The sequence below is a fragment of the Schistocerca gregaria genome, chromosome 5 (genome assembly GCF_023897955.1).
Source record: "Schistocerca gregaria isolate iqSchGreg1 chromosome 5, iqSchGreg1.2, whole genome shotgun sequence".
Classification (NCBI taxonomy): Eukaryota; Metazoa; Arthropoda; class Insecta; order Orthoptera; family Acrididae; genus Schistocerca; species Schistocerca gregaria.
The window spans coordinates 136,846,093-136,918,181 of NC_064924.1; the positions used below are offsets into that span (position 1 = coordinate 136,846,093).

Sequence of the window (72,089 nt, forward strand, 5' to 3'; positions counted from 1 at the left end):
GAACACAGGAGAGGCATGCTAAGGTAGTCGGTGCAGCTGTGCAATGCCACTGTGCCAGGGTGATGTAGTGGTTATGACACCTGCCAATTGAGCAGGAGACTTGGGTTCAAGTCCTGGACTTCGTACAAATGTTTGATTTGTTGCTTCAATCTGCATCTGCATATCGTAAATGTAGGAGCATCTAATGGCCATTTTGTTTACATTAGAGTCTTAAGCAAGTGACTAGTTTGTATATATTAGGTTCATAAGTAAGGCTTGCATAAACATAACTTAAGAGCACAAGAGAACAGGTAATTTACATTAGAATGCTAGGCCAAAGTGGCCAGTTAGTTTACATAAGGAGACCCATGGGCCCGTTGCCATGAAATCCGGTTTTCCTACCTACTCTATTCTTCAAACAAAATATTGTTTTTTGATTTCACATTGCAGACTGTTTCTGTACCTCCAGGCTTTATTCCTATTGTTTTGAATGCTTCAGATCTCGAACTTACATTACAGAAATCATTCTTTAGGGTCACAAATGTCACGAAAGTATTCGTAGCTGTCCCATTGCACTTTTCAATACTAATCACGTTTTCAAAATTGCTCCCTGGATTCCTGTAGTTAAATTAATATTCGTTAGGTAACGTTTTCATATAATTTTACTCCACTCAAGACTTCGCAGCTGTAAGACAGTGTAATGGTAGATGGTTAGCTCCAGTATATCTGACATCGTGCTTATTTTAGTTGTATAGTGGGATGCTTTCCAGATATCTGATGGCATGTACCTTCTTTTATAATTAGTACACACAAAATCACTTATGACTATAATTTCTGATCCTGACAGTGGGTCTGATGATTTCAAAGGTAACATGATAGTCTCAGATTCGCATCTCTGCGTATATGTCTTGGGTTCTGTCTTCTATAGGGATCGGTGGTATCTATTTTCCACCTCCTACATGGTGAGCCTCCTTTCTGTAACGTCGTAGAGACTACGCAAGACCGAAATACTGGTCTGAGTGAACCCCAATGTTAAATTTAACAACAAAGCTTGACCTTTCGCAGTATACACAAAGGTAATACTTAAGCCAGCTGTAGCGAGCCCAGTGTAAGTAAAGTAATTACAGAATTGCACAGGTAGAAAACAGAGAACGGCAGGCCATTAACTATTAGAGGGGTACGTGCTGGAAGCTCCTGCGTGGAGAGCATCTCCCGTACAAGCAGACTGAGGGACAAATCAATACAAAGGCAGTACCTCTGCGTCTCACGCTGGTTGATCTGATATGCGCGATACCGAGCTTTGAATTATAACGAAAATGTGCACTGAAAACGTTACTAGCGAAACATCTTTCACGTCGAAAAACAGCGTTTCCAACGAATTAAAAATCTGAAGCATTGCAGAAAATCTAAATTTTTATCACCTATTTCTCACAAAGAAACAACCAGTGTGAGTACAAAACTGCTCATTCGTGCACGTGCCTTTGGGTGTTATACGACAAGTGCTACAAAGTAGACCCGACTCAGTGCTTAAAAGAGCTCTTTGCTGCCCACGTTTTACTTGCGTTCTGCTGTCAATTATCTGCTTCTGCACTTGCTGTTATTAACCGTCTATATTCGTATTTTGTGACAGTATGAAATCATTTAAATACTGGAGATACTTACAGCGTATCCATGCCACAAGATCACCATACCAGATTACAGATTTGACAGTACATTTCAAGACGGAACGCTGATGACCTGCAGTTAATTGTTTACACTTCAGTTAGCCCAGAGTGGGATAGTGAATTACCACAACAACGACGTGTGGGCACACCTTAACCCCAGAGAGATCGTCGAAGGGAGGCATCAGGTTCACTTTCGCACAAATTTGTAGACAGGAGTTGTTGTCTCCTGATTCATAGGACTATGGACTTTATGAGATAAAGTAACAGTTGCTATTTATCATCAGCTTCTACACGACAACTTACCCGGGCTATCGGAGAACGTTACCAGTACAGACAGATAACGGATATGGTTTTGATACGACGTCATACCACTATTTCCTGAAGCATCATAAGACAGTACCTCACACAGACTGTTAATCAGTGACGTGTACTTCGAAGATCGAAACTGGTCAAATTTTTGGGCTCGGAGACATTTAGAAGCACTGGTAGTTTCAACACCCATCGAAAACGTGTTTACTTCATAGGAGCGTATGTCCCGCACATGTGACTAAGTGTTTATACTAGTACACAGTTTTTTGACAAGCTCTTAAGGATGTGTATGACAGTCTGGTAACTACACTGAGCACCTGCTGCAACAGACAGATGGCTGTGCTAGAAGGGAAAGGCGCACATCTCAACAAGTAGGACTATTTGTTCTTGCTTTCGTACATATGTTTACCGACCTTTATTCTCCCAGAACTGTCTCCTTTCGATATATGGGACACTTACAGAAACATCTGTACGCTCAATGAAACAAATGGAAGAACTGAGACCACAATCGAATGTACACGTTTTAAGAACTCGTATCCTGAAATGAATCGCTGCATTAATGATTCAGTATTGTCTATTTTCTCTCCGTTCATCCAAAGTTCCTTCTTCTCTTCGACCATTAAACTGCAACCAAACTTTGCTGTAACTCTAACAGTTATAGAGTTTCCGGTTAACATTTCCAGATACGAGCCAACTGAAATTCCGACCTGTTCCACTAGCTCCCCGATATTAAGAGGACTGAGGACATCCGATCCCTTTCTGTAATTGCTTTAATTACTTTTGGATGAACCAATTCAGCCACCAAAACAGTAATATGAGTGACAATCAGAGTAAAAGGGTAGTGTGATTACCATTAGATTTCAATAAAGAATCATTTCTTTGCATTTCAAGAATGGTTCTCATGTAGGAACTTTTGACTCGACTGAGAAAAGGTATAAAATTTTTTTATCCTAACAGTACAGGGACTTTATTTTGCAGTAAACTAAAATCTGATTCTGGATTTTCTCTTCACTACAGTGTCATAGAGAACTTGGTGCAGTGTTGACGTAATTGGGGTGACCTACATCTAAATCTACACTGATACTTGATCATATTTAAGTGCCTGGCAGAGAGTTCATCGAACCACGTTACAAAAATTCTCTACGATTCCAATAATGTACAGCATGCGGAAAAAACGAAGACCTGCATCTTTCTGTAAGAGGTCTGTTTTACCTTATTTTATTATGACGATCATTTCTCCCTATGTAGGTAGGCTCAGAAAAATATTTTCGCATTCGGAGGAGAAAGTTGGTGACCGAAATTTCGTGAGAAGATTCCGCCGCAGCGAAAAACGACTTTGTTTTAATGTTGTCCAGCCCAAATCCTCTATCATTTCAGTGACACTCTCTCCACTATTTCGCGATAATACAAAAGGTGCTGCCCTTCTTTGGACTTTCTCGATGCACCCCGTCAATCCTATCCGGTACGTACCACACACCGTGCAGCAGTACTCGAAAAGAGGACGGACAAGTATAGTGTAGGCAGTCTATTTAGTAGATCTGTTACATTTTCGAAGTGTCCTTCCAATATAACGCAGTCTTCGGTTAGCCTTCCGCACAACATTTTCTATGTGTTCCTTGCATTTTAAGTTGTTCGTAATTGTAATTCTTAGGTATTTAGTTGAATTTACGGCTTTTTGGTTAGACTGATTTATTGTGTAACCGAAGTTGAGCGAATTCCCTTTAGCACTCATGTGGATGACCTCAAACTTCCCGTTATTTAGAGTCAGTTCCCAATTTTTGCAGCATAAAGATATGTTTTATAAATCGTTGTGCAATTTGTTTTGATCTTCTGATGGCTTTACCAGACGGTAAACGACAGCTTCATCTGCAAACATCCAAGAGGACTGCTCAGATTCCCTCCTAAATCGTTCACATAGATAAGGAACAGCAAAGGCCTATAACAACACTACCTTGGGGAACGCCAGAAATCACTTCTGTTTTACTCTGCGACTTTCCGTCAGTTTCTACAAACTGTTACCTCTCTGACAAGGTATCACGAATCCAGTCACATAACTGAGACGATATTCCATAAGCCCGAAATTTTACTGTAAGCCACTTGTATGGTACAGTATCAATAGCTTTATGGAAATCTAGAAATATAGAATCATTTTGAAATCCCTTGTCAATAGCACTCAACAGTTCGTGCGAGTAAAGAGCTAGTTCTGTTTCACAAGAACGATGTCTTCTAAATCCGTGTTGACTTTGTGTCAATAGAACGTTCTCGTCGAGGTAATGCATGATGTTCGAATACAATATATGTTCCAAAAACCGGTTATATACCGATGATATGGGCCTGGATGGATAAAGGAGTAATTGTCATTTTCATAAAACAAGGGCATAAATACAAAACTGTAGAGTTTAGCAAATTTTGTGTTGATCAGCACTTAAATGTTTGTGTATGTGAACTTCAGATAGGTAATGTAGAATTGATATAAACAACAGTGTACATGTCCCCCATTAGGAGATTGGGAGCTATTCATAAAAAAGTTTGACTTCCTATTACACATATTCAAAATGTGGAGCAATTACAGCTGATGCCCTGAGTCACATATGTAATGCATCACTAACTCAAGGTATTTCTCCAGACAGGTAAATAAAAACATTGTCAGGCCTCTCTACAAAAAAGGGGACAGCACAGGTCAATAATTACCGGCTAGTATTTTTGCTTACAGCACCTTCAAAAAACTTCGAGAAAGTAATGTACTCAGGATTAGTTAGCCACCCCAACAGTAATGGGATACTTAGTAAATCACAGTTCAGATTTCAAAAATGCTGTTCCGCTGAGACAGCAATATACAGTTTCACTGTCCATGTAATAGTCTTTAAATAGTACAATGCCACCAATAGGAATTTTCTGTGACTTGTCCAAAGCATTTGACTGTGTGAAGCATGACATTATGTTACAGAAATTACAAGCTGTTCTTGATATATGTGAACAACCTCCCTTCTTATCTGAAATAAGAAGCTGAACTGACACTGTTCACTGATGATAGAAGCATTATTATTAATCCAGTAAAAGAAACTCCAATTGAAAATGATGCAAATAAGGTCTCTGGAAAAGTCATTAATTGGTTTATGCAAATGGGCTAGCTCTAAACTTCGCAAAAACACAGTACATCCAATCCTCTACTGCGAAAAGTACAGTACCTTCAATAAACATAACACATCAACAAGAGTCAGTAGACAGGGTAGAGCATACTAAGTTTTTGGGTGACTGTATCCATGAGAATCTTAATTGGAAAATTTATATTTTGGATCTTCTAAAGTGACTACATTCAGGAACTTTTGCAATCAGAATAATTGCCAATTTTGAAGATATAGAAATTACTAAGCTAACATACTTAGCATACTTTCACTCTCTGATACCATACAGAGTAATATTTTGGGGTAACTCGACACTTAGACAAAAAGTATTCACTGCTCAAAAGAAAGTAGTTAGAATAATATATGGAATTCATAGTCGTAGATCTTGTAGGCATATTTTTAAATGGATTGGGATTTCTTACAACAGCCTAGAACATTTACTCACTAATGTAATTTGTTCTCAACAACATGGACCAGTTTAGAAACAACAGTCACATTCATTATTATAATACCAGAAAAAAGAAAGACTTACGCTATCCTTTACTCAACCAATCTTTGGGACAGGAAGGGGAAAAATATGCTGCTACAAAATTTTTTGCCAAATTATCAGATGAAATAAAATGTTTGACATACAGCAGTAATAGCTTCAAAAATAAACCGAAATCATATCTCCTTGACAACTCCTTCTATACCATAGGCGAATTCTTGAATAGGAATAAATAAATCTACAAATGTACTACAAATGTAATACATGTATGTCGTGTCATTTAAGGGAAAGGGCTACATAATAGATATATTAATCTTTAACACTGCACTGTAATATATATATTAAAAAATCTTGTTTCATATGTGCATTTCTTGTGCATTTGACACGTTTCGCATCATAACGGCTACCGTATCGTAGCGATTGATCAATCGAACACCCAGCCAACTAACTAACCAATGATTTAGTTGATTGCTCTTACTACCTTTCTTGACTATTCGTGTGACCTGTGCAACTTTCCAGTCTTTAGGTACTGATCGTTCGTCGAGCTAACGGTTGTATGTGATTGTTAAGAATGGAGGTATTGTATTAGAACCCTCTGAAAGGAACCTAACTGGTATCCTGTCTGGATTAGAAGACTTGCTTTTGTTAAGAAAATTTAAATTACTTCACTACTCCGAGGATGTCTATTTCTACCTTACTCATGTTTGCAACTGTTCTTGATTCTAATTCTGGAATATTTACTTCATCTTCTTTGGTAAAGAAATTTCGTAAAACTGTGTTCAGTAACCCTGCTTTGGCAGGACTGTCGTCGATCTCGCTACGACAACCCTGTCTTCACTAATCCCTGAATCCGTTTTGATGCTCGTCATTAGCTGAGGACTATTTGTTGTTACGAGGTCAAGTGTGTTTTTACATGCATTTGCCACAAATTCGGATGATGTTTTATGCGTACCTCCGGATATAAACATGTATTTTTGCCAGTCAATTAAGGTCACCACCAACTATAATTGTATGAATCAGGTACGTTTTTCAGGTTAAACTCAAGTTTTCTTTGAACCTTTCAGCAGCTGTATCACCTTAATTGGAAGGACGGTAAAATAATAAACTTATTATCTTATTCCGGTTGTCAAGAATGATATCTAGTCATACTAATTCACAGGAACTATCTAATTCAGTTTCACTACAAGCTAAACTACTAATAGCAACAAACACGCCACCGCCAATTGAGTTTAGCCTATCCTTTCGGAACACCCTTAGGTTTTCCGCAAAGATTTCGGCTGAACGTCTCTCCCGCTTTAGCCAGCTTTCAGTGGCTCTAACGATTTGAACATCGGTGCTTTCTATTAGCACTTGGAACTGTGGTACTTTCCCAACACAGCTACGACAATTTACAACTGTTATACCGATGGTTCCTGAATATTTTCTTCCTTGTTCGGCTTGTACCCTTTGAGACTGAAGCCCTTTTTGTGTATTCCCGAGACTCTACCCTATAAAACCGCCCAGTCCTCGCCATACAGCCCCTGCTACCCATGTAGCCGCCTCCTGCGTGTAGTGGACTCCTGAGCTATCCAGCGGAATACGAAACCCAACCACCCCATGCCGCAAGTTGAGGAATCCACAGCCTATACGGTCGCATAACCGACTGAGGAATCTGTTGGAATCGACACTGATTGACCTTCATGAGGATCATAACACTAACAATTCCAGAAGCTCAGCTGTCTCCACTGTACCAAAGCCCGACTGATATCGCTGATGTTCTCATGGCGTAATTCAAATGGCTCTGAGCACTATGGGACTTCGAACTTGATTCAAATGGTTCAAATGGCTCTGAGCACTATGGGACTCAACTGCTGTGGTCATCATTCCCCTAGAACTTAGAACTATTTAAACCTACCCAACCTAACGACATCACACACATCCATGCTCGAGGCAGGATTCGAACCTGCGACCGTAGCCTAGAAGCCTGAAGCGCCTAGAACCGCTCGGTCACCACGGCCGCCCATGGCCCATGGCCCATGGCCCTTTTCGCCTATGAGGGTTTGCCCATTTTATTCCACTCTCTTCTATCTAGGTACTTTATCTTGGGAATGGCGCCTAATTATGGTACCAGTCTGTTCTTCGTAGGTATTTTCCTTGTCGGTTCCAAATTCGGGATCATAAATCTCCTAGAGACGATGTTTCAGCTATTCCTCTTGTAGCCATCTTCAGGTGAGAATGCTGTTTGCTACACCACGTCAGAACTGATACTTACGGCGGAAAGCAACTCTTTCATATGTCACACCAATTATGCTACTGGATCAACAGAGACTGTGTTCCTGAGGCGTTCGAGCACGTTGATTGGAGATTTAGAGTCAGAATGATGCCATGCTTGCATGTCAATGATTAGATATAGTTTGCAGCAGCCCCGATGGGCAATGCACATTCCTTGATCTGTCCGTGAATGATGCTCCAGCTTGCGGTTGCTCTATAGTTCAATGTGCTCTGTTCTGTTTGCGTCTTTCATGGTAAAATACTAGCTTTTTGCCCACGGCTTCGCCCGCATAGACATGTGTCACATATATTTCACGCCTTTCACACATATTTGCACTCATATTTCATTTGCATCTGTAGCGAATTTCGCATTATAGTTTCTTCTGATTCCCGAGGAAACTTTTAATTCTGCCTCTGTAGAAAGTATGTAAAATGTCGTGGAATGTGATACGAATTTTTAGATGTGACAATGGAGCAAACCCTTTTTGTGTTTGTAACAGTGGTAACACCAGTTTCCCTAAGATCACCGAAGTTATGCGCTGTCGGCCTGGGCTAGCACTTGGATGGGTGACCATCCGGTCTCCCGAGCGCTGTTGGCAAGCGGGGTGCACTCAGCCCTTGTGAGGCAAACTGAGGAGCTACTTGATTGAAAAGTAGCGGCTCCGGTCTCGGAAACTGACATACGGCCGGGAGAGCGGTGAGCTGACCACATGCTCCTCCATACCCGCATCCAGTGACGCCTATGGGCTGAGGATGGCACGGAGGCCAGCCGGTACCTTTGAGCCTTCATGGCCTGTGCGGGAAGAAATTCGTTCCAATAGTGTAAGTACTTCATTTAATTTTTTTACATTTACTCACGTCGCTTCTTTCTTCTAATTTTCTTTATCCTAATACACTGAAGAACCAAAGAAACTGGTACACCCAGCTAATATCGTGTAGGCCCGCGGCGACCACGCAGAAGTGCCACAACTCGTCGTGGTATGGACTCGACTAATGTCTGAAGTAGTGTTAGAAGGAATTAACACCATAATCCGTAAGAACACGACCGGGTGGTGATCCCTCCTGAACGGCACGGTTCCAGACAGCCCATATATGCTCAATAATGTTCATGTCTATGGAGGTCGGAGGCCAGCGGAAGTGTTTCAAAGGAGAAGAGTGTTCCTGAAGCCACTCTGTAGCACTACAGGATGCGTGGCGTGTCTCAACGTCCTGCTGGAATTGCCCAAGTCCGTCGGAATGCACAATGGACATGAATGGATGCAGAAGATCGGACAGGATGCTTAGGTACGTGTCACCTATCAGAGTCGTATCTAGACGTATCAGGAGTCCCATATCACGCTAACTGCATACGTCCCAAAACGTTACACAAACTCCACCAGCTTGAACAGTCCCCTGCTGACGTACAGTGTCCATGGATTCATGAGGTTGTCTCCAAACCCGTACACATCCATCCTCTCGATACAATTTGAAACGTGACTCGTCCGACCAGGCAACCTGTTTATAATCATCAACAGTTCAATGTCAGCGTTGACGGTCCAGTCGAGGCGTATATCTTTGTGTCGTGCAGTCATCAAGGATACACGAGTAGGCCTTCGATTCCGAAAGCCCGTATCGATGGTGTTCCGTTGAATGCTTCGCATGCTGACACTTGTTGATGATACAGCATTGAAACGTGCTTCAATTTGCACTTCGGTCACGTAGATCAATTCTCTTCAGTCGTCGTTGGCCCCGTTCTTGCAGGGCCTTTTTTCTGGCCGCAGCGATGTCGAAGATTTCATGTTTAACCGGATTTCTGATAGTCACGGCACACCCGTCAAATGGTCGTACGGGAAAAACCCCACTTCATCGCTACCTCGGAGGATGAGGTGTCCCATCGCTCGTGCGTCTACTATAACAGCACGTTCAGACTAATGTAAATCGTGATAACCTGCCTTTGTAGCAGCAGTAACCGATCTAACAACTGCGCCAAACACTCGTTGTCTTATATAGGCGTTGCCGACTGCAGCGCCATATTCTGCCTGTTTACATATCTCTGTATTTGAACACGCATACCTATACCAGTTTCTTTGCCGCTTCAGTGTAGCTTTACCTTAAATGAATAGTTCAGGAGTTTTAAAAGTAACATGTATCTGAAATTGTAAACAATATACTACTACTTCAAAAACAAATGAACTCATTGCGTTCTATATCTAGATGGCTACTCTGCAAATCACATTTAAGTGCCTGCCAGAGGGTTCATCGAACCACCTTCACAATTCTCTATTATTCCAATCTCGTAAAGCGCGTGGAAAGAATGAACACCTGTATCTTTCTGTACGAGCTCTGATTTCCCTTACTTTATCGTGGTGATCGTTCCTCCCTATGTAGATCGGTGTCGACATAATATTTTCGCATTCGGAGGAGAAAGTTGGTGACTGGAATTTCGTGAGAAGATTCCGTCGCAGCCAAAAAGGCCTTTCTTTTAACGATTTCCAGCCCAAATCCTGTATCATTTCTGTGACACACACTCCCATATTTCGCGATGATACAAAACGTGCTGGCTTTCTTTGAACTTTTTCGACGTACTCCGTCAGTCCTACCTGGTAAGGATCCCACACCGCGCAGCAGTATTCTAATAGAGGACAGACAAGCGTAGTGTAGGCAGTCTCTTTACTAGGTCTGTTACATTTTCTGAGTGTCCTGCCAAAAAGAACGCATTCTTTGGTTAGCCTTCCCTACAACATTTTCTACGTGTTCTTTCCAATTTCATTTGTTCGTAATTGTAATACCTAGGTATTCAGTTGAATTTACGGCTTTTAGATTTATCGTGTAATCGAAGTTTAATGTATATAAGTATATTATCGAATTGGAATAGAACGAGTAGTTGAGCGATATGACACTGAGTGAAGAATTGGACAGAGCACTGAAAGACGTAAGTGGAAACAAGACACCTGGAGTAGACAACATTCTGTTAGAACAATTGATAGACTTGAGAGAACCGGCCATGACAAAATTGTTCCATGTGGTGAGCAAGATGTATGTATCAGACAAAATACCCTCAGACTTCAAGAAGAATATATTAATTCCAAGTACAAAGAAAGCAGGTGCTGACTGGTGTGAAAATTACCGAACTATCAGTTTATTAAGTCACTCTTGCAAATGCTAACACGAATTCTTTGCAGACAGATGGAAGAACTGGAAGAATCTGACGTCAGGCAATATCAGTTTGGACTCCGGACTAGGAACACGCGAGGCAATACTGAACCTAGGGCTTTTCATAGAACGTAGGTTAATGAGTGGAAAACCTAGGTTTATAGCTTTTGTGGGGGGTAGAGAAAGCTTTTCACAATGTTGACTGGAATATTCTCTTTCAAATTCTGTAGGTGACAGAGGTAAAATACATGGAGTGAACTTGTACAGAAACCAGGCGGCAGTTATACGAATCGAAGGGCATGAAAGGGAACAGTGGTTGAGTAAGGAGAGAAATAGGGTTGTAGCCTATCCCCAATGTTATTCAATCTGTACACTGAACATACACTAAAGGAAATCAGAGAAAGTTATGGAGTAGGAATTAAAGTCCAGGGAGAAAAATAAAAATTTTGAGGGTTTGCCGATGACACTGTAATTCTGTCAGCGAAGTAAAAGTCTTGACAGAGCAGTTGAACGGAATGGACAGTGTCTTGAAAGGAGGACATAAGATGAATATCAACAAAAGCAAAACAAGGATAATGGAATGTAGTCGAATTAAGTCAGGTGATACTGAAGGAAACAGACTAGGAAATGAGATACTTAAAGTAGTAGACAAGTTTTTCTGTTTGGGCACCAAAATAACTGATGATGGTCGAAGCACAGAAGATATAAAATGCAGACTGGAAATGACAAGAAATCCGCTTCTGAAGAAGAAATCTCTTGACAATCGAATACAGATTTAAGTGTCAGGAAGCATTTTCTGAATATTTGTATAGAGTGTGGCGACGTATGGAAGTGAAGCATGGACAATAAACACATTGGACAAGAAGAGAATAGAAGCTTTTGAGATGTCATGGTACAAAAGAATGCTGAAGATAGATAGGTAGATCACGTAAATAATGAGGAGACACTGAACAGAACTGGGGAGAAAAGAAGTTTGTTGAATAACCTGATTAGAAGATGGGATCGGTTGGTAGGACACATCCTGAGATATCAAGAGATCATCAATTTAGTACTGGCGGGAAAGAGGGGGGGGGGGGGGGGGGGAATCTTAGAGGTAGATCAAGAAAGAAATACAGTACGTAGATTCAGAGGGATGTAGGTTGCAGAAGTCACTCGGAGATGATGAGGCTTGCCCAGGACAGAGTAGCATCTTTGGACTGAAGACCACAAGAACAACAACATTGGGTTTCATTGAGAGAAAAAATGTTACAAAGTCGTAACACTTTTTCCTTATATTTTCATTTGCCCTAAGAAATTATTGGAAAAATACATATTTACTGTAAATTCTTCTTAAATAGGCTGGCGACATGTTATTGAAGATACGCCCAACAGTGCTTCTCTACCGATAGTTAGTTAAACGTAGGTTTGGTTGAAGTCGGTCCACTGGTTTAAGGCCAGATGTCTATCATACACACATACAGTGAAAATATATAGACAGGTCCAATATTAAGCCTGTCTCAGAGACGGTTTGGTAGAAATCTTGCTCAAACAGTAACAGTCTTCAGACGGACATAGATTTACACCCATCAGAGACAGCTCCCTAGCTCTCTCTCGCAAATGGTGGAGCGATGTGGCTAGACAAACATCGATTAGAAAAACAAGTGGCACAAAGCTTCCGAAAGTCAAGGGAATCAAGGAGAGCTCGGGCCTGCTTCACTGAGAATTTGCGGCTCCAGTACTCTTGTCGTAAATGGAGTGATGCCTTTCGTTGATCCTAAATAGCAGAACTTTTTTGAGGTCGAAATCGTAACTCCATATGTCGCCTTGTTACTTTATACTGGCATTTATCGAGCTTCTATAAGAAGTAATCGAAGCTGGACACAGCGCATTCACTTTGCTATCCACCTAAGAGAAGGCGCTAAATATTGATGATTGTATCGTAGCGTGCACATCGGCTGCGACATCACGTAACTCCGGCGGCTTCATGGTCTTCTGAATGGGAGTTTTAAGACGAATGTCTCTCTGTGGTCGAGGTCGCTTTTCAGACATATGACGCCAGAATCGAGGCAACAGTTCGTAACGCTACATGCCACCTCTAGAAATATCTCTCTAAGCTTTTCTGGCTAGTTCAAATGTTTAGGCGGACTTTTCAACTAACTTTTAAGCATATTCAGAAAAAATCGCAACTGTCCCTGTACCAACTTTCACTGAAATTACAAAACTATTTGTTAACTCGCAATATCATGGCAGAAACAGGGCACTTTGCTGCCAGGGAAAGAGGAAAGTTCGGAGCTTCTTTTTAAACTAGCTCATAGTTACTGTACCTACTGGTAAATTCCACATTTTTTTATTGTTATGAGCATAGAAGACACGTCGAACCACTGGGCGGAAGGTATAGATGTGACACTTATGTCCAATTTCGAAATACTGCTCAGATAGAACGATGTAATCACACTGTGTTTTTATTTGCTTTCTAGGTATTCGTGTACAGTGAGATTTGAATAATACTGAACGTGCTTAAGACTAATAAACATGGACCAGATAATGCCGGAATAGGTAAAGCGCAGCACAAAAACAGCACTGTGGTTGATTAAAGCAATGATAGGTGTCTTAAATTACTGATACAACAGATCACGGAATAGTAGGACTCTTGGAAGTACACAAGTTTTTCTTCATTTTCTCCCTACAGAAATTCATTCATTTTGTTCACTGATATTATCATGAGTGAGTAACTTGGCTGTGGATCGAGTGAAGGTATACATTTACAATTGAAATCATAGATAAGTAACCTCTGCACTGTGTTAACGATACTGTCTACTACTATTTACTGGTTAATACTATCTGTTGTTAGGCAAGCTAAGCGTATCCCAGTGAATCAGACGAAACACCACAGCGTTCAAAAAAGAAAAAACTGCTGCTTTATCAGTCGCATTACATAGCTGTGGATACTTTCTGTTCACTGCCTAACATTTTCTTGATCACACTTACGGTTCCAAAGAACACGGTTATCCAAATCTGTACCAACAGAGAGAGTGTTACACTGCTACCTGACTTTCTTCGTTAAAAGCAGCAGCGTTGCTTGCCGTGTAGTTCATATGAATTTTAAATCCTTCAGTCCGAATAACAAGAATTCATAGACGACACTTGGGGTCTGATCGGTCGATATTTATTTGTTACAAACCGGTCTTATACTTATCAGCAAATTATCAGGTAACTACCGCATTTCGTTTGATTTTTAGGGGCCCCTCAGTTCGTTGAATATCTTTCCACAAAAGTAAATAATTTCCCTCGGAAAATGGGCAAGGACGCAAACTCTTTAGGCATTAATCAACACACGAAACGACTGAAACATCACTGAAGAAAAACAAGTCTATGCTTTGATTACAACATTTCTAGGATCATAATTTCCTCGTGATGATGCCTAAACCTCAGAATGCCATGCAGGAAGAAAATTTAAGAAAGTGCCGACAATCCGCGACTAGAAACACTTCATGACTGTGTTTATTTGTGAACCAAAGGTAGTAAATGAATTATACTGAAACGTCACGCCAGAGATACTGTTCTCGCCAGCTAGAAACAGGCAGCGCATTATTCGAATAATGGAACATTTATTCCGAGCTCTGAAATCGACGAATTCAGCATGGCTCTACGTTATGTCAACAGCAGTTAATTAACAGCAGTGGTACGCAGAGCCTGCGTTTTGCCTAAGGCCATAACTGCCGAGAAAGGGACGCGAAAGAGCTAACGGTGTGCACGCAAGTTGTGTGCGTGAGCGCAGAATCGTGTTCCGTTTCCATCTGCTAACAGCCTCTCTCACCGGCTGCTTGTAAATTCTCGCGTTTTACAATTCACATTTGCCCTGAGGACGCCAGCGCGAGACCCGTAAAGAATAATTACTTTATTTTCCTTTCCACTCGTGCATCGTGTTCCATGGAAGGCTCTACGTAGGAGAGCTTTCAAGAAGATGGAACTTAACAAAATATACTTTAACTACTTTCTTACTCTATTTTGAAGCTACCATTTTCGTTTTTTATTTTTTGTTTGCGGAATAACTATGGTTTTCACAGAACCATCTCCAGCAAAAGGTCAAATAGTTATCTTTCCTGAATTTAACCAACTATGTGTCATCTTTAGTGTGCCTGAATGTATTTATGAAAGAAATATGATATATGTCTTACCGTTTCTTTTAAGCTATTGCGACTGAACTCCTTCCGTTACATTCTTTAAGATTGAAATTTAAAAAATTGATTCGCTGTGTTTGTTTTACGATCTCACTCCGTGTTTTTCTAAGACGGTATGTGTCATGTGACAAATTTTAACTTTTCAAAAAAAAGTGTTTATTTTTTCTGAACTAAACCTATGTTAGTCTGGTTTCTTTCGTTTATCTGTGTTATCGTCCTGAACAATGCATGTGGTGTAATTACAGAAACGCTATCTCATTAAAAGAGTAGCCAAAATTATCTGAAATTGTGTAATGGAAGAGACTTTTGCCAAAATAACAGAAAACCTAAAACTGTAGGCTAAGGAAACATATGAAATTCTGTACTGTTCAGTGCAGTGAGCTATGGCAAAACGTGTGACATCACAATACGTCACTTGCAAATCCAGTACTCAGAGCTAAAAGAATAAAAATGCTTCGCAAAATACCAATTGAATTTTGAAAGGATAAATAACTAAAACTTTGTTATCAAAATTTTACGTACGTGAAGGGGCTAAACAAAATTCCAAACACTAAGTGTTGCCCACATAAATGTAACACTGCACATTGAGAATAAATCTTTCTGAATGTGAAATGGAATCTGAACTTTTGCCCTAAACTGAAATCTATATTAATTTTGAAACGCAACGCCTAAAGATGAATAATCTTATCGTCTTGAGTGATTGAACTGTAACTTCCCATAATATATTTTCCATGGCTTACCTGTGGCAACAGAAACAAGGTACGCTCGAAGTGAGGAACATAAAAGAAATGGAGTGCACCAGCAAATTAACTCAAGGAAAGGAAACCCTGCGTAGTGCAATGCAAGGACGTTTCAGAGCGTTAAGCAGATCATGCTTCGATCGTTGTGTTTCAGAAAGCGTAATGCGATGATGTACACAACCAGAATACAAACTTTCGTAAGGAGACGGTGGTAGAATTTAAACTCGCTGAATGACTGAAAAGAAAAAAAGACCGTGACGCCGACCTTCCGCCGTATCGTCCCATGCCATGCGGCGTCATACGGATGCGGAGATGAGGGGGGGGGGGGGGGGGGGGGGGGGGAAGGAATGTGGATGGGGGTCACCAGAACGATCTCCCGGCTGTTGTAAGCTTTCCGTTCCGTTGAGCTGCTACTTCTCATTCAAGTAGCTCCTCAGCTGGCATTATGAGTCTGAATGGAACCTGTTTCGGCCGTCTCAGAAAGTAATTGTCCCTCGCTATACCAGAAAGTAAACACGGATCCACCACATGGAAGTCGGACACACTGGCTACTCACCTACAGATGCAGACCACATTAAGAATTACATGACAGATCTATTGAACTCTGGTTACTTGCATAAATTCTTTATCAGAATATAATGCAATTAACTACAGAGCAGCTGCTTGTGAACTAACTCTATGTTACTCGTGTATATATATCAAATCCAGAAGATTTACAATGAGGTTATAAAAGTCTTGACACACCTCCCAATATCGTGTCGGACCCCCTTCTGTCCGGCGTTGTGCAGCAACTCGACGCAGCATGGACTCTAGAGGTCGTTGGAAGCGCCTGCAGAGATTGAGCCATGCTGCGTCTGGCGGTCTATAATTCAAATGGTTCAAATGGCTCTGAGCACTATGGGACGTAACAGCTGAGGTCATCAGTCCCCTAAAACATAGAACTATTTAAACCTAACTAACCTGAGGACATCACACACATACATGCCCGAGGCATGGTGAACGCCGCCAGTCCTCTGTCACCTAATCTCTAGAGATATCACGAGGTTCTTTCATGGAATCTTGTGTGTGACAGGGAACAGGGACCTTGGCACATGGATAGTGAGATGACACATACCTTGAGATGATACAGACCTCTGTAAGGAAATTCTGGAATTCGAAGTGTGCTGTGTGCTGATTGGATGGCTACTGAGGTGGAATGGTCATTAGTGGAAAACTCTGGAAAAACTGCTGCACCTCAGTTGTTTAAGGCTTACCCAGGTAGGTGGGGAACTGCTTGGGTAGGGTGATTGTTTTCATAGAGGCTCATGGGAACACAATGGGATTCACGAATTCTGAAACAATGAGTCCCAATGGTCCAGGTGGTCCATTGGACATCTAACAAAGACAACTTGAGAGGGCAGCCCTCCTGTGTAGTCATAATCTAAAATTAAAGCAATATAAAAGAACAGGCACGTCCAGCGTGTCAAAATGTCTTTATTGTGATAAGCAGAAAAGAATATGCTTTCGAGTAGGTATTACCCTTCCCTATTAAAAAGGACTCGACGGTTTGGTTGCAGCTCTAAAATGTATTAAGCTGCTACTCAATGAAACATTACTGGTAGAAACAACGACATCACTCCAAACAACCAACCACCTGAAGTCAAAACTGTTGGGTCAGTATTGCATTCCAATGTAATTAGGGCGCACTCTTAACTTCAGTCAAGAAGCAGTCACATACCGTGATACTTTGCATATGAATAACACTGAGTTTATGGAGGCCTGGGCTGACGAAAGGCTCATTTAAGTGCGAAATGCAATGCGTCCAGTGAATGGAATACTGGAAAAATTAGAATCGTTCACCCTGACATCCGATTCGCTACTTTTTCCAGATTACTTTTAAGGTGGGCCATAATAAGTTCTTAATCATGTGAAGTGTTTCACGTGGCAAAAATTCCGGTACACTCCAGTGGAGTGTAATGATTTTGATGTGGGTGTAAGCATGCCAGAGCTGCCCATTCTGAAGGAACTACCTGCACCTCCCCCGATTTCTGTGGCGATTTCTCACGTCAGCGTCTATCATGGAGCACAGAGTGTATGGTATGCAGGAAAGAAATAAAAATTCTAAAATGGAACATAACAAAGCTCATACCATACTCTGAAGTGAAGAAGATATACAGATCTCTTTAATACTCAACCTTTACGATAGCGTTTGCTGCAGCATTCATGAAGAAAAATGAATGAATAAGTGCTACCAGACAGGCGTCAGCAATAGTTTCTGGCACAAAAACAAGTCCTTACAAAGGGACGACCGGAAAAAAATTCTGAATGAAACTACAGCTATTACCACACCAACTTCAATGATAAGCAGCACTTCAGCAGTAGGCGCAGATGCTGCATTAGAAGGTAACCTGCTGAAAAACAATTTGCCTCAGCCTAAATAGCTATCTTCAGATACGAAAGAGAAGACTAAGAGAAAGTGTAATGTCAACAATGTGGAATCGAGGCACGCTGATACATAAAGTCTCAAACTCTGACGACTCGATCACACTCAGGCTGCTTACGTGATCGTTTTTAAGTCCCCTCAGTTCACCCCCTTATGAAATCTGTCCTCCTACACTCAGAAGAGAAAGGCGAAGACATAAACCTCACTGATTAATACCTACTACGATAAAATGAAACTTTAATGGCTTCAGAATACATGTGGAGGTGTTCAAACTGTCTGCATAGAGGATACCCATATGTCTGTCTCTTCAGGGAACACTTGAACTTAGTGACGCCCCTGTGCTCATTGGATACAATCACCACTGAATACTTGAACTCAGTGCGAACACGGCTAACGTTGGAGTGACCAGAGTGACCATCTTTGCGGATGACGCTTACCACTCCACTTACATCTCTTTTAGAACAGATATTCAAGCGGTTGCTATAAAATTGCACGTTCTCTACAAAATTACTCTCTTGTAATATGTATCTCTCACCCGACGAAGTCTGGGATACAGAAGCTTTTCATGACCTCATTTCACAACTTCTCGAACCCTTCTTCTTTGTAGGAAATTTAATACTCATAATGTTTGATGGTCATCTACATCAACCTGCCCCAGGAGTCGAGTTGTTGAAGGCCTCGTTGTGTCAGAAGAGGTCTACTTCCTTATTTCAGGCAGTAACACACAATTTAGCACTGCAGTAACATAATGCTCCGCCATAGACCTTTCCTTCTGCTCTTCTCGGTGCTGTTCAGTGGGAAGTGGTCGATGATTTGCATTCGAATGACCACATCCATATTTGGATCTACCCCTCATGTAAAGCTGTCCCTGAAAGGATACCCCTCTCCATGGATGCTTAGCACACCAAATTGGACGTTGTACAGCCAACAAGCTCTTTTGTACACAGAGACAGCGTCCAGAAGCGGATGGGTCACAATACCAACGCGATTCACCAAAACAAAGGAAAGGAACAAGAGGTCATGGCAGGTGTTTCTGGAATCGATAAATTGTGTACAACACCACATCATCTCACCTAAGAAGACAGCAAGTCCATCCTCGATTACAGGCAACAATGAGGAACAACCAATCTCTCTTCATGCAGAACGTAATCCGACTAAAATCTCGTCATCCTGTCTTAGAACAGCCATAGACCTAATAGTCAGCGCTTTCTGTCTCGTAGCTGTTTACTACAGTAAGGCTTATTACCAGTCACAAATCAAACTTTCAGTCTCCAATTTTCCTGGCGCCACACTGAGAAAGCCATATACATTCTTGTTTTGTCAATGCAAAATATGCTCCGATCAGAGGATTCTGGAATCCACAATGCCCGTGTACTATTTATAGCTACCTGGATGTCATTGATTTGTCCGAGACTGCAGGTTCACGGCTAAATACAACGTTTCTCCCAATTTTAAATACATTCTTGACAAACAAAACCCTTGCGTGATGCTTGTTTATTAGCATTCAACATAACATTTCTGTGTTTTAGGTAAAATGACATCCACAATTGCGAAAACACCTGAAGCTCAAAATAGTTCCTAAGATCTTCAGCAGCCGCCGTTTGATGAACATCCAGGAAAGCTGATCCCAGCACTCTGTCGCCAGTTCTACAATATAGGTTGAGTTTCCGGAACTGGAGGAGGAATGGGCATCAAATACTGGGGCAAGATTTACATTGCACCCTGTGGTGTTCAGAAGGAACTCATTCAGCCAGATGATCTTTTTGTTACTGATATGGAGGGACAAGATCTTGAGCTGCCTCGTCCTGAAATGAAACTAAAAAGAAGCATTTGCACACCTCTCTTCATGTGTGCATATACAGCTCGTAATTCTGGGGCTGTTACACATACTCATTCAAAAGCTGCTGTGATGGGTACGTTTTTGTATACAGAATATGAATTCCGCTGCACCCATCTTGAAATTATCAAAGGTATTTTCAATCTGAAACTGAGATGATACTACCACTATGATGAGGAATTGGCACTTCCTACAACTGAGAACACTCCCCGAGAAGAAGACTTACAGTTCCGTCTGAAACAAGTACTAGAAGAGTACCCAGAAACATCAGCCGTTCTAGTACGGCCTCATGGTGTATACGTGTGGGGAAATACATGGCAAGAAACTAAAGCAATGTGCGAGTGCTATCTCTTTGATTTGGCAGTTCAGATGAAACTACGATAAAATGCATAGCTCCGCATTACTATTTAACCTCAGGTAACCAACACATTAATTAATAGAATGAAATCATCAGGAGCACACTGCCAGCAACCGCCCAAACTGTCCAATGGTACACGCTTGTCTCAGGTGATTTCTTTTATTATGACAGACGTCATTTCTGTGGCCCCAAACAAGCCCTACATCTTATATGCCGATATTGCATCTCGTTGGTAAATCGAGGTATTTCGACCTTGTACGTCGACTGCGAAACTTCGGTTACTTCAGAGTGATTTTCAAAGGAACTGTCGATAAGTAGGTTGAGTAGTGCTCACATATCCGACTTCGCAGGATTAGTTCATAGACATTATGTCACTGCGAATAAACGGTGGCTCTGACTTCCAATAAATGTTACTAATGCTGGGGATAATTTCTTACACAGAAAGCGTATACGAAAATTTGAATCATACAAAGAAAGCTGATAAAGATCGAAGTTAAAGAGACAGAGCATTTCAAAGAATTTGTTGTAGTACGCGAACATTTATGTTATATCTCAATCAAATTTTAAGTTTGAAACCTTAGGCTAAGATGAACACAGGACAATTCTTCTGAACCACTAGTCTAGGAATAGGTCGAAGGGTCGCAATCGATCTTTTATTTATAAATATAACGGAGAATTATACCATAATTTATAGGAAAGTTAACCAGGACGTATGATGTACGACCCAAACAGCTGTATCTCTCCACAGCTACCAAGTGAGGTGGCACAGTAGTTAGCGTTCTGGAGAACGATGGTTCAAATCTGCGTCCATCGGGATTTAGGTTTACTTGATTTCCCAAAATCTCCACAGGCAAACGCCTGTGCGGTTCCTTTGAAAGAGCACTGCCGATTTACTTCCTCGTCTCAAGCTAATCCTACCTTGTGTTCTGTCTCCAATGACCTTGCTATCGACCGGAAGTTACACCATAACCATCCTCCTTTCCTTCCTTTCGTATCTCTTCAGCTGGGGCTTGCAGTACTTTCTAAGCTGTGATTTCCACATGGCGAACGATATACACTCCTGGAAATGGAAAAAAGAACACATTGACACCGGTGTGTCAGACCCACCATACTTGCTCCGGACAATGCTAGAGGGCTGTACAAGCAATGATCACACGCACGGCACAGCAGACACACCAGGAACCGCGGTGTTGGCCGTCGAATGGCGCTAGCTGCGCAGCATTTGTGCACCGCCGCCGTCAGTGTCAGCCAGTTTGCCGTGGCATACGGAGCTCCATCGCAGTCTTTAACACTGGTAGCATGCCGCGACAGCGTGGACGTGAACCGTATGTGCAGTTGACGGACTTTGAGCGAGGGCGTATAGTGGGCATGCGGGAGGCCGGGTGGACGTACCGCCGAATTGCTCAACACGTGGGGCGTGAGGTCTCCACGGTGCATCGATGTTGTCGCCAGTGGTCGGCGGAAGGTGCACGTGCCCGTCGACCTGGGACCGGACCGCAGCGACGCACGGATGCACGCCAAGACCGTAGGATCCTACGCAGTGCCGTAGGGGACCGCACCGCCACTTCCCAGCAAATTAGGGACACTGTTGCTCCTGGGGTATCGGCGAGGACCATTCGCAACCGTCTCCATGAAGCTGGGCTACGGTCCCGCACACCGTTAGGCCGTCTTCCGCTCACGCCCCAACATCGTGCAGCCCGCCTCCAGTGGTGTCGCGACAGTCATGAATGGAGGGACGAATGGAGACGTGTCGTCTTCAGCGATGAGAGTCGCTTCTGCCTTGGTGCCAATGATGGTCGTATGCGTGTTTGGCGCCGTGCAGGTGAGCGCCACAATCAGGACTGCATACGACCGAGGCACACAGGGCCAACACCCGGCATCGTGGTGTGGGGAGCGATCTCCTGCACTGGCCGTACACATCTGGTGATCGTCGAGGGGACACTGAATAGTGCACGGTACATCCAAACCGTCATCGAACCCATCATTCTACCATTCCTAGACCAGCAAGGGAACTTGCTGTTCCAACAGGACAATGCACGTCCGCATGTATCCCGTGCCACCCAACGTGCTCTAGAAGGTGTAAGTCAACTACCCTGACCAGCAAGATCTCCGGATCTGTCCCCCATTGAGCATGTTTGGGACTGGATGAAGCGTCGTCTCACGCGGTCTGCACGACCAGCACGAACGATGGTCCAACTGAGGCGCCAGGTGGAAATGGCATGGCAAGCCGTTCCACAGGACTACATCCAGGATCTCTACGATCGTGTCCATGGGAGAATAGCAGCCTGCATTGCTGCGAAAGGTCGATATACACTGTACTAGTGCCGACATTGTGCATGCTCTGTTGCCTGTGTCTATGTGCCTGTGGTTCTGTCAGTGTGATCATGTGATGTATCTGACCCCAGGAATGTGTCAATAAAGTTTCCCCTTCCTGGGACAATGAATTCACGGTGTTCTTATTTCAATTTCCAGGAGTGTATCTAGTGCACGATTTTGGGGTATTATCTAGGAGAACAACATCGCGTCTGCTCCAGTGCAGCTGACTCACTGGAGAACCTGCACAATGATCTTTAATGTTTCCACTTTGTTTAATTTACTGGTTGCATACGAGTTTGTTTTGTCAGTGCAAGACATGATACTGCAAGAACAATTTGACAGAGAACTGAAAGACCTAAGTGGGGAAAAAGGCTCCTGGAGGAAACAAAGTAACCTTATATTACTGAAATCCTTTGGAGACCTAGCTACGACAAAGCTATACTACATGGTTTGCAAGACATATGAGACAGGAAAGATACCCTCAGATGTTAAGAAAAACTTAATTCTTTCAATTCGAAACAAGGCGGGTGCGAATAGGTGTGAATATTAGCAAACAATCAGGTTAATAGGACATGGCTGTAAATTACTGACACGCTTTCTTTATGGAATAACGGAAAACTGGAAGCTGCTGATCTAAGGGAACATACGTTTAAGTTACGAAGAAACGCAGGTATATGCGAGGCCTTACAGAATCGACAACCCATCTTAAAAGACAGGTTTAAGAAACGTATACAGGAAACTTTTCACACATCTCACTGGACTACACTCTTCATAAGCATGGAGGTGGTAGGAGCAGAGTACAGGGAGCGAAAGCTTCTACAGATACCAGAGTGTAAATATAGGAGTCGTAGGAGACGAAAGAGAAGCAGTAGTTGAGAAGGGATTGAGAGATGGTTACATCTTATCACCGTAGTAATTAAATCTGTACATTCAGCAAGGAAACAGGAAATAAAGGAGAAATTTGGAATTAATGTTAAAAAGGGAAGAAATAAAAAGCTTCGGTTTTGCTGATGACATTGTTATTCTACCTAAGACAGCAGGACTTGAATGGAATGGACTTCAAAGGAGATTATAAGACGAAATTCAACAAATCAGTGGTAATAGAATGTAGTCGAATTAAATTAGGCGATGGTGAGTGAATTAGATTATTAAATGAGACAATAAGTAGGAAATGTGGTTTGGTATTTAGGCAGCAGAAAAACTAATGATGGCCGGAGCTCAGGGGGTATAAAATGCAGACGGAGTGTAACAAGAGAGCGCATATGATAAAAATGAATTTACTAACATTTCGTAAATTTACGTGTTAGGAAATAAAATGAAACGATCGTATGACATTATTCGACAGCAGGCTACGCCTGGGGGTTGTTCGGCCCACTACTGTAATTCATTCCATGTGACTTGACTACGTCGATTTTTTCGTCGATGTTGATGAGATGAAGCGATGAGGGCAGCACAAATACCCAGTCCCAGAGTCGAACCTGAGACTCTCATGCCCAGAGCCACAAGCTGCGAACTTGTATCAGCAAATCTTATCTGACGGTATCTCTCTGGAGTTGAGCCTTGTTTGGTAGTGAAACACGGACAATAAGCAGTTCAGACAAGAAGAGAACAAACTCTTTTTAAATGTGTTGCTACAGAAGAATGTTACAAATCAGACGGGTAGATCGAATAACTAATGAGAAGGTAATCAATGTCATTGGCAAAAAAGAGTTTTATCGCACAATTTGACAGAAAAGAGAGAGGATGACAGGACACATCGCGAGGCATCAGGGAAACGTCAGTTTGGTAGTGGAGGAAAGTGTGAGGTCGTAAAAATGGCAGAGGGAAATGAAGGCGTGAATACAATAACCAGGATCAGACAGATATAGAAGGAATTTAGTTTTTCATGGTCTGGTCAGCCACGAAATGAAAATCACAGTGAAAATCGAAAATGTTATATTTGCAACATTTAGCTACGACTTCGAGCTACTTCTTTACAAAGCCACTATTCCGACTTAGACACTTATTTCAATTAAAATCATTCTTGGCTGCACTTTTATTAACAACCTTTTTCGCCTTCGTTGAGCTTCTCTTCAGGTTTTCTTAAAATTTTCTTTTTAGAAGACTTTAAAAACCGGAAAACCACTCTGTGCGTTAATAGAAGAATAAATTGCAAGCACAACAACAACACACGGTAGCTGTACCTGTGGAGGTGTTTTGCCCTTAAAGAGTGCAGTTGGACTAAACTACATAGCCAATCCCTTTTGCTGCCTTCTTTGCTGTCCAAACTTCATTCATTCACTCGCTGTCGCTGTGTTTCTGTTTCCGGTCCTCTGTCCATGCTTCTTGCTTGTTGGCTTCGTATCTTCGGCTTCATCTTGATTACTTGTTTGGTTGCCCATATTTCTTTCATCTTCCGGCTGTGATCTTGCGTGAGTTCTTCGGTCCATTTTGCGCCTGTTCGTTTGTCAAAGTGTATCTCATCTAGTTTACTTTTCTTAATGATGTTTCTGAATTTTTTTCTGTCGTTTATTATGTCTGCTGTGATGTTGAGTTGTTTCAAGCCGTTTTTTTTCCTCTGCCACCCATTTGTTGTTTCTAGTGGTTGCCCAGTCAAAGATTTGTTTGGTCAGTCTGTCTGATGGGATTCTGTATAGGTATCCACAGAATTGTAGTCTGCGTTTTCTAATCTTTTCTCTGATTGTCTCCGTATGTGTGTATAGTTCCTCTGTAGGTTTCTTCATCCACATTCCATTGTTGTTAGTTGCACCAATATATTTTCCTAAGTATTTTCCGTTCTACTTTTTCTATTTGTCTGATATGTGTATGCCCATAGAATAGTGTGGTCTCTGCTCCATAAAGTGCTTCGGGGAGCACCACCGTGTCATAGTGGCGTAATCTGGTTTTTTGTGAGATAGACGTATTGTTGTAATGATTCCACACTACTTTGTATGCCTTGTCCAGTTTAGTTTTTCTTTCTTCGTTTGAGTCTCTGTTATGTCCGCTCAATTGTAGTGTTTCATCGAGGTATTTGAAGTTTGCCGTATATATTGCAACACTCTCTTAAGAATGATTTGAAATAATTACTTGACGATTACGCTGAATGAAGTCTGGCCTGTGGAATGGCTCAGAAACATAATTATAGTGTAACGCATTGTAAGTGCAAGTGATGTGCTTACTCTGTCTTATTGTTAGCAAAACTTTACGACTCGATTGGGCAATGCAGCTCCCAATACCAATAACGAAATGCAGTCACTGCAAAATACATTCAGTCCCTGAAGCACTGTATTCTAAAGCAATGTTCACATAACGAACAAATTAAATTGTCTTACCATTGAAGCAGCAAAGGAGTAACGCCATATATTCCGGCCTCTCATAAAAAAATAACGAGTGCTAAATATAGGATCAGCAGTGTACAATGCTGGCCATAATACTTGAAATGCGCATGAAATTCATTTGGCTGATAAACGAGAATATTTAAGAAAACTCAACTTCTTTAGAAAATGAATGGCCTAGACTGGGAGGCGGAACTGATAATGGTGATTTAATAACACTTAGTTTCTTTAACAAAATTATATTGCAAGTTAAGTTTGTCTTTTCAAAAACATCTGACAACAGAAGTTACATTACTCATGATCGATTCACAAACAATGAGATTTAAACAGCAAGTACTATAACTAAATATTTAACTAGCCCCTTTATCAAAATCTTTTACATACATTCTGGGGGTTACTCAAAAATTACAAGTTATCAGCCAACTCATCTATACTAACGCTCAGCAGAAACAGAAGTCATATTATTTAAATCTTTACCTTATTGCCTGAAGGCTTCTGCTTCCAGGTCGAACAATATTGACATAACTACATTACTTTAACTCTTTGTGGCTTCACACAGCGCACCACGGGAAACTGCTTACTCCATCTTCTTTCCCTACGACTGTGAGCCCAACGCTCTCTTACTCCAACAAAGCAGTACTGTATCTTTGGTTCTGCAGTCGCGCACGGACAGAAATCCACATATTCGAGCCAAACAGAGACATTCATTATTTATAGTACACTGGTTTCATTTTAATTTGTTAATATTCTTACCTTATTATTTGGCCATATACAAAGTGTGCCCCACATATATTGATAGTGACCAGGCCAAACATCTCACGAAATAAGCATCAAACGAAATAACTACAAAGAACGAATCTCGTCTAGCTTGAAGGAGGAAACCAGATGGCGCTATGTTTGCCCCGCTAAACGGCGCTGCCATAGGTCAAACGGATATCAACGTCGTTTTTTTGTTTTTTTTAACAGGAACCCCCATTTTTTATTACATATTCGTGTAGTACATAAAGAAATATTAATGTTTTAGTTGGGCCACTTTTTCGCTTTGTGGTAGATGGCACTGCAATAGTCACAAACGTTTATGTACGTGGTATCACGTAACATTCCGCCAGTGCGGACGGTACTTGCGTCGTGATACATTACCCGTGTTAAAATGGACTGTTTACCAATTGCGGAAAAGGTCGATATCGTGTTGATGTATGGCTATTGTGATCAAAATGCCCAACGGGCTTGTGCTATGTATGCTGCTCGGTATCCTGGACGACATCATTCAATTGTCCGGACCGTTCGCCGAATAGTTACGTTATTCAAGGAAACAGAAAGTGTTGAGGCACATGTGAAACGTCAACCACGACCTGCAACAAATGATGACACCCAAGCAGGTGTTTTAGCTGCTGTCGCGGCTAATTTGCACATCAGTAGCAGACAAATTTCGCGAGAATCGGAATCTCAAAAACGTCGGTGTTAAGAATGCTACATCAACATCGATTGCATCCGTGTCATATTTCTGTGCACCAGGCACTGCATGGCGACGACTTTCAACGTCGTGAACAGTTCTGCCACTGGGCTCAAGAGAAATTACAGGACGATGACAGATTTTTTGCACGCTGTCTATTTAGCGACGATGCGTCATTCACCAACAGCGGGAACGTAAACCGGCATAATATGCACTATTGGGCAACGGAAAATCCACGATGGCTGCGAGAAGTGGAATATCAGCGACCTTGGCGGGTTAACGTATGGTGCGGCATTATGGGAGGAAGGATAATTGGCCCCCATTTTATCGATGGGAATCTAAATGGTGCAATGTATGCTGATTACTTACGTAATATTCTACAGATGTTACTACCAGATGATTCACCGCATGACTGAATGGCGGTGCACTTCCAACATGATGGATGTCCGGCACATAGCTCGCGTGCTGTTGAAGCGATATTGAATAGCATATTTCATGACAGCTGGATTGGTCGTCGAAGCACCATACCGTGTCCTGCACGTTCACCGGATCTGACGTCCCCGGATTTCTTTCTGTGGGGAAAGTTGAAGGATATTTGCTATCGTGATCCACCGACAACGCCTGACAACGTGAGTCAGCGCATTGTCAATGCATGAGCGAACATTACGGAAGGAGAGCTACTCGCTCTTGAGAGGAATGTCGTTACACGTATTGCCAAATGCATTGAGGTTGACGGACATCGTTTTGTGCATTTATTGTATTAATGTGGTATTTACAGGTAATCACGCTGTAACACCATGCGTTCTCAGAAATGATAAGTTCACAAAGGTACATGTATCACATTGGAACAACCGAAATAAAATGTTCAAACGTACCTACGTTCCGTATTTTAATTTTAAAAAGTTACCTGTTACCAAATGTTCGTGTACAACTGTGAGCCATTTGTTTGTGACTATTACAGCGCCATCTATCACAAAGCGAAAAAAGTAGTTCAACTAAAATGTTAATATTTCTTTGCGTACTACACGAATATGTATTAAAAAATGAGGGTTCCTATTGAAAAAAACGTAGTTGATATCCGTTTCACCTATGGCAGCGCCATCTAGCGGGCCCACTATAGCTACATCTGGTTTCCTCCTTCAAGCTAGACGAGTTTCGTTCTTTGTAGTTTTTTCGTTTGATGCTTATTTCCTGAGATATTTGGCCTGGTCACTATCAATGGATCACCCTATATATATATATATATATATATAAAGAACCTGGACACTCCCAAAGATATACGTATTTTTCATATTAGGTGCATTGTACTGCCAGGTACTCCATATCAGCGGCCTCAGTAGTCCAGTAGTCATGAGACATCGGGAGAGAACAACAGGGGGCGCTCCGCAGAACTCACGGACTTCGAACTTGGTCAAGTGATTGGGTGTTACTTGTGTCATACGTCTGTAGTCGAGATTTCCACGCCCCAAAAAATCCCTAGGTCCACTCTTTCCGATATGATTGAAGTGGGAACGTGAAGGGACACGTACAGCACAAAAGCGTACACTCCGACCTCGTCCGTCGACTTGCAGAGACGACCAACAGTTGAAGACAGTCGTAATGTGCAATAGGCAGACATTTATCCAGATCATCACAAAGAAATTCCAGACTGCATCAGGATCCACTGAAAGTACTATCACAGTTACGTGGGAGGTGAGAAAACTTGGACTTCAAGGTCAAGCGGCTGCTCATAAGCCACACATCACGCTGGTAAATGCCAAACGACACCTCGATTGGTGTAAGAAGCGTAAATATTGGACAATTGAACAGCGAAAAAACGTTGTCTGGAGTGACGAATCACGGTACACAATGCGGTAATCCTATGGCAGGGTTTGGGTAAGGCGAATGCCCGGTGAACATCATCTGCCAGCGTGTGTAGCGCCAACAGTAAGATGTAGAGGCTGTGGTGTTATGGTGTGGTCGTGTTTATCATGGAGGGGGCTTGCAATACTTATTGTTTTGCGTGGCGCTAACCCAGCACAGGTCTACACTGTCATCAAGCACCTTCTTGCTTCCTACGCTTGAAGAGCAATTTAGGGATGGCGATTGCATCTTTTAACACGATCGAGCACCTTTTCATAATGAATGGTATGTGAAGGAGTGGTTACACGACAATAACATCCCTGTAATGGAATGGCCTGCAAAAGAGTCCTGACCTGAATCCTATAGCCGGCCGTGGTGGCCGAGCGCTTCTAGGCGCTGCAGTCTGCAACCGTGTGACCGCTACGGTCGCAGGTTCGAATCCTGCCTCGGGCATGGATATGTGTGATGTCCTTAGGTGAGTTAGGTTTAATCAGTTCTAAGTTCTAGGCGACTGATGACCTCAGAAGTTAAGTCGCATAGTGTTCAGAGCCATTTGAACCATTTCTTTTTTCTAGGGGACTGATGACCTCAGAAGTTAAGTCCCATAGTGCTCAGAGCCATTTGAACAATTTTTTTGAATCCTATAGAACACCTTCTGGATGTTTTGGAACGCCGACTTCGTGCAAGACCTTACAGATTGACGTCGATACTTCCTCTCAGTGGAGCACTCCGTGAAGAACAGGAAGCCCTTTCCCAAGAAACATTCCAGCACCCGATTGGACGTATGCCTGCGTGACTGGAAGATGTCATCAAGGCCAAGGGTGGGCCATGACCATATTGAATTCCAGCATTACCGATTGAGGGCACCACGAACTTGTAAGTAATTTTCAGCCAGTTGTCCAGATACTTTTGATCACATAGTGTATACATTGAGCCATGCGTGACTCGTGTTCATGCCATTTATTGTTCGTCATCTTCTTTTACGGTACTGCCACCTCGTTCTCTTATTCCATTTACTGGCATCACGAACTTCTGCCTTACTTGCCCATAATTGGCAGCGGCAGCACTTATCGTTAAGTGCACTGTCTACCATTTCTGAAGCGACCGATAGTATTTCTGGGTCGTCGTGTGTCTGGAAGTCAGTTGGAGACGAACCAGCAGAGCAGTCGGGGACGAAGCAGCGGTCGGCGACGAAGGAGCGTCGAGGACAGAGCACCATTGAGGTGCGAACAGCCAGTACTTGCCGACTGTTGGCAACACACATGCACTGTCCGACCGAAGGAGACTGGAGCGAGAATGACCGTTGGTTGGTCGTTCGGTCGGCCGTCCCATCAGCCGACGTCTGTTGGGTCCTTTGACCGTTTCCAGTCGGTCGGTTGTTGCTGAGCACCGAGGAGTTCGCCTTCGAGCGAAGTCGGGCCGGAGCCGCTGGCGGCGTGCACGCGTGGTTGGACTTGTGAGGCGCTTCTTGCGAAGGTTACGAAGTTCGTCACCCACCAATCTTGGATTCTAAAAGCTGAGCGCTTACTTAACCTACTATCAAGCCTCAACTGCTATCAATTCTCTTCGTTTCATCCTGCTTGTTTCTTTCTGCTAGATTCTTGATAGCAACAACGTGTGTGCATTTAAGTCGACTAGAATTGCAGCCGTTTTCTTGTATGAGGATTAACTTAATTCACTCCTTCTGTAACGTCCCCTTAGAAAAATTGTACACGACTGGTCTATGTGAAACGTCCTCTTTGAACAATTATACACGAATGTGCTTAAACTGACACACAATATCTTTAGCGCAACGCAATCTGACTTCCAAAAATCCCTACGAAAGAATGGCCCTGACTAACATTAATCTATATGTTTCACAAATCACTTACCTCACAAAAATCTTCGTTACTCGAACTACTGCAATACAGCGAGCGCCACTACTGCCAGCTAACTAAAAGATTCAAACTACGAAAGTCACTAACTACTGATAGGCATAGTTAGCAAATGAAAGATTTTAATAGAGAACAAACAATGTATTTGCCTCACTATTCATAATATATATAGCAGTTCATGACACTAATTCTTACAAATTTCAAAACTCCGCCATCCCTCTCCCCACGTCCACCACTGCTGCCGGCTCACCTCCAACTGCCCAACGCTACGCGCTGTTAGCATCCAGCTGCCGCTGCCCAACACTACAATGGCAGACGACAATGCAAACCAGCCACGACTGCACACGGCACAGCCAGTGATTTTTCATACAGAGCGCTACGTGGTGTTGGCGTTACCAATAAAAATACTTAAACAGCCTACTTACACTTCATTAATGAAGTGCACCAGCGGTATCTTGTCTTGTGGCCGTTAACGTTCCAGTTAACTGCCCTCGGCGTTGACGTAGTTTTTCGCAGTGTATTTTCCTCATTGTGTTGTTGCTGTCCAGCACGGCGTGTACTTCGACAGCTGAGCTGTGTTAGTAGTGTTGTGCGTTTATTCTGACTTGCCTAGATTGGGCACCAGCATCCAAAACGTTGTGCTATTGACGTCTTGGTGTCGTTTTGCTCATCGAGTGGAGCAGAACTGATTTCGTTGGTTGGTTTGTCGGTTGGCCTTCGGTTCGGTTGCCTTCCGATTAAGAGGTTGTCGGTGTGGCTGCCTGTCTCACCTAAACGTGCGTTAGTGACTTCCCAGGTCGACCCTTGGAACCTTCTGAGCGCCGCTCCTTGTGTTTTACATAGTAATTTCCTTTAGTCTTAAGTACTCTGTGTGGCCGTCAGCCGAGTTTTAACTTATTAAAATTGTAAGCTTTTTTCTCTGTAGGCCATAAGCCGTGATATAGTTTTCTCCATGGTGTGTGGTCTTCAGCCAAGTTTTAATCTCTCTTAAACTAAAAATTTAAAATCTTGGTCTTGCTTTAAGTCACAACCTTGTTATTCTTTAGTATGAGGCCTTCAGCCAAGTTTGCATGAAATATTTGAAGCTAAGGAAGTCAGCCTGTTAAATTGCAAGCCCTTCTTCCCATCTTCTTAAATCGTTTGGTTGATGTGCAGCCTTCAGCCGGGTTTCCGCCAGTTTAGAATTAACATTGAAAATCTTTGTTTTTGCCTGAAGCCGTAACACTGCTCTTGCTTAATGTGTGGCGTTCAGCCTATTTTTATCGATGTAAAAAAAAATTGTTTGAAAGGAGCGAAACTTCAAGAACACCTGTACCTCAATTCCTTGCTTAGGCGTTGGGCCCTGGATTTTCGTATGTGGCTTTCAGGTGATTTAAATCAAATCAAAGGAGCTCTTTGTTAAAACCTTGAGAGTTTTTAATTCTTGCTTATGTTATTGTGTGTTTTAACTAACTATTGTGTTGTTTTGGCCTCTTTCCACAAATATAACCCCAACCCCCCCTGTCCTGCTAGAGTATATAAAGTGTAGCAAAAAGACTGCTATGCCGTACGTGGTTCCAAGTAATATCACCGACTCTACTATAGTATATGACAATAATGTCGATTGATATATTGAATCTGTTGTGTAACAGAATTTTGTTTAATTTGTTGGATGTCACAGTGTGAACTGTAAATCACGCTCCCATGAAGACCCATGCTATTGACGAATCTATTGTTTGATGTGTAGCCAACGTGTAGTTAAAGTCCGATTGTAATTCCATGTTGTCAGAGTACTGATTTGATAGGCGTTGGCACTGAATCAAGCCCTGAGAACATTTCATGTAGTCGGGAATTCGACGACTACCACACGTCGGATGTGCAGTCTGTTAATAATAAGCACTCATATCAACCGAACTCTCGCAAGCTACAATGTGAGGTCGGACACTGTCATGAAGGACAATGCATGACGACAGCATTTCTCTTTTATTATTCCGAACCACCCTTCGTAGACGATTTACTCAAATCGCCTGATCCACTTACTGAACAAGATCGTAGGTTGACACACGCTTCCGTCCCTGGCCGCCTCTATCACGAACGTCTGCACGTTCTACTTCCAATTTCCATCACCATTGCCACACTTTGCTATCATGCATGACAATTATGTTATGTGGGGTGGATGAACTCAATTCCTCATCTGTCCCAAAGCGTTGGCCAACGAAGAATTTCTTGATGAGTCCAAACGAATCAAAGTCCGACGGAGCAAGGTCTGGACTGTACACTGGATGCTGGAGCACCTCCCACCTAAATTTCGCCATTTTCTCGCTAACCGTAGTAGCAATCCTGGAGGTGAGCACTTTCATGAAGAAGCTTAACACGTCAGCATTAATACTGTGGCGTTTTGTCACGAAGGCCATGACCAAACTTAACCGAAGTTTTAACGTAGGTTGCAGCGTTCACCATAGTCCTTTGTTCAGCAAAGTCCACTAATAACACATCATGTACATCCCAGAACACATTCACAAGCACTTACCTATCAGACAGAGCAACTCTGAAAATTTTTCGTCCTGGGGAACCAGCTTGTTTCCACTCCGTTAAGGCCTGCTTGGTTTTAGGCATGTAGTGGTACACCCACGACTCTTCACTAGTGACGACTCCTGTCAGAAAGTCACACCCTCCTGCGGCGCGTTGAATGATCCAAGGTTGTCGCCATTCGCTGAACCTTTTGGTTGTCTGTCAGGTTCTTAGGTACCCAACTTTAGGAACTTTCTACATGTCATGTACAGTATCGTACACCGCACTGTAGTAAATATTGAACTGCTTCGGTTAAGATTCGCAGTGCTCACGTTGGTCGTTCAGACTAGTTGCCTCAATGGCTCTGACATTCTGCAGAGCTACAGCTGTTACCGACCCCTCGGAGCGTGGCGAATCGCTAAGATTCACACGGTCCTCTTGGGCGAATGCAACCACCTTGAGACATTGGTACGGTCGATACAATCGTCCACATATTCATCACGCACGTCCAAGTGATTTATGTCCTTCGACCCGCAAATACCGAGCTAAAGTGAGCTTCTGTTCAGAAGCTGAGGGCAGTAATACGCACCCCATGTTTGTTTCGTAGTTCAGGCTACACCGCACTGTAGTAAATATTGAACTGCTTCGGTTAAGATTCGCAGTGCTCACGTTGGTCGTTCAGACTAGTTGCCTCAATGGCTCTGACATTCTGCAGAGCTACAGCTGTTACCGACCCCTCGGAGCGTGGCGAATCGCTAAGATTCACACGGTCCTCTTGGGCGAATGCAACCACCTTGAGACATTGGTACGGTCGATACAATCGTCCACATATTCATCACGCACGTCCAAGTGATTTATGTCCTTCGACCCGCAAATACCGAGCTAAAGTGAGCTTCTGTTCAGAAGCTGAGGGCAGTAATACGCACCCCATGTTTGTTTCGTAGTTCAGGCTTCTCTCGCTAGAGCTGCACATGAAAACAAAAGACCCTCTGTAGCGCAAATTACAAACTATATCGTACTGAAATTTAAACATTCCACCTGTAATACGAGAGGAGACAAATTTGTGCGTCACTTTCCGATCCTCTGTCATACAGTGTGCAACACATCCGTGCAAAGTTTCATCGGATATTCACAGTGATTTTAATTTTAAAACCGAGAATAGCCGACGCAGACTGCAGTAATCATGCAGAGATGAAAACGCCTGCACAGTATAGACCACCCTTCCGACTCAAGACTACAACAGAGTTGTTAATGTGTTTGAACATGTCAAAGGGCGTCAGACGGTAAATAAGAGACCCTCACAAGCTAGTATAATTTCAACCCTAGAAATCTCCCAGAAACGCGGCACGCCAATCTGCTCAGAGGGTCTTTCTTTCCCAGCCTTCGCAGTGCGCAGAACATGGAAACCACGCGGAATGGCGCAAAGCTGTGTTATTACTCCACAGGCTGTGCGTGGCTGCGAGAAACGGCAGAGGGCAAGAAAGAGGGCGGCAGCTAGAACTCGTCTGAGAGAATGGCCGCGAGCGTCCTGTGGTGTAGGGAGGGAGGGAGCCCAATAAGAAGAAGGAAGAGAGAGGGGGAGGCAAACAGCGTCATGTCTCATATTGCTCGGACAAAAAGCTGCAGCCGCGATCCGCATACGAGGGAGGTTTTGGTCTCGCTGCTTATTACACGCATAAAGACACGTCTCTTCTCTGCTTTTTCACCGAAGGTCTTTCGGCCCGGTAACGACGGACAGACGCTGCATGGAGTTTAACGTACGGTCACTTAACAGAGGAAAATGAAATGCGTAGCTAAGAGGAGCAAAGTCACGACTGTGTACATTTGTTCTTCCCTTTGAATTAAATTCGCAGGCGAGTTTTGTAGATCTCCGTTGTAGGTTCTTACCTATGGAAATTAAAAATAAAGTCCCCGTCACTTTTAAACTTTACTGGATATCCTGCATCCACCAGAGTTCAAGTCATCCTCTGATTAAAAAATTATTAAAAAAAGGAAAGGAAAGGGGTACAACAGCAAAAAGATTATCGTAAAGTTACAAAAAATACATATAGTGGCAGTACGGAAAATAAGAATAAAAATAAAACAACACCAAGTGAAGCAAACTGAATTCTGTGAAGCGGAGATGATCAGTTAGCAAGACCTATTGTAGGTCTGAAAACTGAAGGACAAAAAATTATCTCAGATATTGTCACATGACTGACAATTTACTTCAGCGTCCTCATATAACAAAAGCCACCTTCATAATAAGTTAAGATTATTTTAAAGCACAAGTCCAAGCAAAGTAAAGATTGAAATCACACATTCTTAAGAGAGTAGGATCAGTACATTATAATTATTGCACAATTAATTTAAAAATTTTAAACGTACAAGCATGCTTAAGATCAAATCGGTGTGGTCACAATAAATCATTATGTGTAGTATTTTGAGCGTCGAGTGTAATTGTGCTGAGCGCTTATAGTCAGCACATTGCAGCCAGCCAATCTCAAAACTTATCACTATAATACAGAAGTGACATTATTTTCAACATCTTTCTCAAGATGGGAGCTATGAGAAAATACACACACGGATAGGGCAATATAACTTACGCTCTTTCAAAGATCGTTTAGTGAAATTTTGCACGTTGTGTTTATGTTCGTTGCTGTAATGTGTAAATTTTTCATATTATTTTAAATAATTTGATCAAGACGTTTCTCGATACCCAAACACATAGTATCATACGAGAAACAATTTCTCAAACGTTGCTTTACTTACTATTTCTTATTCTTTGTAATTAGATAAACAAATTTGTTTTCGAGGTTTCTAACCTCAGCCTTAGAACTGCAGAAATGTCTTCCTCAAATTTATAGAGTCATCGACAGCCATTTTGGTACACAAGAACCAGCCACATTGCAGGACTAGCCAAATACCATAATGGCCCTGAGTCTGATTTAGCTTGGCAGCCACAGGACGCGCAACATAAAATGAAAGAGTACATACTGGGTGATCAAAAAGTCAGTATAAATTTGAAAACTGAATAAATCACGGAATAATGCATGTAGAGAGTTATAAATTGAAACACATGCTTGGAATGACATGGGGTTTTATTCGAGCCGAAACATACAAAAGTTCAAAAAATGTCCGACAGATGCCGCTTCATCTGATCAGAATAGCAATAATTAGCATAACAAAGTAAGAAAAAACAAAGATGATGTTGACATGTTGGGTTGTCGGGTGTTCTGCCGGATATCAGCGTCGTACTTGCACGATATTTCGGTGACGTAGCTCGTAACCTTCATCAGGTGCGACCTGAGGTCTCAGGCGTGCAAGTACGACGCTGATATTCGGCAGAACACCCGACAACCCAACATGTCATTAGATCGCCGGGAAAGCCTGAAGAGTTACAAAGATGATGTTCTTTACACGAAATGCTCAATATGGCCATCATCATTCCTCACCAATAGCTGTAGTCGGGGAATAATTTTGTGAACAGGACTGTAAAGCATGTCCGGAGTTATGGTGAGGCATTGGCGTCGGATGTTGTCTTTCAGCATCCCTAGAGATGTCGGTCGATGACTATACACTTGCGGCTTCAGCTAACCCCATAGCCAATAATCGCACGGACTGAGGTCTGGGGACATGGGAGGCCAAGCTTGACGAAAGTGCCGACTGAGCACACTATCATCACCAAATTACGGGCGCAAGAGATCTTCCACGCGTCTGGCAATACTTTTTTGTTGTTATTTTGTTCTAATAAAATCCCATGTCATTCCAAGCATGTGTGTCAATTTTTACCTCTCTATCTACATTATTCCGTGGTTTATTAAGTTTTCAAATTTATACTGACTTTTTGATCACGTGGTATAATTGAAATAACCACAAAATATGATGTACCATATTTCCTAACCCAAGCACAATGTGTATGAATGTATTTCAGAAATGTAATAAAACAATTAAGTGAGGATGCAAGAGCTATGGTGAAACAAGCTTGCAGATCAAAGCAAAATAAAGCTTGTACTTGCAAAAAGGCGGACCCATCCTTAATTCATTATTATATTGTGCAAATACAGAAACTGAGCTCAAAATTCCACTATGGAAGGTTATTAAAGCTTTCGTTCAGGATTTGTGTGTCAACACTTTTGGTCAGTCCTACCATGCTCCCCCTCTTAGAAAGGTACTATTATCATATTCTGTGCAACTAAAATTTTATGTAACTTCTAAATTTCACCTGTGAGTAAATAAAATGTTTCTTATTTGATAATCATTACCTGAAAGGGTATTTACACTGAAGCGCCCAAGAAACTGTTATAGGCATACATAGTCAAATGCCAATATATCTAAACAGGCAAAATACGGCGCTGTGTTCGACAACGCCTATGTAAGACAAGTGTCTGGTGCAGTTGTTAGATCCGTTACTGCTGCTGGAATGGTATATTATCAAGATTTAAGTGAGTTTGAAAGGCGCACGGGCGATGAGACTCAGCATCTTCGAGGTAGTGATGAAGTGAAGATTTTCTCGTATGACCATTTCACGACTGTACCATGAATGTCAGGAATCCGGTATAATATCAAATCTCCGTCATCGCTGCGTTCGGGACCAACGACGACTGAAGAGAATCGAACCAACATGACAGAAATTCAACCCTTTCGCAGATTGGTCCAGATTTCAATGCTGAGGCATCAGCAAGTGTCAGCGTGCGAACCATTCATCATCAAAATGGGCTCACTCGTACACCCTTGATGACTGCACGACTGTTGGAAACTTGTTGCCTGGTCCGACGACTCTCGTTTCAAATTGTAATGTGCGTATGGACGTGTTCTAACTTCATGAATCCGGGAACCTTGAAGTCAGCAGGGGAGTGTCCAAGTTGCTGGAGCATCTGGTACGTGTGCAGCTAGAATGACATGGGAGCGCTGATACGTCTAGATACGACTCAGACAGGTGACACGTACGTAAGCATCCTGTCTGATCACCTGCATCCTTGTGCATTCCGACAAACTTGGGAAATTCTAGCAGGACAATGCGATACCCACATGTCCAGAATGCTACTGAGTGGCTCCAGGAACACACTTCTGAATTTAGACGCTTCCACTGGCCAGCAACGTCCCCAGACATGCACATTATTGAGCATATCGGGGATGTCTTGCACCGTGCTGTTCAGAAGAGATCTCCACCCCCTCGTACTCTTATCGATTTATGGACAGCACTTCAATATTCATGTTGTCAGTTCCCTCCAGCACTATTTCAGACATTAGTTGAGTCCGTGCCACGTCGTGTTGCGACACTTCCGCATGTTCGCGGGAGCGGAACACTGTATTAAGCAGGTGTACCAGTTACTTTGGCTCTTCAGTGTAACAACCTTTGTCATTTTATAAATGTATTACAATGATTCATCTCAATAGAGAAATGTTAAGGGAATTGGTTATTTTTCTCAGATAGTAAACTGTTACCTTAGCAATGCCGCAGGGCGGTCCTTTTTTACGTCAGAGTGCGCGTTTTCGGCATTCAGGTACCAGCCACGACGTGGGATGGATACGTGTATTCGCGCAGTACATGAATTTGGTCAGTGCGAAGCTAAGTCATATTTTGCTACATTCAGCGGGAGCGACTTATATGTACAGATAAACTACGCGCCAAGTAAGTTAAGAGCCTGTCTGGACTCCGTAATGAATGGAGCTAACGGAGCATTGTCGCAGATGCCGACTCCGTCGTCGCATTAGCATCGGCAAACTGTGTAACTCCAGGGATTAGAAACTTCCTGGCAGATTAAAACTTTGTGCCCGACCAAGACTCGAACTCGGGACCTTTGCCTTTCGCGAGCAAGTGCTCTACCAACTGAGGTATCGAAGCACGACTCACGCCCGTTACTCACAGCTTTACTTCTGCCAGTATCTAGTCTCCTTCCTTCCAAACTATACAGAAGCTCTCCTACGAACCTAGCAGAACTAGCACTTCTGAAAGAAAGGATATTGCAGAGACATGACTTAGCCACAGCCTGGGGGATGTTTCCAGAATGAGATTTTTCACTCTGCAGCGGAGTGTGCGCTGATATGAAACTTCCTGGCAGATTAAAACTGTGTGCCCGACCGAGACTCGAACTCGGGACCTTTGCCTTTCGCGGACAAGTGCTCCACCAACTGAGCTATCGAAGCACGACTCACGCCCGTTACTCACAGCTTTACTTCTGCCAGTATCTAGTCTCCTACCTTCCAAACTTTGCAGAAGCTCTCCTACGAACCTTGCAGAACTAACACTTCTGAAAGAAAGGATATTGCAGAGACATGGCTTAGCCACAGCCTGGGGGATGTTTCCAGAATGAGATTTTCACTCAGTAGCGGAGTGTGCGCTGATATGAAACTTCCGGGCGTGAGTCGTGCTTCGGTAGCTCAGTTTGTAGAGCACTTGCACGAGAAAGGCAAAGGTCCCGAGTTCGAGTCTCGGTCGGGCACACAGTTTTAATCCTCAGGAAGTTTCATATCCACGCACACTCCGCTGCAGAGTGAAAATCTCATTCTGGAAACATGCAGGGATTAGCTTAGAATTTTGTAAGGAATACCTAGTGAATTTCATTGACAACCGAATAAAAACGCTAGTCTTGTAAATTCCTCAATCTTGTCACTAGCCCTATTCGTTGTTACCTGGAACAGGATCCTGCACTTTTCATATTCCCATAAAACCGACAGTCGTTAATTAATAGTCTGTCAAAAGAAAGAATACAGTTCGAAATTTACACTTGCTTTGTTATATTGGAAAACTATCATAGTTGTTCAGAAATAATGGCTCAATAAGTCAGCAGATTTTTTTTCAGTATAACAATTAGAGGCACTGGTATAATTTGAATGGAATGAAAGTTATAGTAAACTACGTTAAACGCAAATTTCGCTCATTTGCTTCGTAATTCGTATTTTCGCATTGTAACTAAAACGGTGAAATTTTTTAGTCTATTTCTGAAGTTGAGTTTTATTGGACCAGGTAAATGTTACTGTTGGGTAACTCAGTTTTGCTTGTAATACGTGTAGAAAGAGTTTTCCTGTAAGCCATTTAAGTAACGATTAAATGTTTTAAATATTTACGTTTAACATCCTACAGTAATTTAAAACCATTGTCAATATTTTTCTTTGTTATTTAGTAAAGTGTTTTTCTTTTACGCATGTTAACTATTCTGTTAGCACATATTTATTCACATAATTTGCGTAACAAATTTTCTGATAGCTAACAGGTTAATAAATGGAGTTTGTCGAATTGAACTTTTGACATAATATAGAAATATTTATTATAAGAATTTGAAGTTTACATAGGAAGGAGGTAGGGAAGTTGTTTGTAGAAGATATTTGTACGTTCTTCGGCTAATCAGTTATTAATTGGAGAAGGGCTAACTTACGTGTAATTTTCTGATCTCATTAGCCTTGCATGATCGATATCATTAACCCCGAGCGATCAGGGTCATTTGCATATTCAATTAGAGAGGAGGAGATCAGAAGACCATACGACACGTTGATGGGGTAAGGCAGACATGAGTCATCCCATGTTTAGAGTAGAATGTCATCGTATATACTGTAATAGGGATTCCGTGAAAACTAGTTCTATTCCTTCAAAATCTTGACTAGATCTTTTAAAGAAATATATTTCAAACACCTCGAGCACGTCTAGATGCGGCCTCTTGTTGACTCCATGGAAGATATCCTTGTTTATGTACACATCGGAGACTTACTGCATGCTGACTTAAGTGAGTCCGGTATGGTTTCATTTTATGCATAACTCTGTTCCTTGAAAGAGGTTTTAAAAGTTCCAACTGTCTGTCTGTATACTTTTTTCGGCAGTCGCTACACGTGATCCTATAGGTAACTGATTGTAGGTGATTGTTTTTTCACATGAAATATATCTTACTCTGTGCTGAGGTGTTTTCTGTTCTGAAAGCCACATTTTTATGTTGTTGTATGTAAAGACGTTACCGTTTTGTCATATGTTTCGCCATGGTATGCACTTATGTTTCATATTTAATTTGGGTTCTTTCCCCATGAATTTTAGTTTGTTATGTGTACGAGGTGTCTATGGAGCTGTCATGCCCTTTTGTGCTGGTAATGTGCTCTGAGTAAGAATTTCATTTCTAAATTCTGGTTGTGATAATGGCAGACGGGACGTTCTGTGAATCGTTAAACAAAAGTAGACTTGCTTATATATTATAGGATGAAGAATTTCACATGTACTATACTTTCGATACACGTGGTTTCTTAAAGATGATTAAAGTACGCTGGCATTGAATTTTGAAATAAGTGTCCAAGGGCGGCATTTGCTTTTCTGTACATTTGACGTGGTCCCGGTGCCCTCATTTATTTTCAGTAATTATTTTCAGCGTTCCTGTAGTAGCTTGGAAGTTGAAGCTCCAATCACAACCCCGTTTATTTGTACAGCTATTTTGCTCTTACGTTCAGTAATCAAAGAGATTTGTATTTGCCGTCCGTTAGCATGATGTGCTAGAATTATCTATTATCGGTGACTGTATACTCTGTCAATGTGCATAGAAATCATCATACAGTGTAACGCACTGGATTCTAGTAGTAAAGCAATCGTAAAGGCAGTTGTTTATCGATGGTTCAGTGTGAAATTTATTGGGCGATTATTTAAATATCTGTCGAAAATCTAGGAACACGGAATCTGATGTTAAAATTCCTTGGATACTGGTATTGCGTCAATCTTGTAGGATCTTCCTATTTGACATTCCTATCAATCCACTTTTTCATCTACCACCTACTGTTAGCAAAATACTTTTTTTCTCAACCGGTTTTGTGAAGTTAGAGCTTGAGATTAAAAACAGCATTATGCAGCACACAACTGTGTCAATGTAACCTATTACAGACGATCGATTTCGGTCTAGAATCAGGTCATCGTCAGAATAAAACTCGTAACAAGTGTGTAACTTAATGTAACACATTTGTTATATGTGTTTGTGTTCTCTGCAACTGTTAAGTTTATGGACATTACATGCATCACATCTCAGACTCATGTAAAATATTACTAACAAAAACATCGAAGCTATGCATTTCCTCAATTGGAGCAATAGTTATCAAATGTATCGTGTTCCATCAACAATAGTAACTGTAGATATGAAATGTATGTGCCCATTTAACCTCATAGACGTTTGAGAGTTGTGATACGAAAATGTAGACTTTCATGGCAGGAAATATTATGTCCATTCTAATTATCTGGGCTTTATGCCGTTGTCGGTTGATGAATTCTGTGTCAATTCCCAACGTTTCGTCTCCGACTGTGTGAGATATCTTCAAGAGGGTCCGTAGCTCGATGGAAGGTCCAACACACCCAGTCAGTAGCGAGCCAGTGGGTGTGTTGGACCTTCCATCGAGCTACAGACCCCCTTGAAGATGTCTCCCACAGTCGGAGACGAAACGTTGGGAATTGACACAGAATTCATCAACCGACTACGGCATAACAGCCCGGATAATTATAATGGACGTTTGAGAGTTGTTTAATTATACACTATTAAGGTAATTATTGCTGTGACATAAGCTGTTGTAATACTCTGGCACTCGAAAGGTACAGTGTAAAATGTGATGAATTTCAAATACTCTAAAAAAGTTTGTACGGTAGCACAGCCATCATTTTTAATAACATATTATGTTACTATGGTTTGTTAGAAAGTTAAATAACAATAAAGATAGAAGAATTTTAGACCTAACTATGGTAATCAATAACTGTCATTGTTAAACTAGGGATTGTGTGTGACTAGGTGCCTCGTGAGTTAAAAAATTAATTTCGATATTAGAAGACACTGCCCGTCATGACGGTGTTGTCTGTATGACTAGTGCCTATATTACTGAAGAATGCACGCAGGGGTTGGGTCTCCCGTTGCCATTAGGGTGAACGGAAGTCGTTACTTGCTGTGGTGGACTTGTCATTCAGTGCAGCCGTTGACGGATATAATGGACCGCCAAGAAATAACCTAAATGTGTAAGTGTGTTATAATTCACTTTGTTGTATGAGAACCAGAGAGGAGGAGGTGGCTGTTGCTCATTGTAAAGAATATTGTATTAATTACTAATTTGACAATATATGGTCGAAATGATGAAACTCTGATTGTGAATGCTTTATGTTGTTTGTGATGAGAAATGAGCTCTTTTCCAGGTAATTCAGAAATCTTCAGCGAAGAGGATCGAAGCATGGTGAAGGTTATTAGCTGGGACGAATAGCGACACAAGTTCTACAAGGGAGAGTTATAGGTGACCATAATATCCAAAAGGTACCAAGAAATAAAACGAAACTACAAAAGTCGTGTGCTATTCCAGGAGGACGTATGTAACTGGTAGGGTTGACGTCTCCCTTGAGCACTAGGCACACGATAACCTTCATTAACTTTGCATGAAACCACTCCATAAAATATTGGTGCTTAAGATATGCTGTAAGATTAAGCTACAGGCAGGTAATAGCAATACTGTTCTAACTCTGTTTATTCGTTTCTTCAGCCCTTGTGGATAGAGGAGTGACCAGCTATGATTTCTTTTTTTGCCGTTTTTGATGCATTATTTGCGTAATTGCAAAATGAGGTGCAGTACTGAACTGTAACGAACTCCAACCACAAAATCACTCATAGACTTATCATAACTCCCGTTTCTAAAACAAACAAGTAAAAAAGTATCACATTTCTGAAATGGTCAACTAAAACAGGTATATAATCAGCAATGAGGTTAGACATTGCAAAGTGTTGGCTGAATGTTGTGTGAAAAAGATTGATTACCGTCGTACCTGCATAAATTCCCTGTACGCATCTACGACTGAATCTTGTGTTTTTTGGGCAGAAGTCAAACAACTAAGAAACAACCATGACACTGTTATTCGAGAGTTAGGTAAGAGTGTTTAGGACAAGACAGCCATAGGTTTCTCCAGGAAGATCAGAACTGACATAGGCGAATAAAGGGGGAATAAAGGCCCTTCTTAGCTTTAGGTGACATAAGAATGAGGAGATTCTCCACAGAATCGCAGAGGAAGTGAACATGTGGGAAACACTATCAAACAGGACCGATGTAAAAATGTCAGAAAATGACTACCATTGTACTAGATAGATCTGTAGAGAGCAAAACCTGTAGTGTAAGAGAGTTATTGTGAAAGAAGCAAAGGACGTTGGATGTAAATGTTATATAAAAACATGACATTAGAACAGGAATCGAGGTGACTGGTGACCTCGCCTCCGACTGTAACCATTCCACCCCCACCACCACAACCACCACCACCCTACAACTCATAACAAGATGGTAGGTCTGCTACACGAGCAGTTTTCCAGACAGAGGGTCTGTTGGTGGTCCTTAACTTCTGAAACGGATGTATCAGGAATTCAGAAGTGTCTGTAGCTGCAAGTCCGCGCTGTTGGAAAAGTACTGGTGCTGGGCCAGACGTCAGTGCACAGTTTGTGTCTATTGGCAGGCAGATGCAGTCCTGGGTTTTAAATCAAAAGACGTGGAGTTCATAATTAAAGATAAAATTATCTATCCTCGCTACCATTGTACGTTTCACTGTATATTAGTCAGCTAAGAATCCGTGACCAACATAAATATTGGGAAATATGTAGAAGGCGCTATGTACGGTCTGAGGATTCATCCTTGCAGTTCGTCCGACATAGCCTCCAAATGCGACTTCACGCAGGGAACAACTTATGATGTTAGCATGGCTGACGCAGTATGGAGTCCTGGTACGAATTTCCCTTGCACTGGATATTACTAATGGCTATTCTACGTCACCTTGCATGTTTCCAACAAAATCCCCAAAGAGAGGAATTTGTACTAATCAGGTATCCGCACCTGGCACGTCTGTCATGGAACGACTTTCATGGCGTTCTCGCTGGGATGTGCAAGGAACAGACCACACCTAAGCAATGAAGAAATTTTCAGACACATCAGTGTTTCTGAACGTGAGTTAGAGGAGCGAGAGATAGTGCAGCAGCCTACACTTGCTTTTCTGGACACAGGCGCAAGCTGTGTCGATGCACTGACAGACCTTATCAACTACGAGGACGGGCTGAAAAGTAATGCCTTCTAATTGTTTACTGTGTTCTATAGACCGGTTGAGGCATTAAAAGTCTTGCATGTTAATCTGTTGATATTCCTGCTTCGCTGACGCAAGTTGCTACCATCTGCCGCTAGAGTCCTCCGAAAAACAGCGTGTAACATGTCTGCGTGTAACGTAAGTACTTTGGTATACAGCGAGACCCGAAGAAAACTGAAAGCAGGAATTCGAATAGTTCGTCAACACATTGAGCGCACTATCCTTCATCATGACAATGCCAGACCACACCGGTGCGCTGCGACATCTGCAACAATCTGACACCTTGGATCCACTGTCATCGACCATCGTCCTTCAAGTACCGAACTGGGCCCCTCCGATTTTCATGTATTTCCAAAACCTAAACAATACTTTCGATGACATCACTTGATGAAGCTGCGCAACCAGAGATGAAGTTGTAGCTCTGCCAAAGATGTCGAACATTCTACGGTGATGGTATCGACAAATGATCTCTCTTTGGGAGACTTGTGTTCGTCGCTAGGGCGACTATATTGAGCAACAAATACGTACACATGAAGAATAAAGATGTACAATGTTAATAACATTAGTTACAGTAAATAAGGCTTAAGAATTTTCACATTAAAAATTCTGAGGCATTACGTTTTGCACGCTCTCGTATACCACAAAATTGCTTCACCAAGACCTTAAAAGTGAGATGTAAAATCACATGTGTGCTCACAGTTGAATTAAAAGTATTCATTTAGTCAGATATTTTACAAATATCTTTCACTTTTAAACCTAAATATCACAAACAAATTTGTCTCCTTCAGCGAAGAGTTTGCGAATTATGTTTGGGAAGGCGCGAAACTGGACTGAGAACACAGCTACAGCCGGTAAGATGATGTCACCATCCCTATAAGCGCAACAAAAATATCAGAAGCTCTTTCCTGAAGGCTCCCAATGCGTTTCTCACAGCTAAAACGACACAAGGCACAGCGCAAGTGGCTGTACAGTGGGGAAACCCAAAAACATACAGGGGCAGCAGTATTTGTAGTCAAATGGTTCAAATGGCTCTGAGCACTATGAGACTTAACATCTATGGTCATCAGTCCCCTAGAACACAGAACTACATAAACCTAACTAACCTAAGTACATCACACAACACCCAGTCATCACGAGGCAGAGAAAATCCCTGATCCCGCCGGGAATCGAACCCGGGAATCAGTATTTGTAGTCATACACTTCTTACTTAGGTTCAGGACTCTATTAACAATCACTCACTTTAACTAGTTGCAATGATTATAATAAATAACAAATTTCATTTAAGCGGCTACTAATTCAGCAACTGATGTCATCCCACAGGGAAAATAAACTTTGGGACTCAATCAGCCTCTTTATTCCAAAATCACTGTATCACATAGGCAGTGTTAAATTCAAATTACAAAGAAAATTTACAAGCAAAGCCTGGGCGTGCTGAGGCTACACTTCAGCATAGGATTTCAAGTGCAAATAATTAAAATTAATAAAAATCCTCTCAGTATTTAAACATTGACATGACAGAACAATAAAATAACTAAATACACCACAACAGGGTGGAAAGTACATGCTAATTTTCCCATGCCTTTAACCAAGCTATTCAAGATCAATTTAAAAACAGTTTTTATCGTGCAAGGCAATTAAATGCAACTTATCCAAAATTTACCTAAAGAGGAAGTACAGAAATAATACAACGATTAACAAACATTAACACCAGAAGCACAAAATCTCAAAGGCAAACTATTGTCATATATATGAATATAAACACTAGCTTACCTAAAAAAATTGTTCAAATGGCTCTGAGCACTACGGGACTCAACATCTGTGGTCATAAGTCCCCTAGAATTTAAAACTAATTAAACCTAACTAACCTAAGGACATCACACACATCCATGCCCGAGGCAGGTTTTAGAACCTGCGACCGCAGCAGTCGCGCTGTTCCTGACTGCGCGCATAGAACCGCTAGACCACCGCGGCCGGCGCGCTTACCTAAAACATAACACTTCAGTTTTTACGATTTTCCAGGCCAGGGTAATGAATCACCAAATTAATCAAAGATTCAATGCGAGGGGAATCAGCCACACAGGCCTCAGTTATTACTACTGAATTAAAAAATAATTACAGCGAAGTTTCACTAGGTATACAAATCGAGGCCTCGACGCCACCAGTAAGGGAGCCCAGTCAGTTTCGTCTCCAGGTAAGACACCGTGACGGTGGCACAGGTGGCAGAAATCCAAGAAGCGACATCAATAACAGACTAGCGGGAGCATAATGCATCGAATTGAGTTACACACTCATACATAGCAAGACAACAGATTTATGAGGCTTTGGTGGGTACATAATAAAACTCAGGATGGGAGTGGACACAAGTGTTAGCCAGCTCAGCCACGCGGCAACCAGCCACACAAACAACAAGCAGACAGTAATGACACGAGTACACATACGCAGCGCAATGGCTAAACAGCGCGAATAAATAAACTGGGCAGGCCGGTACAGCAAGCACAGGAAAGAACTCTGAGCCACATGCAAGCTAACCCATGTGTCCATCCCAACACCCGAATTCCGAGATTTACGGCAATCCATAGGTTAAAACACTGAAATCCATACTTGCCATTTACAAAACGACACCAAGGTAAAACAACCAGAACTGTGATAAGAATCCAATGACTGTTAACAGAAAAGCGAAGCGGTGGGTTGAGGAGGGTAATACGGAACGCCGTGCTGGATCCCAACGGCCTCGTATCAGTCGAGATGACAGGCACCTTATCCGCATGGCTGTAACGCATCGTGCAGCCACGTCTCGATCCCTGAGCAACAGATCGGGACGTTTGCAAGACAACAACCATCTGCACGAACAGTTCGACGACGTTTGCTGCAGCATGGACTATCAGTTCGGAGACCATGGCTGCGGTTACCGTTGACGCTGCATCACAGACAGGAGCGCTTGCGATGGTGTACTCAACGACGAACCCGGGTGCACGAATGGCAAAACGTCATTTTTTCGGATGAATCTAGGTTCTGTTTACAGCATCATGATGGTCGCATCCGCGTTTGGTGACATCGCGGAAAACGCACATTGGAAGCGTGTATTCGTCATCGCCATACTGGAACCTTGCGTGATGGTATGGGGTGCCATCGGTTATACGTCTCGGTCACCTCTTGTTCGGATTGACGGCACATTGAACAGTGGACGCTACATTTCAGATGTGTTACAACCCGTGGCTCTACCCTTCATTCGATCCCTGCAAAACCCTACATTTTAGCAGGATAATGCACGACCGCATGTTGCAGGTTCTGTACGGGCCTTTCTGGATGCAGAAAATGTTCGACTGCTGCCCTGTACAGCACATTCTACAGATTCCCCACCAATTAAAAACGTCTGGTCAATGGTGGCCGAGCAACTGGCTCGTCACAATACGAGAGTCACTACTGTTGATGAGCTGTGGTATCGTGTTGAAGCTGCATGGACAACTGTACCTGTACACGCCATCCAAGCTCTGTTTGACTCAATGCCCAGGCGTATCAAGGCCATTATTATGGCCAGAGTTGGTTGTTCTGGGTACTGGTTTCTCAGGATCTATGCACCCAAATTGCGTGAAAATGTAATCACATGTCAGTTCTAGTGTAATATATTTTTGCAATGAATATCCGTTTATCATCTGCATTTCTTCTTGGTGCAGCAATTTTAATGGTCAGTTGTGCACATTGCAAATGCAATATTACACTGGCCATGGTCAGCTATGAAAAGACTCAACGATTAGCAGCAGTCGCGGTAAGAAAATAGCGTTCAACGGAACGCACTAGTCAGCCCCTGTGGCCGAGCGGTTCTAGGCGCTTCAACCCGGAACCGCGCTGCTGCTACGATCACAGGTTCGAATCCTGCCTCAGGCATGGATGTTTGTGATGTCCTTACGTTAGTTAGGTTTAAGTAGTTCTAAGTCTATGGGACTGGTGACCTCAGATGTTAAGTCCCATAGTGCTCAGAGCCATTTGAGCAATTTTGGAACGCACTAGCCGCTTCCCAGGAAAGGCGCGGGCAGGCTCCGCTGCACAGCTTATCAGTGGCGATACGGCCCCCAAGAACACCACACTGGCTCTCGTTGTATGCAGTGCCAACTTGCGCTGCAGCCAGCCCAGACGTCGTAGCAGGCAGGAGACGTCAGACGGTCCATCCGTAACTGCCCGCGGCTCGGAGCCACACCTCCCAGCTACGCGGCCGGCCGGAGTAGCCGTGCGGTTCTAGGTGTTACAGTCTGGAGCCGAGCGACCGCTCCGGTCGCAGGTTCGAATCCTGCCTCGGGCATGGGTTTAATTAGTTCTACGTTCTAGGCGACTAATGACCTCAGAAGTTAAGTCGCATAGTGCTCAGAGCCATTTGAAACATTTTGAACCCAGCTACTAGAAAACGGCGAGCAGGCGGTGCTGCCGCCCTAGCCTAACGCGTTGCGCAAGATAGCACAAACGTGCTAATCGATGTATCTCGGCGGGCTTGATGGGAATTCGTATGGGCGTGCCTGATTTGGTTTAGCGACGGATCCCATTTTCTTTTCGACGGGCTCGTCAATATGCAAAATTGGAACATTTGCGGGACTGAGAATCTGCATTTCGCAGTCGAGATGTCTCTTCACCCGCGACTGTTGAATTTGTGGTTTGTAATGCCCACTCACCACATAATCGGTGCTGCATTCCTTGATGGCATGGTGCCTACCGAACGGTACGTGAAGGTTTTGGACAGAATCTCATCCCCATTATCATATTTTTACCCTGATTTCCACAAGATGTCGTCCATGCAAGAAGGACCTCGATCTCATAGAAGTATCTACATCTGTATGGATACTCTGCAAATCACATTTGAGTGCCTGTCAGAGGGTTCATTGAACCAGCTGCACTATTCTCTGTTATTCAACTCACGTATAACGCGCGGAATGAATGAACACCTACACTCCTGGAAATGGAAAAAAGAACACATTGACACCGGTGTGTCAGACCTACCATACTTGCTCCGGACACTGCGAGAGGGCTGTACAAGCAATGATCACACGCACGGCACAGCGGACACACCAGGAACCGCGGTGTTGGCCGTCGAATGGCGCTAGCTGCGCAGCATTTGTGCACCGCCGCCGTCAGTGTCAGCCAGTTTGCCGTGGCATACGGAGCTCCATCGCAGTCTTTAACACTGGTAGCATACCGCGACAGCGTGGACGTGAACCGTATGTGCAGTTGACGGACTTTGAGTGAGGGCGTATAGTGGGCATGCGGGAGGCCGGGTGGACGTACCGCCGAATTGCTCAACACGTGGTGCGTGAGGTCTCCACAGTACATCGATGTTGTCGCCAGTGGTCGGCGGAAGGTGCACGTGCCCGTCGACCTGGGACCGGACCGCAGCCGCGCACGGATGCACTCCAAGACCGTAGGATCCTACGCAGTGCCGTAGGGGACCGCACCGCCACTTCCCAGCAAATTAGGGACACTGTTGCTCCTGGGGTATCGGCGAGGACCATTCGCAACCGTCTCCATGAAGCTGGGCTACGGTCCCGCACACCGTTAGGCCGTCTTCCGCTCACGCCCCAACATCGTTCAGCCCGCCTCCAGTGGTGTCGCGACAGGCGTGAATGGAGGGACGAATGGAGACGTGTCGTCTTCAGCGATGAGAGTCGCTTCTGCCTTGGTGCCAATGATGGTCGTATGCGTGTTTGGCGCCGTGCAGGTGAGCGCCACAATCAGGACTGCATACCACCGAGGCACACAGGGCCAACACCCGGCATCATGGTGTGGGGAGCGATCTCCTACACTGGCCATACACCTCTGGTGATCGTCGAGGGGACACTGAATAGTGCACGGTACATCCAAACCGTCATCGAACTCATCGTTCTACCATTCCTAGACCGGCAAGGGAACTTGCTGTTCCAACAGGACAATGCACGTCCGCATGTATCCCGTGCCACCCGACGTGCTCTACAAGGTGTAAGTCTACTACCCTGGCCAGCAAGATCTCCGGATCTGTCCCCCATTGAGCATGTTTTGGACTGGATGAAGCGTCTTCTCACGTGGTCTGCACGTCCAGCACGAACGCTGGTCCAACTGAGGCGCCAGGTGGAAATGGCATGGCAAGCCGTTCCACAGGATTACATCCAACATCTCTACGATCGTCTCCATGGGAGAATAGCAGCCTGCATTGCAGCGAAAGGTGGATATACACTGTACTAGTGCCGACATTGTGCATGCTCTGTTGCCTGTGTCTATGTGCCTGTGGTCCTGTCAGTGTGATCATGTGATGTATCTGACCCCAGGAATGTGTCAATAAAGATTCCCCTTCCTGGGACAATGAATTCACGGTGTTCTTATTTCAATTTCCAGGAGTGTTTATCGTTCCATACGAGTTCTGATTTCCCTTATTTTATCGCGGTGATCGTTCCTCCCTATATAGGTCGGTGTCAATAAAATATCTTCACATTCGCAGGAGAAAGTCAGTGACTGGAATTTCGTGAGAAGATTCCCTTGCATCATTCAGATATTTTTTTCTAAATCGTTATGCAGTTTGTTTTGATCTTCTGATGACTTTATTAGTCGATTAACGACAGAGGCCGGTCGTTGTGGCCAAGCGGTTCTAGGCGCTTCAGTCTGGAACCGCACGACCGCTACGGTCGCACGTTCGAATCCTGCCTCGGGCATGGACGTGTGTGATGTCCTTACGTTAGTTAAGTTAAGTAGTTCTAACTTCTAGGGGACTGATGACCTCAGAAGTTAAGTCCCATAGTGTTCAGAGCCATTTGAACCAAACGACCGAGTCATCTGCAAACAACTTAATACGGCTGCTCAGATTGTTTCCAAAGCGTTTACATAGACAAAGAACAGCAAAGGGCCTATAACACTACCTTGGGGAACACCTGAAATCACTTCTGTTTTACTCGATGACTTTCCTCAGTTACTACGAACAATGACCTCTCTGACAGAAAATCGCAAATCCAGTCACATAACCTAGACGATATTGCATAAGCACGCAATTTCACTACGAGCCGCTTGTGTGGTACAGTTTCAAAAGCCTTCCGGAAGCCCAGGAATACGGAATCTATCTCAAATCCCGTGTCAATAGCACTCAGCACTTCATGTGAATAAAGAGCTAATTGTGTTTCACAATAATGATGTTTCTAAACCCATTTTAACTCTGCGTCAATAGACCGTTTCCTTCGAGGTAATTCATAATGTTCGAACACAATATATGTTCTAAAATCGTGATGCAACTCGACGTTAACGATATGGACCTGTAATTTAGTGGATTACTCTTACTACCTTTCTTGAATATTGGTATGACCTGTGCAACTTTCTAGTCTTTGGGTACGGATCTTTCGTCGAGAGAACGGTTGTATATGATTGTAAATTATGGAGCTAATGCACCAGCACACTCCGAAAGGAACCTAACTGGTATAGAGTCTGGACCAGAAGACTTGTTTTTATTAAGTGATGGAAGTTGCTTCACTACTCCGAGGATATTTGCTTCTACCTTACTCATGTTTGCAGCTGTTCTCGATTGGAATTCTGGAATATTAATTCGTCTGCTTTTGTGAAGAATGAGAGTGTGTGATGTCCTGGAGGAACACTTTGGGACGGCATTCTAGCTCTGGGGTATCCAGAGGCCACTAGCATGGGCTTCGATTGGCCACAATATTCTCCAGATCTAAACACATGTAACTCCTTTTTGTGGGGCTATATTAAAGAGGAGGTGTACAGAATAATAAAGGCATTTGCTGAGCTGAAAACAGTGATTCAGGAGGTCGACGACAGCATCGATGTTGCCTACATTTCAGGGGGTCATGCAGAATTTCCCTACTCGTCTGCGCCACACCATCGCCAGTGATGGCAGGGTCATCGAAAATGTCATAACCTAAATCCGAGTATCTGTAGTGACGTTTACATATTTAATAAAGTGAGTGCACTCCGTAATTTGAGCTAATTTCCAGTTTTTTCATATAGTTCAATAATTGTCACCCTGCAATTAACGGAGACCAGGCACCTAGAAGCTTCAGTATTTTTAAAGTCGCTGTTAGAGGCTCCTGGGGGTTGTAGAGGGGATTTGCTACATACAGTTCTGATAATGAACCAATGCCCAGGAATGTACCACTTGGATATAAAATACGTTTGAAGATCGGGTCTCTCTCAAATCTCCCGCTTCACAGAGCGGAGAGAATGAGCTATGGCGTGTGTAGTCTACAGGAGCCGATGTTATGGGCAGTGTCTCTTGTTCTCATTGTTAGGTTCTCTACTAAGTGACGAAGGGCGTCCTCTTCAAAGTTGAGGATGCGACGCGTCCATGGAGCATCACATCCGACCCTCCCAGCTTGCAACGTACCATATTCTCGCAGTCACTGTTGTAGGTTGGCGACAATGCTTCTACGATGTAGTAATATTGCCCAGGAACTACGAAGGGACTGTCTACTCAGTTTTCTTACGTACCTCAAAGCGGGATATTTGAAAGTGATCCGACGTTCAAACTTATTTTGTATCCAAATGGTGTATCCTGGAACGTGGATTCCTTATCAGAACGTAATCTACCAAGTGGCCTTTACGACGCCAAAATCCTGTAGTAGCAATTGTGAAATACCGGGTATAAATAGAGAGTCAGGGGGAAAGATATATGCTTTCACTGGTGAAAGTATTGGTGATTGTGAACAAAAAACTTTGTATCTATGTATGTTGTATTCGTATGGTTTCTGAGATACAACACCATTAATCAGTTTTGCACATTTCTTTTGAATAATTGGAAAACCGCGGCCCCTAGCAAAATTAAACTAATTACTTTCCTACAAAAGGCAATTTTCTCTTTCTCTTCAGGGCTAACAGTTGTAATATTTCTGGCTTAGTCAGCCATCATATTAGGCTCCAAGAAGCGATTCCCAGAGCAGTGGAGATGCAAGAAGTATATATATATGACGAAATGTTGTGTGAGGTACCTGTGACAGATGTTAGATCCGGTACCACTCCCGTGAGAAAGACCGCCTGCTTAATGCTACTGCTCTGTGGTTGGCTGCTGTGTTCGGAGCAAGGGCGCCAAAACGTTAAAGTATAGTTATTATTATTAGTGAAACTACTCATTGGAATGACTTCACTTTTTAAAATAAATATCTCTCAACGGCTGACTATCAATCAGTCATTTTAGAATTATTAAAACCAATTTAAATAAAAAATAAAAGACTGACGAAACTGCAGACGAAACACTTCGGAAGCGTTCGGGTCACGCCTTTTCTGGGATGGCGCGCGAAGTGCTTCGGGCTGTTCGTCGCTCTGGATTACGCAGTCAAGAACAACAGACATTTTGTCTGTCGTAGGATGTGTTTCCAAGTTTTATTTAGGTTCCTGTTCGTCACTCTTTATAAGGCAATCGAGATGTACAGGCATGTTGTCTGTGGCGGTATGTGTTTCCCAGTATTCAGTATTAAAGATTCACTCCGGTCGTCATGAGGCACAGACAAATGCCACAAATAGTGCAAAGATACATTTTCGTAAACATTGTGTTTGATAATGTATTCTGCTGTATCAGAAGGTGCTGTATTAAGATCATATAGTCTTCTCGTGTGGCTATATTAAAATACGCGAGTGGCATCCCAAAGAAGTGATACATTATTTCAGAACAGAACCTCACTAAACGTCAGTTTCAGCCTCAGGATACCAAATCTGCGACTTGCGTGCTGTTTTCTGCGCTGGGGAATCAACTTGAAGACAGCAGGTTAGTGAACTATAACAGAAACTTCGTATTCCACACAGTGCAGTGGAAACAAGTAGGCGCCTCACGTGTGCTGCATGAATAAAACAAATGTGCTCAGTGACTCGTCATCTGCAATCAATTCATTCTTCCTTTCTTGCCGTACAGTTTTCTCGAACGCAGCGAAACAATATCTGAAATCTCGCACGAAGCGCGTGCTCTGTAATATTTTTTGTAGGCCAGTTTTCCCTACTTGGAGTACCAGAAGTGTCCTGTGTCAAACTGTCCGTCTCGAACTCCTGTATGCTACTGTGGTACGCTGTAAAGACTGACAATGCACTGAATAATGAAGAAAATAAATAACAGTGTGCATTAAACGTGTTCTATCTCGGAAACCATTCGGAATAGGGGACATCTCCCTCGGAAACTCTTAGTTCAGAATCAGCAATACTGCCACCCGTCAAAGCATCTACCTTTTCTCCTGTTACGCAAGCTATACTTTTCGCTCATACATAGGGTGAACCCGAAGTCCGCCAGCAAAGATTCTGGAGGTTTTCTAGGCCTTCCGGTATAAAGGGCCCATGGGCTCCAGTGATTCAAAAAATGTTGAAATGTGTGGGAAATCTTATGCTAAGGTCATCAGTCCCTACGCTTACAATCTACTTAACCTAAATTATCCTAAGGACAAACACACACACCCATGCCCGAGGGAGGACTCGAACCTCCGCCGGGACCAACCGTACAGTCCATGACTGCAGCGACTGAGACAGCTCGGCTAATCTCGCGCGGCTCCAGTGATTCGTTTCTGTTGATTTAGTACGACCATTCATCTTTTAATCTGTACTGTACTGAAAATATCCTCGCAAGAGTGCAAACATCGGGCTTACGCGCTGTGTGTGTCCAATTTCGAAACAAACTCCTTCCACTCGCGGTATTAGTCACCCGCAATATCTTTGCACTTGGGAGTGAAGGAGCTTCGGTAGGGTTATTGCTAGTTTTTATCGTGATATTCCACGAGAACACGCTGAACCACTTGCGTAACTCCTTTGAAATGATTCACAATGTGATACGTCTTCCTCAGTTGCCTTAACACACTGTGCCTGGATTTGGGGGAACGACGGTTCAAACCCACGTCCAGCCATCCTGATTCAGATTTTCCGTGATTTCGTTTAATCGCTTCAGGCAAATGCCAGGGTGATTCCTTTGTACTGCCGATTTCCTTCCCCATCCTTTCATAACCCGAGCTTGTGTTCCGTCTCTAATGACCAAACTGTCGACGGGACGTTAATCTCCTCCAAGACTCAACTTCAGTCACCAGTGTACTTGTTTACTGTACCCTGGTTCCCGAGAATAGCCATGGGACGCCAAGTGCAGTAATATCGTGTTCGGGTAGTTCTTGCTTTTGACAACAGAAACGTTCACTTCACACTTCGCCCTCAAACGTGTATTCGGTACTAGTCCGTTCTGTCCCAGTTTTGTTTTTCCGACAGTGTTAGATGCACATACCTTAAGGCTCAAAGGACAGTATTCTGAATATATTTACTAATGAAGAAAGGCACAATATGCAGTACGGGATCACTGCATGCACTGTCCAACCCCCGTAGCTGAGTGGTACCGGCACGGTAGCTCAGCGGGTTCGGTCAGAGGGTTTAGCTATCCTCTGTAATAAAAAAAAACTGAGTAAACGGATCAACGAACAACCTGAACGAGTGGCATCGGACATCCGTCACGAACAAATTAACGTAGATTATACACTACTGGCCTTAAAGTAGCTACACCAAGAAGAAATGCAGATAATAAACGGGTATTCATTGGACAAACATATTATACTAGAACTGACATGTGCTTAAATTTTCACGCAATTTGGGTGCATAGATCCTGAGAAATCAGTATCCATAACAAACGCCTCTGGCCGTAATAACGGTCTTGATACGCCTGGGCATTGAGTCAAACAGAGCTTGAATGGCGCGTACAGGTACAGCTGCCCATGCAGCTTCAACACGATACCACAGTCCAACAAGAGTAGTGCCTCTCGTATTGTGACGAGCTAGTTTCTCAGCCACCATTGACCACACGTTTTCAATTGGTGAGAGATCTGGAGAAATTGCTGTCCAGCGCAGCAGTCGAATATTTTCTGTATCCAGAAAGGCCCGCATTGGACCTGCAACATGCGGTCGTCCATTATCATGCTGAAATGTAGGGTCTCTCTGGGATCGAATGAAGGGTTAAGCCATAGGTCGTAACACATCTGAAATGTAACGTCCATTGTTCAAAGTGCCGTCAATGCGAACAAGAGGTGACCGAGACATATAGCCAATTGCACCACACACCATCACGCCAGGTGATACGCTATTATTGCGATGACGAATACATGCTTCCAATGTGCGTTCGCCGCGATGTCGCCAAACACGGATGCGACCATCATGATGCTGTAAACAGAACCTGGATTCATCCGAAAAAATGACGTTTTGCCATTCGTGCACCCGGGTTCGTCGTTGAGTACACCATCGTAAGCGCTCCTGTCGGTGGTGCAGCGTTAAGGGTACCCAAAGCCATGGTCTCCGAGCTGATAGTCCATGCTGCTGCAAACGTCGTAGAACTGTTCGTGCAGATGGTTGTTGTCTTGCAAACGTCCCCATCTGTCGACTCAGGAATCGAGAGTGGCTGCACGATGCGTTACGGTCATGCGGATAAGATGCCTGTCATCTCGACTGCTAGTGATATAAGGCCGTTGTAATCCAGAACGGCGTTCCTTATTACCTTCCTAAACCCACCGATTCCATATTCTGCTAACAGTCATTGGATCTCGACCAACGCGAACAGCAATGTCACGATACGATAAACCGCAATCGCGATAGGCTACAATCCGACCTTTATCAAAGTCGGAAACGTGATGGTACGCATTTCCTCCTTACACGAGGCATCACAACAACGTTTCACCAGGCAACGCCGATCAACTGCTGTTTGTGTATGAGAAATCGTTAGAAGCTTTCCTCATGTAGGCACGTTGTAGGTGTCACCACCCGCGCCAACCTTGTGTGAATGCTCTGAAAAGCTAATCATTTGCATATCACGGAATCTTCTTCCTGTCGGTTAAATTTCGCGTCTGTAGCACCTCTTCTTCGTGGTGTAGCAATTTTATTGGCCAGTAGTGTAGAACAAAATGAGATAACAAAAAAAGTGGTCAGCGCGACAGAATGTCAATCCTAAGGGCCTGTGTTCGATTCCCGGCTGGCTCGATGATTTTTCTCTGCCCATCGACGCGTCAGATTGAAAGACTTGCACCCGGCGAACGGTCTACCCGACGGGAGGCCCTAGTCACACGACATTTACATTGTTTTACTGCGTGCACTGGAAGAGCCGCACAGCACGCTACTGCTGGGTGTTTCGTACAGTGACGGCAGACACATCACAGGACTTTTGCATTTGGCTGAGAACTGCTGCATTATGCTGAATTTGTGTTGTCTGTTTTGTGGATTTCACGCTGTAATTTTTTTCAGTATTGTGAATGTGTTCCAGAGAAACAATGTAATTGAGAAAAGAAAGGAAGTAAATCTGTATCAGTCCACAGGGGACCACGGGTCTACTATACGAAAATACTCAGACATTATATCTAGACAACCCCCGAAATTTTAGTCGGTGGAGCTTAGGTATTCGTAACATCGGTATATATATATATATATATATATATATATATATATATATATATATATGGTAATGACATTGAATTGTATTCTCCGTCGATGTTGGCAGAAAATGATAAAAATAACAGAAAAGGCAACGCTTCCTTATTGTTTGGCGCCTGATAGTTATTTTTCCAAACATCAGGAACGCTTACGGTGTTTTTGTTATTATACTGTAATGATTCATAGTTTAAAATACTAGTTACATACGAATATGAAAAGATTTTGACCATACCCGGTTTGTTTTGACCTATTTTTTTGTCTCTTCATAATGATAAATGAATATTGCAGAACTTCCCCAGTATTGTGCTTTTCATTTGTAATATACTGTTTGAATAACCAAACGCAACGTCGTCTAATTGACAAGCAGCACATTATATTTAAAAAAACTGACGATCTCTGATAGTTAATAAATAACCATGAAAAGCAAACTGGTTCAAATTAATGTTCGTACCAGCACGTGGGACGAATAAATGGCTCCATTTTTCGACTAGTTTTAATGTACCGCATTCTACCCGTGATTTCAACGCCACAAAACGATACATCTACATCCGCGCAGCGGTCAGCTTACAATCTGTTCGTTAATATTTGCTGGGCAAACGTTAGTGGCTTTTGTTTTTGTTTACGGAATGGGATTAACAGCAGAATCATGCGTTCAGGCCTGTGGCACAGGACTGTTTATTCTACAGGCTTGCAGCAACAAAAGCGGCGGTAGGTGAGTGTACCAAAGACGACGTGTAAACACGTTCCAACACACATTTCGTTTTCGGCCTGTTATGTTTATTTAATACTCGAGATATCACTTAGCTAAAAAAGAGAAAGAAAAGGAAGTAGCTATGAATATGTCACAAAATGAACACGGATGATAGGCTATAACGTGGAAAACAACATACAAAATACATATATCTTTGGAACTCTTCTTTATATACACTCCTGGAAATTGAAATAAGAACACCATGAATTCATTGTCCCAGGAAGGGGAAACTTTATTGACACATTCCTGGGGTCAGATACATCACATGATCACACTGATAGAACCACAGGCACATAGACACAGGCAACAGAGCATGCACAATGTCGGCACTAGTACAGTGTCTATCCACCTTTCGCAGCAATGCAGGCTGCTATTCTCCCATGGAGACGATCGTAGAGATGTTGGATGTAGTCCTGTGGAACAGCTTGCCATGCCATTTCCACCTGGCGCCTCAGTTGGACCAGCGTTCGTGCTGGACGTGCAGACCGCGTGAGACGACGCTTCATCCAGTCCCAAACATGCTCAATGGGGGACAGGCCCAGAGATCGTGCTGGCCAGGGTAGTTGACTTACACCTTCTAGAACACGTTGGGTGGCACGGGATACATGCGGACGTGCATTGTCCTGTTGGAACAGCAAGTTCCCTTGCCGGTCTAGGAATGGTAGAACGATGGGTTCGATGACGGTTTGGATCTACCGTGCACTATTCAGTGTCCCCTCGACGATCACCAGAGGTGTACGGCCAGTGTAGGAGATCGCTCCCCACACCATGATGGCGGGTGTTGGCCCTGTGTGCCTCGGTGGTATGCAGTCCTGATTGTGGCGCTCACCTGCACGGCGCCAAACACGCATACGACCATCATTGGCACCAAGGCAGAAGCGACTCTCATCGCTGAAGACGACACGTCTCCATTCGTCCCTCCATTCACGCCTGTCGCGACACCACTGGAGGCGGGCTGCACGATGTTGGAGCGTGAGCGGAAGACGGCCTAACGGTGTGCGGGACCGTAGTCCAGCTTCATGGAGACGGTTGCGAATGGTCCTCGCCGATACCCCAGGGGCAACAGTGTCCCTAATTTGCTGGGAAGTGGCGGTGCGGTCCCCTACGGCACTGCGTAGGATCCTACGGTCTTGGCGTGCATCCGTGCGTCGCTGCGGTCCGGTCCCAGGTCGACGGACACGTGCACCTTCCGCCGACCACTGGCGACAACATCGATGTACTGTGGAGACCTCACGCCCCACGTGTTGAGCAATTCGGCGGTACGTCCACCCGGCCTCCCGCATGCCCACTATACGCCCTCGCTCAAAGTCCGTCAACTGCACATACGGTTCACGTCCACGCTGTCGCGGCATCCTACCAGTGTTAAAGACTGCGATGGAGCTCCGTATGCCACGGCAAACTGGCTGACACTGACGGCGGCGGTGCACAAATGCTGCGCAGCTAGCGCCATTCGACGGCCAACACCGCGGTTCCTGGTGTGTCCGCTGTGCCGTGCGTGTGATCATTGCTTGTACAGCCCTCTAGCAGTGTCCGGAGCAAGTATGGTGGGTCTGACACACCGGTGTCAATGTGTTCTTTTTTCCATTTCCAGGAGTGTATGAACAGAGCGGAAGAAGCAAAGTTACACGAATGACAGGTACAAAATTCCCCGACTTGTAGCAGATAGCGACTTGACGCACACTGTAAATGAAAGAAAACAAGCAGTGTGGAGGACTGGTTATTTTGCTCGAAGACACATAGCGGTAAAGGACACAAGGACGCTTCGTTGAATATATTATGCAGGTTATTGTATCAAAGAGAGCGGTACAGAAAACTGTTTCAAACCCATATGCATGATCACATTGTTAGTGGGATTATAGTAACTCTGGCTTCACATTACCTGTAATGAACCAAGTAAAATCAAAGGAGGTACAAAATACAAGATTGCAAAAAATCGTAAATTACTCGTACATTCAATATTTCATTTAAAAATGTACACTCGAACACAGTAGCCGGGTTGTGTCACAGAAAGCTTTTCTTTTCTTTTCTTTTCTTTTCTTTTCTTTTCTTTTCTTTTCAACAAAGTGGTGTAGTAGAATCAGACACATTTATTTCAAATTCTAATAAATAACGTGCATGAGATTTAACGATTCTCCACTTTTATTTCAGAATACTGAGGTCCTCAGCCTCCCCTTTTTTCTTCCTTTATGGTTATTTCAAACCTTTACAGAAAAATGTAGGGCGGGAGAGGCCCATCTGTGCCGCTCTTCGGCCATAGAAAAACATACAGTAAACAGGAAGACATAAAAACAAACATAATGGAGGATGGAAACAGGAGACATACATATTAAAGTAAAGGAAGGTGTTCACAGACGCAATGGTAGTATAAAAAAAGTTCAGCACTATACAGGGCGTTACAAAAAGGTACGGCCAAACTTTCAGGAAACATTCTTCACACACTAATAAAAAAAGATGGTATGTGGACATGTATCCGGAATCGCTTGATTTCCATGTTAGAGCTCATTTTAGTTTCGTCAGTATCTACTGCACTTCCTCGATTCACCGCCAGTTGGCCTAATTGAAAGAAGGTAATGTTGACTTCGGTGCTTGTGTTGACATGCGACTCATTTCCCTACAGTACTAGCATCAAGCACATCAGTACGTAGCATCAACAGGTTAGTGTTCATCACGAACGTGGTTTTACAGTCAGTGCAAGGTTTACAAATGCGGAGTTGGTAGATGCCCTTATGATGCATGGATTAGCAGGGGGCAATAGCCGTGGCGCGGTACGTTTATATCGAGACAGATTTCCAAAACGAAGATGTCCCGACAGGAAGACGTTCGAAGCAATTGATCGACGTCTTAGGGAGCACGGAACATTCCAGCCTATGACTCGCGACTGGAGAAGATCTAGAACGATGAGGACACCTGCAATTGACGAGGCAATTCTTCGTGCAGTTGACGATAACCCTAATGTCACCGTCAGAGAAGTTGCTGCTGTGCAAGGTAACGTTGACCACGTCACTGTACGGAGAGTGCTACGGGAGAACCAGATGTTTCCGTACCATGTACAGCGTGTGCAGGCACTATCAGCAGCTGCTTGACCTCCACGGGTACAATTCTGCGAATGGTTCATCCAACAATGTGTCAATTCTCATTTCAGTGCAAATGTTCTCTTTACGTATGAGGCTTCATTCCAACGTGCTCAAATTGTAAATTTCACAATCAACATGTGTGGGCTGACGAGAATCTGCACGCAGTCCTTCAATCACGTCATCAACACAGATTTTCTGTGAACGTTTGGGCAGGTATTGTTGGTGATGTCTTGATTGGGCCCCATGATCTTCCACCTACGCTCAATGGAGCACGTTATCATGATTTCATACGAGATACTCTACCTGTGCTGCGAGAACATGTGCCATTACAAGCACAACATGTGGTTCATACACGATGGAGCTCCTGCACATTTCAGTCGAAGTTTTCGTACGCTTCTCAACAACAGATTCGGTGACCGATGGATTGGTAGAGGCGGACCAATTCCATGGCCTCCACGCTCTCCTGACCTCAACCCTCTTGACTTTCATTTATGGGGGCATTTGAAAGCTCTAGTCTACGCAAGCCCGATACGAAATGTAGAGACTCTTCGTGCTCGTATTGTGGACGGCTGTGATACAGTACGCCTTTCTCCAGAGCTGCATCAGAGCATCAGGGATTCCATGCGACGGAGGGTGGATGCATGTATCCTCGCTAACGGAGGATATTTTGAACATTTCATGTAACAAAGTATTTGAAGTCACGCTGGTACGTTCTGTTGCTGTGTGTTTCCATTCCATGATTAATGTGATTTGAAGAGAAGTAATAAAATGAGCTCTAACATTAAGCGTTTCCGGACACATGCGCACATAACATATTTTCTTTCTTTGTGTGTGAGGAATGTTTCCTGAAAGTTTGGCTATACCTTTTTGTAACACCCTGTATACAAACGGAGGCACAGAGGTGCACACGTGAACGTAGAACGTAGGAGCACTGAAGAAGAGACTCTGATGGACTGATGGGAAGACAAACACTAGCACAGTGGCGACGAACTTAGGTGCACTGAAACATACTGTTTGCACGAAAAAGTCGGGGGCCTGCCATAGGGAAGAGGGGAGGGGACGGGGAAGGGGGGAGGTTGCCAGTGGGAGAAAAGAAGGGAGGGGGAGGGGGGAGGATACAGGAGGTGTGGAAGCCTGGGAAGAGGGAAGGAGAGGGAGAGAGGAGGGAGGAAGTGAGGAGGTAAAGATGGGACAGACGGTGTCCTGGAGGAAAAACACAGGAAGGGGAGGATTAATTCTGGTACGAGGGATAGACAGAGGGGATGAGGGCATCATCCGGGAGGGGAAGGTGGCGGAAGCCACCTTGGGCAAGGGTATGGAGTGTGGTAAGATGGAGAGCGGGTGGCATGCAGGTGTACAGGCGTGGCAGCGGGTGGGAAAGGATGGTCACCGTCTCCGACCAACCAGATTTAAATTTTATGTTATTATCCTAAATCAGTTGATGTTAATGCTTGGATGATGTGCTTAAAAAACAACCTGAGTTTCTTTCCCATTTCTAATGATTTTGCAGCAGAATGAATGCCAAATTTGTAGAATTTTGGAACACGGATTATGTTCAAGTATAATGACATTTCTGGAGACTTGAAATCTGCTCTGTTGGAATCAACATGGGTTTCGAAAAAGACGATAGTGTGAAACCCAGCTCGCGCTATTCGTACGCAAGACTCAGAGGGCCATAGACACGGGTTCCCAGGCAGATGGCCTGTTTCTTGACTTCCGCAAGGCGTTCTATACAGTTCCCCACAGTCGTTTAATGAACAAAGTAAGAGCATGTGGACTATCAGACTAATTGTGTGACTGGATTGAAGAGTTCCTAGATAACAGAACGCAGCATGTCATTCTTAATGGAGAGAAGTCTTCCGAAGTAAGAGTGATTTCAGATGTGCCGTAGGGGAGTGTCGTACGAGCGTTGCTGTTCACAATATACATAAATGACCTTGTGGATAACATTGGAAGTTCACTGAGGCTTTTTGCATATGATGCTGTGGTATATCGAGATGCTGTAACAATGGAAAATTGTACTGAAATGCAAGAGGATCTGCAACGAATTGACGCATGGTGACGGGAATGGCAATTGAATCTCGATGTAGACAAGTGTAATTTGCTGCGAATACATAGAAAGAAAGATCCATTATCATTTAGCTAAAATATAGTAGGTCAGCAACTGGAAGCAGTTAATTACATAAACTATCTGGGAGTGGGTATTAAGAGTGATTTAAAATGGAATGATCATATAAATTTGATCATCGCTAAAGCAGATGCCAGACAGATTCATTGGAAGAATCCAAAGGAAATGCAATCCGAAATCAAAGGGAGTAGGTTACAGTACACTTGTTCGCCAACTGCTTGAATATTGCTCAGCAGTGTGGAATCCGTACCAAATAGGGTTGATAGAAGAGATAGAGAGGATCCAACGGAGAGCAGCGCGCTTCCTTACAGGATCATTTAGTAATCGCGAAAGAGTTACGGAGATGATTGATAAACTCCAGTGGAAGACTCTGCAGTAGAGACGCTCAGTAGCTCGGTATGGGCTTTTGTTGAAGTTTCGAGAACATACCTTCACCGAAGAGTCAAGCAGTATATTGCTCCCTCCTACGTATATCCCGCAAAGAGACCACGAGGATAAAATCAGAGAAATTAGAGCCCACACAGAGGCATACGGACAATCTTTGTTTCCACGAGCCGGCCGCCGTGGCCGAGCGGTTCTAGGCGCTTCAGTCCGGAACTGCGCGACTGCTACGGCTGCAAGTTCGAATCCTGCCTCTGGCATGGATGTGTGTGATGTCCTTAGGTTAGTTAGGTTAGAGTAGTTCTAAGTTCTAGGGGGCTGTTGACCTCAGATTTTAAGTCCCATAGTGCTCAGAGCCATTTGAACCATCTTTCCACGAACAATAGAAGACTGGAATAGATGGGAAAATCGATAGAGGTACTCAAAGTACCCTCCACCACACACCGTCAGGTGGCTTGCGGAGTATGGATGTAGATGTAGAAACCGCAATATACTGCCAGAAAAAAAAAAAAAAAAAATAGTAGCCCTGCAAGCCGACGTCGAGTTTGATCCGTTGACGGTATATGCCACCTGAGGGATAGTAAATGTACTGATAATTGTTTCAACGTCGTCTGCCAGCAGATAGCGTAGTGGAATAGCTACCAGAGCGCCATCGATGTCTACCCTTTAATAGCGAAATCTCTCAGCCAGAAGGTTCAGTGTGGTGCAGACGTGTGCAGCAAGCAGGCAGCCATGCCACAGAGACGCAGTCGTGCTTCCTACCGCCTACTGGGCGCATATCAAAGGGCTCAGATTGTGGCCATACTAGTGGAAGGATTCTCCTCTCGTACCTGCAGACAAGGTTCTGGACGTCCACGCAACGCTAGACGCCAGGATGTCGTATTGTAAGGGCAACAGTGGCAAATTGTACAGGTACCAAAGCACAGATTAGTGAGCTTATGAGCCCAGAGATGTCAACACGAACTGTTGCAAATTAGCTGTGGTACTACAGGCATGCACTCTTGTAGCCCGTCTTCCACTCACGCCACAGCATCACTTGGAAGAAGTAACGGCGCGCCGTGGTCTTCAGCGGTGAAAGCAGATTTTTGCCTGCACACAAGTGATGTTCGTTTGCTCATACGACATAGACCTGGTAAGCACTGCCTCGTAGAGGTCATTCATCCTAGATACACTGGTCCCACCCCAGGCCACCCCAGGCCACGACTTTTCTTCACTTTTGGTGTTCGTGGAGGGGACGCTAATCAATGCTCCATACGTGCAGATTGTTATTAGACCCATTCTTTTGCTGTTCTTGTAACAAGAAGGCTATGTGGTGTTTCTTTCTCTTTCAATCTGTGGTGTCACCGCCAGACACCACACTTGCTAGGTGGTAGCCTTTTAATCGGCCGCGGTCCGTTAGTATACGTCGGACCCACGTGTCGCCACTATCAGTGATTGCAGACCGAGCACCGCCACACGGAAAGTCTAGTGAGACTCCCTAGCACTCGCCCCAGTTGTACAGCCGACTTTGCTAGCGATAGTTCACTGCCTGCATACGCTCTCATTTGCAGAGACGACAGTTTAGCATAGCCTTCAGCTACGTCATTTGCTACGACCTAGCAAGGCGCCATATTCAGTTACAATGTCTTCTGACCAGATAATACTGTGACTCTTGTACCGTCAAGAGAAACGCTCATCATTAATGGATTAAAGTTAAGTATCAACTAATTACGTCCGCTTTCTGAATTCTAATACCTTGTCATGTTCCAGACCTCACGCCAGTATAGTCCTTCCCTCCTCACGCCAACCTGCGTGAGCTAAAACGTGACCATTTCGGCCTCTACTAGTAACACGGTATTGGCTCTTCTGCCAACGCAACACGATCCATGTAAATTTTTTTCCAAATTTTTAGCACTGATTCAATACTGGAACTTATTTTGCAGTCACCATTCAAATTTTCATAAAATGCTATTACAGGATTATTCCATAAATGAAACTATTTTTGTATCAATTTCTATTTAAATGATATGAAATCTACGTTTTAAAGCTTTCCGTCCACTGTGGAAAGTCTGTGTAAGAGACCAGGTCTGTACGATTAACGGCAGCCCCTCTAATTACACTTTCAGACAGAGGGGCCTTTATGACGTCATCTCTTACCTCGGCAGGATAAATATAAATCGTACACGCGACTGAGGCCTGTGTCTGCCATTGAGAAATGGTACTGCCGATCACGCGTGTTTGTTGTTTGTTTCTGTTACTCACGTAAATGAAGGAAACAGCGCTGTGGTTCGAATGGAGGGCATGGGCGGGGGGGGGGGGAGGGGGGAGGGGGGGGGCGTCACTGGGACTTATTGACATTACAAAAGTGGGCTTCTAATTTTATTTTCTGTTTCACCCCTCTTTACTTCCTGTTCTACCTCTGCTTTCTTCTTTTATATATGGTTCTAAAATCACTCGTATATCACGATAGACTTAATTCTTATTCTTTCCTTGTGCTGTTAGGCATCGAGCATAACAGTAAGCACGTTATTATCTCTGATATAAGAGGAATATATTGTACCACAGTTATACACAAACGCAGAAGACACAAATATAAAAAGAAGCTGATAACCCTGATTAACTAGGTCCGCGGAGAACATTTAAGACCAACACTGCGTCCTCAAGATCGAGGGCCAGCATGCGGTCGCCGTAAAATAAAGGTCAAATCAGTCCACGAGAACAAACTGTACACGTGTACTGAGTAGTGTATTTCCGAAGTGCGAGACTATACGGCATCCAGCTCCGTAGTTACAGATATTTGGATCAAATGGCTGCTTGCCCCTTTTTTTAACGATCATTTCATTCTCCTATGATGTGATCCGGATTTCAGATCCCACTATGGGACTCTTCAGCCTAGGTAATATTTCCATTTTTTTTTAATAATCTAATGTGGCGAGCCACGAATTTCTATCCTATGCCAACCTCTTCATCTCAGAGTAGCACTTGCAACCTACGTCCCCAATAATTTGCTGGATGTATTCTAATCTCTCTCTTCCTCTACAGTTTTTGCCCTCTACAACTCCCTCTACTACTATGAAAGTCATTCCCTAATTTCTTAACAAATGTCCTATCATTCTGTCCCTTCTCCTAGTGAATGTTTTCCACATATTGCTTTCCTCTCCCATTCTACGTAGAACCTCCTTATCAGTCCACCTAATTTTCAACATTCGTCTGTAGCACCACATCTCAAGTGCTTCGATTCTGTTCTGTTCTGGTTTTCCGACAATCCATGTTTCACTACCATACAATGCTATACTTCAGGCGTACATTCTCAGGAATTTCTTCCTCAAATTAAGGCCCATGCTTGATACCAGTAGACTTCTCGTCCCCTTTTTGCCAATGCTGGTCTGCTTTTGATGTCCTCCTTGTTCCGTCCGTCATTGGTGATTTTTCTGCCTAGATAGCAGCATTCGTTAACTTCACCTACTGCGTGACCGTCAAACCTGATGCTAAGTTTCTCGCTGTTCTCATTTCTGCTACTTCTAATTACTTCCGTCTTTCTTCGATTTACTCTCAACTCATACTCTATACTCAGTAGACTGTTCCTTCCATTCAGCAGATCATGTACTACTTCTTCATTTTCACTCAGGATAGCAATGTCATCAGCGAATCTAATCGTTGATATCCTTTCACCTTGAACTTAAATTGCCGGCCGTAGTGGCCGAGCGGTTCTAGGTGCTACAATCTGGAACCGCGCGACAGCTACGGTCGCAGGTTCGAATCCTGCCTCGGGCATAGATGTGTGTGATGTCCTTAGGTTAGTTAAGTTTACGTAGTTCTAAGTTCTAGGGGACTGATGACCTCAGAAGATAAGTCCCATAGTGCTCAGAGCCATTTGAACTTAAATTCCAGTACAGAACCTTTCTTTTATTTCCATTATTGCTTCTTCGATGTACCGATTAAACAGTAGGGGTGAAAGAGTACATTCCTGTCTAACACACTTTTAAATTCGAGCACTTCATTCTTGGTTGTGCAGTCCCCTTGGCTCTTGTAGATATTGTATATCACTCTCCCTATAGGTAACCCAAATTTTGTCAGAATTGCAAACATCTTGCACCGTTTTACATTGTCGAACATTTTTTCCAGGTCGACAGATCGTATGAATGTTTCCTGATTTTTCTGTAGTCTTGCTTCTATTATTAACCGCAATGTCAGAATTACGTCTCTGGTGCCTTAATCGTTTCTAAAACCAAACTGATCGTCATCTAGCACATCCACAATTTTCTTTTCCATTCTTATTTTAATGCAACGATATTATAAGAATTTTATAATAAATAATTGACCATATACAAAAATTAATCTAATGAATCCGAAAATGTTTAACGAAATTCTTACAGGAGACTATGGAGGGTTCACAGCAAATAGTAAAGTTATTCACAGTAGCAGATATGCGTGCGACATCGTCATTCTAGAGGGTATGCTACCTGTCCTTCAGTGGGTTATCAATCGCCCAGTTCAGTGCAGTGAAGAATAGATCAGCATATTCACCCCAACACGATCAGAATTGTGGTATTCTTTGATAGGGTAAGGTAAGGAAGGCCACACTTGTTTTATACAATTAAATAAGATACATATAGGGTTTGGACAAAAATATTGAAACCCTCCTAAAAATACACGAGTGAAAATCAGTACAGATGCTAGCCGAGCCTACAAGTTGCAGCAATGTATTTGACTACGAACGGCAACTGTGCAATGTGCTCACTACGTTGCACTTGTCAGAGTGGTTCAGAACAGTTCTCCGTGTAGTTCTGAATTTAATGTGTGGTATTGTGCGGGCTTCCCTAAGCAACGCAGCGAAGTGTTTGGTTATTCGAGAGACATCGTGCCGAATATTTATACTGCACACACGGAAAGCGGTAAAACTTCACAGTCGCAACACGGACGAAAGTGTGTATCTGGCCGTGGTGGCTGAGCGGTTCCAGGCGCTTTAGTCCGGAACCGCGCAACTGTTACGGTTGCAGGTTCGAATCCTGCCTCGGGTATGGATGTGTGTGATTTCCTTAGGTTAGTCAGGTTTAAGTAGCTCTAAGTTCTAGGGGACTGATGACCTCATATGTTAAGTCCCATAGTGCTCAGAGCCATTTGAATTTGAACGAAAGTGTGTGTTGAGTGATTGCAACGTATTGTTGTTGAAGTACACTGAGACGAAAAACAAGAGGATGACAGCCACAAAAGCCATGTGTAACTCACGAACACTGTCAGCACTAACACCAATGGAGTCCCATAAGCAGGGAATTCCAAAATCACTCATCAGCGATGGAAATGCCCGCAACAGGAAAATCTGGTGCCCTAGCCATAAAATCTGGACTATGGATCAATGGCAGAATGTCATTTGCTAGGATGACTTGTTTCACACTGTTTGCAACTTCTGACTGCGCTACGTCCGTAGAATGAAAGATGGAGGACCATATCGTGGAATTCCATAGCCAGGACTGGTTGTCTGGAAGGTATACTGAACATTTTGGTTGATCAGGCCCGGCCCGCGGTACAGTGTTTGTTCCCCAATGGTGATGGTGTGTTCCGAGGTGACGAGATTCCCGTCTGCACAGCTCTCATTGTCCAGGACTGGTTTTGTGAGAACGAGGATGAAATGTCGCATCTCCCCTGGCCACTACAGTCATCAGACCTCGATATCACAGAGCGCTTGTTGTGTAGTTTGGAGAGAAGGATCCGTGATCGCTCTCTATCCCCATCAGCGTTACATGAATTTCCAATATTTTGTAGGATCAACGGCATAAGATGAAAGCCACACTCTACCTGTATTTATCGATTCCCAGACGACTGAAAACTGTTTTGAATTCCAAATGTTTCCCTACGCCGTATTAGGCATGTCATATGCTGAGCTTGTGACGTTTCTATATTTTTGTATACTCCTGTCTGGAAACTTCAGCAACACACCAGTCCAATCACTGGTTGGGCTTGAGCATTTGCCATTACAGTACCATACCAGGTGAATTCTTAGTAGCAAATACAACGTGGAAGTTTATTCCCAAACTGTCGCTCTGTTTGATAATGTAGTTCATTGATGTGACAAAAGACATGGCTTACTTCCTAATATCGCGTCGGACCTTCTTGAGCCGTGGTAAAAATTGCTGTTTTGAAGAGAGTGCCGCAGCGCGTAGTGTGAATCAGTCGCCTCCGTTTCTGGCAGTGGCGCCGCGGTGGCAGTCGCAGCTTTGGTGTCTCCCTCTGGTGGGAAAGGGGGAAGGTTGCCTGTTCACGTGCATTTATGGGGCGCTATGAGCTCGCCAGTCGGTTAGTCTAGGTCAGTCTCTCGTCCCCAGCTTGCTAGTCTGTCTCGCGTCCGCATTTGTTAGGCAATTATTGTCTGTCTGTCCTTCCGAGTGCTGGTATGTCTGTCGTTCGGATCAACCTATGAAACCGCCAAGATGAGAGTCTTTCCACTCCGCCAGTAAGAGAACTCAGCAAGTGGTCGGCCGGTCGGGGCTTAGTTCCTGCATCTGAGTCTGAGCGTTAGGCCGCCAATCTTTTCGAGTTTGCTCAGGCAATGGTCATAGGAGGTTGGATCGATCGGTTGGTCGGTCGCTCACTGGGACACAAGATAACTTGACGGTCCTGA

At 43.4% G+C, this 72,089-nt stretch overlaps 1 pseudogene; it reads left to right on the forward strand.

Moving 5' to 3' along the window:
- Positions 1-17,824: 17,824 nt before the first annotated feature.
- Positions 17,825-24,985, forward strand: LOC126273261 (probable methylthioribulose-1-phosphate dehydratase; annotated as a pseudogene).
- The last annotated feature ends 47,104 nt before the right edge of the window (positions 24,986-72,089 follow it).